This window comes from Dreissena polymorpha, chromosome 6, assembly GCF_020536995.1.
Source record: "Dreissena polymorpha isolate Duluth1 chromosome 6, UMN_Dpol_1.0, whole genome shotgun sequence".
NCBI classification, from domain to species: domain Eukaryota; kingdom Metazoa; phylum Mollusca; class Bivalvia; order Myida; family Dreissenidae; genus Dreissena; species Dreissena polymorpha.
Window position 1 is genome coordinate 8,755,751 of NC_068360.1, and position 72,089 is coordinate 8,827,839.

Sequence of the window (72,089 nt, forward strand, 5' to 3'; positions counted from 1 at the left end):
AAGTCATAAACATTCATTATGCATGGTTGCTAAAGCACAGTGTATACTAACTAACCTATGTTTATTGTTGTTTGCTAGGGTTATTATTTTTTTTATTTATTTTTTTTATTTGGGGGGGGGGGGCTTTTATAGAAGATTTCAACTAGTCCTTCAATTAACGAAAAAAATATTGGTATAGGAAATATAAAAGAGTAATAGACAGCTTCATTCATGCTGTTCTATTATGGTGTTTTAACGCATATAATTATGTATGGTTGATGAAGCACATTGTATGCTACCGATGTTTATTGTTGTTTGATGATGATGTTAAGTTGGTGTTGCTGTTGTTGTTAATGATGATGATGATGAGTAGGAGGAAGAAGAAGAAGAAGAAGATGATGATGATGATGATGATGGTGGTGGTAGTAGTGACGACGACGACGATGATGATGATTTTGATAATGATAATGAGATTTGAATTAAATTAATGCGCAAAGATTTTTCTTTTTAGCGGCCAAGTGCAGATATCTGCGCTCGGCCGCTGTAAGGGTTATGTAATATTTGCAATCTACATAGGAGTCAATAGCAGATACCAAGCACCATATGCTTATGAGAAACAAAAGCAAAATATTGGCAATCGCTGAAATCTCGAATATGACTTAATCATTTTATTAAATGAAAACCGGTAACTATTTTAAACGGTTATTATATTGCAACAACTTAGCGTTGTTTATCCAAAAGACCATTGTTATAATTACAGGGACGTCAATAGGCCAAACTATTCAGGAAATATGATTTGAGTCGTCAAGGATAGATTTTGAGATCAATGTACGTCCGATGAGATTTAAAGGGAGTTGGAGGCGTAGGGACAGATTCGTTCGAGTACGCGATCATTTGAGAACAAATAATGTTGAAGCTTTATCGGAATTCCGGAAATTTGCGATCGGTACCGATTTTTCCAGGTTCTTTTTTATTGATTCTGATAAGTTAGCGGCCGGCACGGACATGAATATTAACTGACGAAAACCTCTTCGCTACTTTCCGAAAATCTTCGACATGTTGCAAATATCCGTAATATTCCGCATTGTACTCACCAGAAATTGCAACTAGAAAGACTACAATAAATCAATTAGCTACGGCTCGGGCGGGGATTTACCTTTTATCCCTGTAAGGGACCTAATGCCCCAGACTACCGGCTATTTTTTCCGGAATTCGAACTTGATACACTTGATATCCCTGAATTAAATATTTATATCCGCAATTTTGATCTCTAGAGTGCTGACTGTTAGTATTGTATTTGACTGGAATGACTGTCGATTATGTGTTTTTAAGATTAAAACAAGCTTACGAAGAACTTTGTGTTTGCTTTTTTGTACGCTTTCTTTTTAAAAATGTATTGTCCGCCACGGACGCAACAATTGACCAAATGTACCAGATTGTGGTCTCTTTAAAGTGCTATGTTTTTACTGCCGTGATATCTTTAACAAACTACACATTAGTGATCGTGGACGTTTTATACTCTTATTGAATTTGTTTCCCCAAAATATGCTCTTCTATTAGTAGATTTTTAGGTGAAGATGTTCTAATTATAGATCTTACACGGCCAAGAAACACTAGATAGGTCTTTGCAAAGAGAGCTGTTGGATATCGTGAATGCGTTCAATGTGGCCTGTTTATTTCAGAAAGCTATGTGCAATGTTTTATGGGGATTTCTATTAAATTGCCAATTGCAAAATTTGATTTAATTCATTCGGACCTACAAGCGGGAAACTTCTTCATTAAAATTCAATGGGCTTTTAAGAAGTTCGTTGAAAGGCCAAATTTGACGTTAAACAGCAACGCCGAAAAAATTGCTACTCAGTCTTATTTATCACTTTTTTTGTAAGATTTACCAGTAGACGTTCTTCAGTGAAATTAAGCAAACACACAGTGCCGACAAATATGGAAGGGTATTTAGGTAAAAATTACATCCTTCTTTGTGACTGTGTCATGATTCTTGATGGTACTTTCAATTAGTATGTAGACACCTTTTCATGCTTGATGAAACTTACATCTTGCCTGATGTCCAATGTCTATTTACATTCTGCTTAATGGTATCATGCATGTGTACAGATGCAACATTCTTGTTCGTTAATTGCATGCTGCATATGTGTATGTTGGTTTGTGCAGAGAGACTTGTGCAATAGGCGCAGTGCATAATGGAATCAAATATTAATGCGTTTAATAAATTAACGCGATGGTAAGATGTGAGTTTCACCCAAGCACAAAGCAACATACTATCATGCATGATACAATGATGTCAATTGACAGTCATTCCGAAATGCTACGGAGGACTACGGAAATTTACGGCGTATAACGGAAATTTTATGTTATAGGAGAAGTTGCGCACCTTTGTAAGATATTTGCTACTGAACCGAAATTAACCGCGTGTTTGTAGACTTAACTTTTGTTTGGTTAATGACTAACCATAATTTTTGTACAGTAATTTACCTTCAATAACCAAAGAAAGTCTATGGATATATTTCAATATATGCTACTAATGCATGTATGCAGAGCTCCAGATAAGAGGCTTAAAGTCGTAAAAAATTGAATTAAATTTAGTAAAAAAGTAGACTTAAATTCTGTGCGTACGGTTACACATTGGAAAAATAAAATAAGAATTCAAAATTTGTGATCATGCGTAAAACTCAATATCAATGCATATAATGTAAACATTTTATCAATGAGTTCACACTCGTCTAGGCCCTCATTACAATTATGAAATCAACAGCACTTTAACGTTATTATGAATAACAGACCATCTTTACAACAGTCGAAAAGCCGAACGTTTTCCATTATCTGGTCCTTTTATCGCAAAAAGTCTGCTGTAACCCGGCAATTGTCATGAACTCTTCTTAGACTATAAACCTTAATGCGGATGTGCCAAAAATTATATTTTCCTGAAAAAAATGAATTAAAAATAGACTTTAAGGCTGGATTATTATAGAGTGTAAACCAAGATTTTGCTGAAAAAGTTATCTGGAACTTTGCATGTATGTTGAGAGGAAATCGATTACATAATTTCAAATTTACTAGAGTACTTTTATATTGCACCACATAAAATGCTATAAAACTATAATATTGAAGTGCACATATAAACTTTATTATAGATGGGTAGGTATTTCGTGTCAATCTCTTTCACATATGAAAGAGCTGTTGGTCATGCTGCTTTAAGTACATATAGATGCGTAACACAATTTAGATTAAGCAAAATAAAACACTAGGTATTTGCCAAGAGTCAAATATATACGAGCAGTAAGAGCGTAATCGTGCACAGCGAGACTTACTCATGTAGAATTGAAACTCTTATTGCTTTCTTTCGAAATAATTTCATGTGTCCGATCTAATATGCAATATGCCCGGTGTTTTTTTTGCGGATTAATGTTCCGTTTTAGATCCATAATTAACGAATGCCTCAATATTTTCAAAAATTAACACCGGAATAATGTTCACCGACATTTTTTCATACAGATTGGATATAAATATTATAGAGTTTAACAAAAAATACATTAAGCCCTGTTCTCCCGGCACACGTGCTGGACACACAGGTGGTTAGCGTGTGGCTATGATAATAATTAGTGAAAACATCTTTTTGAATGATAAATAATCATATTAAAACGAAAAATCAAATTTTCTATAAAAAAAAATCACTATCGTTTTATATATAACAAGGTATCCAACTCGAAATCATCCGAAAACGGGGTGCATCGTTTTGAGCAGCCATTACTAAATTAATTTTGCAGCGATTTTCATGACCCGGTCTTATTCAACGCAGAAATGAATTTCCTTTTAGGAAATGTATATATATTGTTATATTTCTACACATGCTGGGTCAAATTTTAAGAAATAAAGCTATACATAATTCGCTTGACCCAGTTGTGATCGATCAGACCGTATTTATGAATGAAATCTCCAGTTGTAAAGACACAACTCCGCATTGGAGCAATGAAATCACTCTTGTGTTTAAAATGTCAGTTGGTTGAAATGTATGTAAACAAAGGTTTGAAAATGCGCTGGACAGTTAGTTTTGATGCATAATGCTACGGCAAGCACGGTAAGAATGTTTTTTTTCATACGTTTTATTGAATTATGGTATCGAGGTTCGTGAACTTTGCAGGGAAAATGCCCTTTTCCCCGTGAAGATTTCAGTCATGAATACTGTCTGATCGATCACAGCTGTGTCACGCGAGTTGTGTATCGTGTTATTTCTTAAAAGTTGACCCAGTATTTGTAAAAATATTGCAAGACATATACATTTCCAGAAAGGAAATTTATTTCTGCGTTGAATAAGACCAAAATCGTGAAAATCGCTGCAAAATTGATGAAGTAATGGCTGTTTAAAACGATGCATCCCGTTTTCGGATGATTTCGAGTTGGATACCTTGTTGAATATATATTTAACTTATTTTTTTTAAGAAAAGTTGATTTTTCGTTATAATATGATTACTTATCATTCCAAAATATGTTTTCACTAATTAGTATTATAGCCACACTCTAACCACCTGTAGCTGGACACTTTTAAAAAACACTATACAAATTCAAGTACTTATGCACTTAATTGATTGTAAACAATGACGGTTGAAATCCGTGCGTGGGAATTTTTCTGGTAACCAAGAGCGACGTCAACGTTCATGACAAACCTGTTTATATGAGATTTATTTATTGATTTTTTCCAACTTGATTGAAAATTATGTTTTATGATATTTTAATACATGTAGATGGAGTAGTTGTTTTCTCAACGAGGAGTACAATAGTTGTACAGTACTAGACACGAGTACTTGTAACTTTCAGGTTTCTCTTTATACCACAGACATTATATAGTCATAAAATGATAAATATGTGTTTATAGAAATTGTAATTATAGCATGGTAAACAGACTAGAGAAATCTGAAAGTTTCACGCACAGGTCTGTGGCAATGGGGGTTTGGGCTACTTTATAAATATGAGGTCGATGTGCAATGCACATCGGTAGATTACATCTACTGTAATTATTTGGACTAGGGAAGGGCCACAATTCCAACACATCAGCCCCGTTATGTCCTGAATTAAATACATGTATAATTTCTTGAGTGCCAATTGCATCTTACAAATATCAAAAACATTCACGGCAGTCAATTCATTGTGTAAACCTACTGGTCTTCATGGCAATAATGAACGTATTTAGTTTAATGGAGATTATATAACGAAGGGAACTAATTCAGCTTATTCAGTTTACTAGTCAAAATGATTCGGATGTTTTCGCTTTTTTTTCCGAAAAGTAATTTATTCAACATACGGAAAATAAACGCGCGCCACCTGTTGTCATAATTTAGTAACTTGCATTCTGCTTACTGCCTGTTGCTAGCTGCCGTTGTTAATGACGCTTAGTGGCAAAACCGATTATGACTGGTTTCAGGAATAATGAACACACAAACATTGGATAGTCACCAAGCATGTTGAAATAATCATCAAGTATAACCGATAGAGAACAAGCATGTTGGAACTGTCATGAAGCATGTTAGAATAAACATCACGCATAATGTAAATATTCATCATGAATGATGTAATGTTGCAGCAATCATCAAGTATAAACGAATAGACAACAAGCATGTTGGAATTGTCATAAAGCAAATTAGAATAAGCATCAGTCATAATGTAAATATTCACCACGAATGATGTTACTTTTACCTAAATATCCTTCCATAGACATGTGTTGTTACTAAAATAGACATAGAGATTTGAGCATTGGGAGTGACCTAATCATACTGTGCTTTAGCAGTATTACGGAATACCGTTAGTGCCATCGTGGTTACACATTAAAATCCAGAGGGCGAGAACGCGAGAACGCGATAGTACGATGGCGACAATGTGACAATACGATGATGACAGGGTGACAATACGATGGCGACAATGCGATAGTACGATGGCGACAATGCGAGAACGCGATAATACGATGACGACAATCAGACAGTGCGATGACGACAGTGCGACAATACGATGGCGACAATGAGATAGTACGATGGCGACAATACTACAGTTCGATAGTGCGATAATACGATGACGACAGTGCGAAATTACGATGACGACAGTGCGACAATACGATGGCGATAGCCGACAGTGCGATAGTACGATGGTGCCAATGCGATAACGCGATAGTATGATGGCGGCAATTCGAAAATGCGATGGCGACAGTGCGACAATACGATGGCGACAATGCGATAGAACGATGGCGACATTGCGATGATACCACGGCGAAAGTACGATATGACTATCGCATTGTCGCCCCCGTACTATCGTACTGCCGCCATTGTATTGTCGCACTGTCGCATTGTCGTCATCGTACTAGCGCGTTTTCGCAATCGTACGAACGCATTGTCGCCATCGTATTGTCGCACTGTCGTCATCGTACTTTCGCGTTCTCGCATTCTCGCCCTCTGGATTTTAATGAGTAACCACGGTGGCCCTAACGGTATTTTGTACAGTAAAGTGCGTAAAATCTGGAATAACAATTTATATGCCGAAAACAGATGTTGAAAACCCGACTTTGTTTTATAAGTAGTATTCTAAATATACAATGAGTTTTCCGAGCATTAAATAAACATATTAAAATAAAATTCATGTTCGTATCGGTTGAAGTTCTTGTTAATAGTAGAAGCAAAGAACACAATAAAACGCTAATTGGGCTTACTAATTTGAGGCAAGAAAAAACACATCGCGCTATTATATATAACATATAACGCGCATCCGCAAAGTTCGAGCGCCCGTCTCGGTGCCGTCGTTTCCGGTGAAAGTTTCGCACAGGAGCTACCGAGTTTGGATATGAGACCACGAATCATGGCTTGACTTGATATATCAGTCAGCGTAGAACCTGACCAGACTGCGCGGTTGGACAAGCTAGGATGGACCAACTTTGGCCGCATATGACATAAGACCCATTTTCGCATGACGCGGGTCATCTGACCTTTATAATGTGTATATAGCTTTGAATGGAATTTGCACATAGTTTTTGGCATGGACTTATTGTTATGTTAATGTGTTGCACGCTTTCAAAAGCAGAGGGCATATATAAGATCAATTATACTACGGAGTTCATTTTCTGTTGCAAAATGAAATGCAATAAAGATTGTTACTCAGCGGTGTGTACAGTATGACAGCGTTGTCTGTCTGCGATGCATTTATACTGGTTCTAAGCTGGCATACTCACCAATTGGACTCAACCATCTGCTCGAACAAGAAATGATAAGTTCTACTAGCATAAACCTTTAATTGTAACTCATTTTAAAAATATTCATGTTATTTATATTATTCAATTTATTATTCAAAATTATAATTATTATTTCCTTTATTGTTGTTTTTCGCATTAAGAAACTTATTCGGTTTACGAAACTGAAAAATCCCATTGGAAAAAAATCCCATGGGATTTAAAAATCCCATGGGATTTAAAATCCCATGGGAAAAAAAAATCCCATGGGATTTAAAAATCCCATGGGATTTTTTTTTTTTTTAAACACGACTAAACGCATTAAAATATCGTAGTTGTTCATCATTTCATAAAATATGATGTTTCTGAAAGTTTCATGAATAAATCTCTCAAAATAAGAAAAAATCCCATGGGATTTTTTTTCTCCCATTTAAAAATGGGATTTTTTTATTACTATATATTTATATATATAATTGGCATAAAACCAATATACAGTCCTTAAATAACGTTAAAATACTTGCAAACGCAAATAAAACACTTTTTTTAAAATGTTCAAAATCCCATGGGATTTTTCTCCCATTTGCAAATTATGGGAGAAAAAAAATCCCATGGGAGAAAAAATCCCATGGGAAAATCGAAAATCCCATGGGAAAATGCAAAAATCCCATGGGAACCCCAACTTTGCTTATAAATTTCATAGTGAAGAAAACGCGTTTTGTGAGTGAAAATAACCAATTATTAATCAACGATAAGACTTTTATCGCATACTATGTCTCAAAGTAGCAAATCTTTAAGAAAAAGGGTACTTAAGTTTGCGAAATTTCGGTTTCGCAAAGTTTTTCCGGTGGCCGTTAAAAATGTAATCGTTTTATGAACAGTAACCATTACATTAGATTTTTGGACAATATATGTAATCAGTTACAATCAATTACATTTACTGGATTACTTGAAGGCTCTATAAAGGTTACAATCCGTAATAGTTTACAGATTTTTAAATATTTTTTTCATATGTTATTTATAAAGGTTATCAAAAAACATTATATACATATGCTATTGGACATTACCATACAAAAATGAGCAATACAACTTGTTTTGAGCTCAAAATACAGTGTCCTCCAAGTCAATTGTGTTCACAAACAATCAGTACATCGCTGTTTACTTGGGCAGGTGAAAGTGAAAGTGACTCAGGTCACCAAAAATATATCGTTGCTTTTCAAAGTTGTCCGGTATCACTCACAAAGTATGTCTCTTCTAAATGGCTAAACTGTTTGGAGTGATCTAATAAGTTAATTTCTGCTGGTAAAAAGTTGTTTAAAATAGAATTAGAATAGAATTTTCATTCGGTTATTTTTAGCATGTGTCACCGCCTTGAGGCTACACATCACGCTAGTTGCAAAGTTGTAAACATTTTTTCCAATTATGAAACGGGTATATCTTCCATAATTCTTGACAACGTTGCACCTAAGATGTGTTTTAAGCATTTTTTATGCAAGAGTAACTGAAATCCGGAAAAAATAGACTAGTTTATATAAATAATAATTAGATTTGCCACCTTTATAGGGCCTATAATCTGTTTCTTACACTATTATTTCACTGGAATATTTTCAATTAATTGCACTTTTTTACTGGTCGCAAAAATATTTTGTTATGCCCCTCAGTAGGGTGGCATATAGCAGTTGAACTGTCCGGGGTTTTTTCAAAGCGGCGCAATAGGGGGCATTGTGTTTCTTAGAACACATCTATTGTTTAAGTCATAATTCCCCCTTTGAAGAGGTGGGGCTATATTGTTTCGAAAATGTCGGTCCGCACTATCGCGAATAGTTTTTGTGGGATCATCTTTAAGCTTTCTTACTGTACATGTGGGCAAAGCCCATGGCCAAGTTTGATTATCAGCTAAATGTACCAGTTACTTTTGGATTTTGGCTTTTGAGTTGTCCAAAATGGAAAGAATGGGTCATGTATGCTCTCTAATGGACGAGTTTGAAAATGGTTATGGTTGGTTGGAAAACATTGCCACCAGGGGCCCGGGCATTTTTACTTCTATGGCGATAGTAAAACCTTGTAAGCGCTCTAAATGTTACATTTATTGTTCACAATTTATGAAATTTTGTCAGAAGATTTGTCTCAATGATATCTTGGATTAGTTCAAAAATGGTTACGTTTGCTTGAAAAACATGGCTGCCAAGGGGCAGGGCATTTAAACCAGGTTTTTCGAAGAAAAAAACTTGTTATTAGATTGGCAAATGTCGGCGGGCGGGCGGAACAAGCTTGTCCAAGTCATAACTTTGTCGTTCATTGTCAGATTTTAAAATCATTTGGTACATTTGTTCACCATCATTTGACGGTGTGTCCCGCGAAAGTATTACGTCGATATCTCCAAGATCAATGTAACAATTTGACTTTGAAGGTAAAAAATGAGCTTCTCCGGGCCATAACTTTGTCAGTCATTATCAGATTTTTAAATCATTTTCCTCATTTGTTCACCATCATTAAAAGGTGTGTCGCGCGAAAGAATTACGCCGATATCTCCAAGGTCAAGGTCACAATTTGACTTTGAAGGTAAAAAATGAGCTTCTCCGGGCCATAACTTTGTCAGTCATTGTCAGATTTTTAAATCATTTTCCTCATTTGTTCACCATCATTAGAAGGTGTGTCGCGCGAAAGAATTACGCCGATATCTCCAAGGTCAAGGTCACAATTTGAGTTTGAAGGTCAAAAACGGTGGTCAATGGACTTTTTTCAACTGAAAACATGGTTTTGTGACAATTTTGTCCCATGTTCCTTATATGGTATAGTAAAATCTTGTTTACACTCCAGAGACCACATTTATTGCTCAATCTTCATGAAATTTTGTCAGGAGATTCATCTCAATTCTATCTTAGACGAGTTCGAAAATGATGCCGGTTGGTTGAAAAAATTGCCGCCAGGGGGCGGGGCATTTTTCCTTATATGGCTATAGTCAATCAAACCTTGTTAACACTCTAGAAGCCATATTTATTGCCTGATCTTCATGAAACTTGCTCAGATGATTTGTCCCAATGATATCTTGGATGAGTTAAAAATGGAAACCTTTGCTTGAAAAACTTGGCTGCCAAGGGACGGGCATTTTTCGTTGTATGGCTAAAGTAAAATCTTGTTAACACTCTAGAGGCTACATTTATTGCCTGATCGTATCGAGACTTGGTCAGAAAATTCGAAAATAATGCTTGTTGGTTGAAAAAATGGCTGCTAGGGGGCGGGGCATTTGTCCTATTTAGCTATAGTATAGCCTTGTTAACACTCTAGAGTTCACATTAAATTTCCGATCATCATGAAATTTGGTCAGAAGATTTGTCCCAATGATATCTTGAAATAGTTTGAAAATTGTTTTGGTTGCTTTAAAATGATGGCCACCAGGGGCAGGGCATTTTTCTATATATGGCTTTAGTAAAACCTTGTTAATACTCTAGAAGCCACATTTATTGTCCAATTTTCATGAAACTTGGTCAAAAGATTTGTCCCAATAATATCTTGTTATCTCAGGTGAGAGACATATCTTGTTTGGATATGTATCTATCAGCAAATAAAATATATTTTGTATTCTATGTCTTTTATTGTTATACCTTTTATTTCCTTGCTTTTCCCTTATTTAGATAGCAAGAATTTCTGCACATATAATGAAAATGTATAAACACTGATTTGGGTGTTTTTTACGACAACCCTTCTCTATAAGAAAGTGCTGACAAGAATCCATTTATTTGTTTGGGGCCATGGTATTATTCAAGAACATAGATATCCATTTTCGAAACAGTGGCCCGAAATTACAAAAGTTCAAGATTGTTTCTATGAAATTGGTCAGGGTATTGAATGCTTGCTCAAAATCAAGTATCGTGAGTTTCAGCGTATTCAATAAATCATAAAGTAATTAGTGTTTTCACCAATAAATTGAACTCTTATGAAACAAGTTTGATCTTTGGAGATTAAAATATCAATGTTTTAAATCTTTTTGCGATGGAGCCTTATGCCAAGTTGTAAACAACATGAAGGTTAATGGTCGACCTTTTACATGCCCCCATGGGGTAGATTTTTTTTGGCCTGTCTGTCTGTCATTCATTCATTCATTGTGTGTCCCAAAACTTTAACCTTGGTTGAAGTTTGATAACTTTTGCAATATTGAAAATAGGAACTTCATATTTGGCAGGCAAGTGTATTTCACGGAGCTTCACATTTTTCGTGGTGATAAGTCAAGGTCATCCTTCAAAGTAAAAAAATACCATCCAAAGGAAGTAATAAGCTTTAAAAAAGGATATAATTTATAAACCTGCCAACTGATTGATTGAAATTTTATTTCAAAGCGGAGCAATAAGGGGCATCGTGTTTCTGACAAACACATCTCTTCTTAATATATTACATCTCGGCTTGTTTTCTTATGGAATGCAATAAGTCCTTCAATACCTGTTTCTTATTTAACAAAAATAACCTAATTTGAATATTCTCTTTAATATTGTACGACAGATGCGAGTTAAATGACTTCAAAGGAACAGCCACTTTCATTTCCGTTTCAGTAGACTGTAATCAGAAAACTTCTAAAGGAACAGTTAATACTACTAAATTGATTAATAACAAGAAATATTTGAAACATGTATGAAATCCTGAAATGCCATAAAATCCATATTCTTGGAGCTTGACCTGTGGCGTATCATATTGAAGTTTGCGTCTTTTTCATATACAAAAACTATATCAAAAGTGATAAAACTGTTAACATGACTATAACTCAATGACAAGACATAGACTTGATCTGATTCTCCACATATCAAGATTGTAATATATGTATTTGTATTGCATTTATTTCAATACGTGTTTGGTTGTTCGAATCAAACCTTGTAAAAATAATGAGGTGGATACAATTGAACCCAGAAAGTCGCCTTCAATACTTTTTATTACGAAACATATTTTCCAACGCACACTTATGAAATATTACTAATTTAAGGTAGAGCACCTCTAATGGGCACATATCCAAATATAATTTAGTTAATTATTTTCCTAATAAGCATCATTTCACTGAACTACATGCAAAAATGTAGGTAGACTTTCCATGCTTTTTAAAAAAATATACCGATTTTTTTCAAAACCACCCTCACGCCCGGCTTTTGTCCAGTTTATTTTCACCCCTGGGGTATATAAAAGTTCCATAATTCATTCAAATTTCCAAATATGGGCATGCAATTGGTTTGTACAGATGCAGTAAAGGTGTTTAAAGTTTAAACAAGATGAAATAAGTATTATTTTACAGACATTTATTTTTTACAAATTTTAATCTATGGAATAGCGCCATGAAATGTAAGTGATTTCAGCCAAGTAAAAATTGGGTCGCTTAAAAACAAAGTGTCATAAAATTCAAAATAGTATCATTTAAGTTATATATTAAACTTAGTTTTTATAGAAACACTATATACAGCAAAAATACCAAAAAAATAGACAGATTTACCGTTTACTTTTTGAAATAAAAATAAAAATGCAACATGCATCATTCGTTTTTTCAGCAGTAAATTAATCAATTTAGCCATAACGTTGAATTAATTTTAAAATTGAAGGATGTGCATACAATTTTCAACATATTTAACAATAAACATAGCTTATGTGCTATATTAAATCAAATTACGTTAGAAAAGAAATAAAACGCGTCGCAAAAAGTATGCGATGTCGGCAGGAATCGAACCTGCGCGGGAAGATCCCAAAAGATTCCTAGTCCATCGCCTTAACCACTCGGCTACGACAACTTCGCATCTGTGCAACCTTAAATTAGATATAGATAAGTAAACAGGTAAAAAGGCTCGCTCGATCTTTGAAGAAATCACAAAAACGTATTTTTCAGATGATAATTGGATCAAAGTCAACATTTATTGTAAAAATAATGTATTCTTAATGAATAAGTTAGACATGTATCAAAATTCGAAGTTTGAAAAAAATAAAATTCATCTCTCGGAAAAAAGCGATCATTGAAGATCGGCAATGATCGTAAAATAAATCGCGGGAAATCATTAGAGGTGCGCTACCTTAAATGATACTTGTGGCAATTGATGCAACTTTAATAAACATAACACAAGCCAACCAAAGCCCAATTCAATTCACCGTATTGAACAGTCCACCATTGTCTAGGTATATGTAATTTCACAGTAACACATTCTCAAAGTGTGTTGCTCTAACTAGTGCCTTGGTAATTCCAGAGTAACGCCCCCTTAATTGAAATTGTCCGAATTTAGTCAGCTAGAGCTGTTTCTCAGTAACTATTGCATATAATTTAATGAAACTAAAACATAAATGTGTATAATCATTCTGCCGTGGTGAATGCATAAATTATGCTGGGATCAACTTGGTTTACAAGAGATATGCCCCTTAATTGAATTTTGTTTCTGTCTTGAGCAGTTTCTAAAAAAACGTGTATGATGTCATGAAATTTCAAATAGATTTTTAGTATCTTATTGTGTTGGTACGCTTGCAAGCTCTATAGTTATGGCCGCTTAATTGAATAATATTGTGAATTTTATCTGTCTGCCATGTTTCATGGAATGTAATGAAATTCAAATTAAATGTACATGTAATTGAATTAGTTTCTCTAGGAGGATTTGGTAATTTCAGAGTTGTTCCCTTTAATTGATTGAAACTGAAGGATGTTTTCATTTCATTTCATCAAATTTGCTTGTAAGATTCATGAAATTCCATGTAATGGTTACAAAGAAATAGCTCTTGACAGACAGACTTTCTCTCAAGTTCAATCTATAAATAGGTCATTCATGTTACTCTGGGGTTACCAAGTTAATCCCGACAGAACCTACGCGTGCACCATTCCAGAATGATCATTAAATTACGCGCAATACTAGGTTGATGTGACACAGCTCCCTACTTTGATCAAATAAGGGGGCATAACTCCAAATTTAGTTTCATTGAATTCCCAGGCCTTTTTCTGCATATCTCACGGGTCCGATAGTCGGACCCATTCCCAATGCCAAATATGCATATTTTTCCCAATTCTAAAAAAAATCCCATTAAAAAAAATATTTACAAAGAAGTGACTTATGATTATTAGACTATATCTCAATATTATGATTATTAGACTCTATATCTCAATATTAGTTTTTAAACAACCTACAAAATATATAACCATAATTTATATGATTTTTATCCAAAATGCCTGGAAAACCCCTGCCCAAAAAATGCTTTTGTTGTTGAAAATTCTTCTCAATTTGGAAGATTTTGCGACTCGAAAAATCCCAATTTCGCTGATACTTTTTCCCAAAATAGACAGAAAAAGGCCTGATTCCATATAACATTTACTGTGAAACAGCTCCAGACAGGTAGAAGGACTGATTGAAAGACTGACGGACAATGCCAAAAAATAATTCCTTCATCTTCGGCGGAGGATTAAAATTAACAAATTGTGTTTTTCTTTGTAAATAGTTAACCTTATTTATTGACAGATCACAAAATATCCAACTGTAACCTAGTTTCCTTCCGAGAAACTGCAAATGTCTGTACTGCTGGACCTAAAAACAGACTGTCAACAGCCTCATTTAGCATTGCCCTGACTTGTTGAGCAAGGCAGGCTGTAATTTGCAAAATAGCAATCTTGGCGCGCTACACTTTAGGTCAAACGGCACAGTATCAATCAAAGCGTGTTACACTTGGGGTCTAATGGAACAGTATCATCTCAGTGCGCTAAACATGGCTCTAATGGCACAGTTTCAATCATAGTGCATTACACTCTGGTCTTATGGCACAGTAACAAAATCATCGCATTTCACTTTGGTCCACTGGAACAGTAGCAATCTCAGCGCATAACACTTAGGTCCAATGGCACAGTATCAATCATAGTGTATAAAACTTTGGTCTAATGGCACAGTATCAATCAAAGCGCGCTTCACTTTGGTCTAATGGTACAGTACCAATCTCATCATGCTACACTTGGGTCTTATGGATCAGTATCAAACACAGCTCTATACGTTTTGTTCTATCAGCAATCACAGCGGGCTACACTTAGGTCTTATGGCACAATCTCAGAGCGTTACACTTAGGTCTAATGGCACAGTATCAATCACAGCGTGTTACACTTGGGTCTAATGGATCAGTATCAAACACAGTACGCTACACTTTGTTCTATCGGCAAGTATCAATCACAGCGGGCTACACTTGGGTCTTATGGCATGTATCAATCACAGCGTGCTACACTTTGTTCTAATTGCACAGCACCAATTACAATTTATTACGGATACAAGTTCACTTTTAATGAACATCCATTACAGATCATTTGTATGCATATATTCCAAAGCAGTCAGACTCTTTTTCAACAATATGTTGAATTTGTTGTAAGTTTCTGCCAGGAAAAGGCACGCCTTCAGGAACTATCACTGAGTCTGGGTGCACTGATAATTGATCCTGCTGAAAGTTTACGCCATACGCATCTGCATCTCCCTTAAAATAAATATTTCCTAAAATAAATTATTTTGTCACGTGTCCAAAAACAGTTTTTTGCTAACCTGTGACCTGGGGCTTATTTTTATTATATATAACACAATTCAAGCTTTACAAAAAATATTCAGCAAAACCATACATCTGATTTCATTGCCATTTGGTGGAAAGGCTATTTGGGTATACCCATTTCAGATTCTTTAAAGAAATTTTTAGCAAACATAAACATGGCTGCTGTAAGCGGAGCTTTTTATGTCCCCCACTATAGTAGTGGGGGACATATTGTTTTTGCCCTGTCTGTTGGTCTGTTGGTCTGTTGGTCTGTCTGTTTGCGCCAACTTTAACAGTTTGCAATAACTTTTGCTATATTGAAGATAGCAACTTCATATTTGGCATGCATGTGTATCTCATGAAGCTGCACATTTGGCTTTGAAGGATGACCTTGACCTTTCACCACTCAAAATGTGCTGCTCCACGAGATACACATGCATGCCAAATATAGAATTGCTATCTTCAATATTGCAAATGTTATGGCTAATGTTAAAGTTTGATGGAAACACACCAACAAACAAACCAACAAACAGACAGGGCGAAACAATATGTCCCCCAGTATAGACTGAGGGACATAAAAATTAGTTTCATATGCCGCAGTACATTTGGTTTAAATATGTTTGCTTGAAATGCAACATTGTTATACATATGATTTTTTTTCAAATAATTATAGATTACTGCACTAGTTTAAAGTTCATTAAAAAATGCTACTTGCATAAAGATTTGTTCATTTTTCCTTCCAGTGATTTTAAACATGTTTTCTTTTGAGCCACTTTAAACAATAGTTTTTGAATCTTTGTACGATTACTTTTAAAGGTAAAGTTTGTTGAAAGAACCTGTTCATGATCAGATGAGTAGCTTCTTGGTCCTGTGATCCATAGTTGGATAGGGGTGCACTTATTTTCAGTCCGTGGTGTTCTCCTTCTCAATGCCTCTGCAAACCTATCCAAGTGGGATTGATTTCTTGGTAAGAAGACCAAGTGAAGTAGAGCAATATGTATCTCATTGGAAACATCCAAAATTCCCTCATCTTCAATGTTGTAGAACAAGGAGTAATACAGACTGGTAGCGCCATTCCACACCTCTCTCCATAATCTCTCGATCCTATCAAAGCAATAAATCAATATTATGAGTGGGTGTCATCCCTCAGTATATATTAACAGGGATACATGTATTCATTGAATTGGTTCATGCAATGAGAAATATTTCAATGCCTAAGCAGGGAGAGTGAGTCATTACTTCAATCACAAAATAAATAAAGATCCCTGATCACTATAATCAGATTCCCAAGCCTTTATAAATTTCATATGTACATTATTGATTATTTTTTTGTAATTTAATATTTACAAAAACAGAATGAAATGTTACTGTGTGATATATGCAGAGGTGATTGGATAGTTTTTTTAATGCATGTCAACAGTATTCCAGTTATATAACTGCCAAATATCACTTATTCACACTTCTTGCTTTGAGGGACTCAATAGTACTAGCCTGCCCAAGGGCTGTTGAAGGACGCATCCAAAACAAATCCCAGAACCACCAGTCAGGATCGAACCCAGGACCCCTGGGATACATATCCATAACCCTTAACATTGAGACAAGCAGAACCCGCAAAACAATAAACAGTAACATATAGTAAATTGCGTAAGTATGAGAAATAATAACCTCTGATTATGAACAGATCTTCCAGCAATAAAACATCTGGGCACTCCAGTTTGATGCTGAAGCATGAACTCTGCAACTTTTACATTCTCTCCACCTTTGTCTAAACGGACCTTTTGTGGTAAGCCAAACTCATTAACAGCTTCTATGAAAGCACAAAGAACAGTGTCGGAACGATTGTTGTTGCTAACTTTCAAGAACACTGGTAGTCTGGAATACCCATTTTTACCTCCATGGATTACCAGCCTCCACCTGAAATTTACCAATCAATGTTATAGAATAGTTCCAGCACAGTTTATCATGAATGACATATTTCTCTCATTAATAAACCACTGTTAAAGAAATAAGTCTTAAAGCAGACCTTTTTTACACACTAGACCATATGACAAGGTTACAAATAATGTTTAAATGCATATTAGTCCTTGATATTAAATTTGAACAGAATTGGGTATCAGAATTTTAAATTGGGTATTGGCAACTATAAACATTGGGTATTATTTATAAAATTGATTGAGTATTCAACAAATATTTGCTTTTAATATGTTTTTCTGCTGAGAGAGATTCAGTATGGGTGAATGGTGATGAATGAGTGAGCTATATTATTAATGGTGCATGCTTTTAAGGTGAGCTCAATTCTGATACATCTTTATGGTTTTTTGGCGTCGCTCTAAAGTGTGGCGACTAGTATGTAAAACGTTTTTTCGCTTATGGGAGAAGAATTTATTTTACGGATCAATGTATATATTTTTGTTGTCAATCTTTCATAGTGGTTCACATTTGAGAGGCCCATTGTTCGAGGCCCAGTAGAATCAAATTATTTTATTTTTGTTCACTTTTTGTTTTGATGTAGACATTTTAGTTTAAATAAATATGATGTTTTATTGTTACCATTGTTTGTTATTATTATGCCCATGAAATATATGTGTAAGAGGGTGGGGGGGGGGGTTCGTAAACACATTAAAACTTGTTCATATCAATGAGTACTCAACCCTATCATAAATGAGCAACGTAAGAATAAGTTCAGAATCATCTCCTCTTGAATTTAAGAAAAATATGAAATAACGCTTACAAGATGAAGCAGGTTTTTTAAAACCTATACAGTTCTGTTCCATTTATGACAACTGCACACGGATGCCAGTAATAAAAAAATAAACAAATGTAATTAAAATGAACTATGAAATATTTTGGGGTTACAACACAAAATCATAGATAATGGTTATTTGGGGGCTATAACACAACATCATAGATAATGGTTATACCAGTATCTTTTTTAATTATGTTTACAATAATCGTCCAATATATTAATATTTACAGTAATAAAAAAATCTTTCCATGTAACTTCATTGAGTGCCTTTGACACTGAAATTCCCAACGCCCTATGATGCTTTGCATCAATACTTATATATATCTGAAACACTTTATTCATTTCTTACTAAACCTTGCAAGAGGTAAAGGTACAAGTATTTTTCATTTGCTTAAACCTTCTAGGTTTCTAGATATGGATAATGGGTCATGCCAATAATTCACTTTGTCTAACTGAGGTATAAAGAAAAATAATCTTTGAGCATATGTTACAGGTTTAATTCTACTGAAAATATTTAAGCCTATTTTATAATTGAGTGCGTTTTTAATCAAGTTTGTTTGTTCAGGTTTATATTTTCAAATGATTTTCATGTAAACCTGATGAATATTATTTTGTGTATGTTCCACTTGTGTATAAATTTTTATCCTGTTAATCACAAGTATTAAATGTTAATACCATGATATCTGATAAAGAGAAGTTTGTAAATGACTTTCAAATAATCAATAACCGTATACATATAGTGGGCAATAACTTCATCATTGAATAAAGGCTCTTTTAAGTAATTTTATTATTTAAATCTATAAATTTTTATTGCAATTATGGAGTGTATTTCAATTCAACCTTCTGAGTTGAATAATTGATCCCATTTTCCCTGTACATGATTCTAGAGCCCATCTGTTTACGTCTGACTGATAACTAGGTCAAACCTCAGCAGATTGAACAGCTGTTTCAGGCATTATAGAGGTCACAATCTTTATAATTTTCCCACACACTTAAACACCCCAGTCCTTGTAAACAACGTCTACTATGGTGGAAAGTGTATGCAGTAATTTTAATTTTCAATTACTGTAACATGTATAGGTTAAAGTCAGTATTCTAGTAAGAATATATTACTTAATTTAAATTTGTGTGTTTCATGTATACAAATAAAATGAAATGTCTGGAGCAATTAAATACTCAACAGAGGGAGTATGTAACAGGGTATTCACAAACACAAATCCTCTAATAACTACTTATCCAATCAAGAGTGTGAGACAGATTCAGTATGGGTGAATGGTGAGGAATGAGTGAGCTATATTTAAAATTAATGGTGCATGCTTTTAGGTGATCTGAATTCAAATTTAAATACATCTTTTTTAATATGGTTTTATATATCTGAAACATTGGATTCATTTCATACTAAACCTTGCAAGAGGAACAAACATTTTCATTTGCTTAAACCTACTATCTTTAGGTTTTTCTACAAATTGTCATTGACCATCATCAATTATATAATTAAAACAAGATGTGTTTGTGAAACACTATGTCCCCCTATATGACGTTTGACCTTGAAGGATGACCTTGACTTTGACCCTTCACCACTCAAAATGTGCAGCTCCATGAGATACACATGCATTTCAAATATAAAATTGCTAGCTTCAATATTGCAGAAGTGACATTACATAAGCAATTTTGACCCATATATTTGACCTTGAAGGATGACCTTGACCTTTCACCACTCAAAATGTGCAGCTCCATGAGATACACATGCATGCCAAATATCAAGTTGCTATCTTCAATATTGCAAAAGTATTCATAAAATAAGCGATTTGGGCCACATATATTTGACCTCTGACCTTAAAGGATGACCTTGACCTTTCACCTCTTTAAATGTGCAGCTCCATGAGATACACATGCATGATAAATATCAAGTTGCTATCTTCAATATTGCACAAGTACTCATAAAATGAGCGATTTTGTCCACATAATTTTGACCTCTGACCTTGAAGGATGACCTTGACCTTGACCTTTTACCACTCAAAATGTGCAGCTCCATGAGATACACATGCATGCCAAATATCAAGTTGCTATCTTGAATATTGAAATACTGCAAAAGTGTACATCAAATGATCGATTTTGACCCATATATTTGACCTTTGACCTTGAAGGATGACCTTGACCTTGACCTTTCACCACTTAAAATGTGCAGCTTCATGAGATACATATGCATGCCAAATATCAAGTTGCTATCTTCAATATTGCAAAAGTTATTGCCAAAGTTAAAGTTGGCGCAAACCAACCAACCAACAGACCAACCAACCAACAGACCAACCAACAGACAGGGCAAAAACAATATGTCCCCCACTACTATAGTGGGAGACATAATAAAAGTTGGAAACTATAACCACTTGTGTCACTACACAAACCCCGCTAGTCCGCTACATGTAGATATTAGAAATATTTGCAAATATTCCCATAGATCAGATGTAAGCAATACATTTTCAGAAATGCCCCCCTTCAACAGACACAAAAACAAAGCAATACGGTTCACATCATTTCCATAATCATATGTGTATAATACCACCAAATATCACTTGAATTGGACCTACCAGTATCATTGAGTCCATATAGTAAAATAAATAGCTACATTAATTCCATTCAGTAAAAGTAACTGATATATAATGATGACATTTAGTGTGCAACACTATCAAATTCATGGACAAACTGGCAAATATCAATTATCATTAAAATCTTAAAAGCAAGTACATAGGGCTTTGTATGGATTAATAAGCTGTAATGACCATTAATTTTAAACCCAGCAATAGGTCATACATAGATGCTACAAAGTAACATGTACATCTGTGTAAATTATGATGTTGTTTATGAATCATGCTCCTAAACATGAACATGAGTGTATACACTGATTCTATTCAAGTATGCAAACTGTAAAAAAGTTAAAACATACCTTATAAGCTTATGGTTCCCATCGATATGCCAAAGTGCTTGAGGACCAGATACGCTGTAAGTTCTTCTATGCACCCTTGAAGATGACAAAAATACTCTTCTTAACAGAATACCACAAGTGCCACAGTCCTTAACGCATTGTCTTACTCTGTTCTTCTGAATCCGAAGTCCTTTAGTCTGCAAAAGACTTTGAATTGTTCTGTATCCTACATTAGGTTGCTCATGGCATAGTTTTGACACTTCAAACACTAGTTTTTCATCAGATATTCGACTATAACTTTGACGAATGGTCAAATTATATTCACTCATTCTTCTTTCAACTGTTCGCTTACTTACATTTAGAAGTTCTGCAATTTTCCTCACCTTCAAGTTGTTATGGATAAGGCTTTCAAGAGTTTCTCTTGGAATTTCATATTTCTCTCCTCTAGTATTATTCTCCACCCTAAACAGAGAGTCTTCTGTATTTTCTTGAGGATTATCCACCAAACATTGCAATGCCTCTTCAACAAGAAACAGGCTGTTCTCAACTGATACAAAGCTTGACAGTTGAAGCAGATCATTTAAAGCCTCCTCAGTTTGCGACAATACATCCATTGTCCTTTGATTTTCTAGGGATTGTGCTATATGCAGCTCCCTATGGCGACACAGATCTTAGATTTGAATTACTTGCTCCTCTTCACTGAAAAGAAAATGATAAAGATAAAATGTTACTATAAAAACATCATACAGCTACAATTCTATAATTGTATGGAGATTGTATGTTATTTTCAACATTTTTTTCCAGCTATGTTGCAGCATCAGATCATTTATTCATGATCTCTGAATTGCCAACCACTACAAGGCTAGGGAAGTGTGTCTTGCCCAGGAACATTTCCTAATAACCACAATTATATGCAATTCAAAATATGGTAACTCAAAAACATATCATTTATGCAAACAAAGTGATCTGAGAATAAATAAATTAGCCTCATTCTGAGAAAACACAGCTTAATGCATGTGCATAATGTCTTACCAGATTAGCGTGTGCAGTCTGCACAGACTAATAAGGATGACATTTTCCGTTTTCATGTTAACTTCGTTTGAAGGAAATCTTTTCCTACAAAAATTCATTCGTGGGATAGTGTCGTTACTGATAAGCTTCATTTATCTGGGACAACCCTATACGCATTTGACCCTGTTTTCCCGTAACAATATAAAGTTGTTGCCATAACAAATTGATATGTTACTGCATGATCAAATTTTGAATATCGCATTTGTATATTTACTTTTTGACAATTAACTCTTGCAATTATTAAATAATAATATACATTATTGTGTACTCAAAAACCAAACGATTAAAGAGAAATGATAAAGGATATCATTTATTAAATAGTATGTGTCCAATTGTGAAATAAATTCCCCAAATTAATACTATCACTCTCTATTCTTCCACCTTGATACATAACCAGTAGGCCTACTACGCTTGACCACCAATCCATAAGTCTAAGGATCGAATCCCGATCATGTCCGTGGGTTTTTCAGAGACGATTTCCATGTTTACATCCCAACCAGAATTTGTATAAAACCCAGAGGGTTGCCCATTGCCATGTATCTGTGTTTTGCACAGAGCATGCTTAAGAACCAAGACATTTCAGGTACATTTCATATAAAGAGCTAGGGTATGGCACCCTCATATCAGTTTCTGACTCTAATCCACTTATGCCATTTTATTTTGATCTTTATATATCTCTGAGCTACATAGCTGTCTGTATAATTGAAAAAGGGTTTGGCAGTAATTTTAGATAATTAAATTGGCTGCGTCCAGCTCTTCACGGGACTCAAACCCATAATTTTCGTATCCCGAGTTCATATCCCTGGACCACCGTCCTATCTAAGTAAATGATTTAGGCCTTCCTCCATCATTAATGAGCCGGACATCACAATATACAGAATTTATATACTGACTAGTGACTACTGCAGTACACTGTTGACATGGTTGACGCAATGTAAAATTCAAACCAAATCAATTCCCATGCGGTACGTGTTACAACAGAGACATGTTTAAGCTTTTAAGCTCATGTTATAGTGTAAATAAATCATAAAAAGTAGAACTTACCTGGTCATCATTTTTCTAAAAGCGATTACACCAGGACTAAGACTTGTATTTTAAACATTCTCAACAAAACATTAGGCATGATGTAGACGGCTATGTTTTTACCCGCTCACCGCTTTTTAGTAAATGAGGCTATTTGTCGTTGGACATTCCGTAATGAGCCCCGAAAGCAAAACTAATTCGAACTAATGGAGGATCTACACATTACAAATGCAATTCCTTATGGCAATTAGTAAGTTTTCAATCCTTATTGTCTTTCTGAGTCGTATTAAAAACAACGGTAGTGGATCCTGTACGGCTAGAAGGTGATTAAGGTAAATTTTGCATAATTTCGCGACCTGTCAAATTGTGTTCCAATCTGAACGCATCGGAGAGTGGGCTACACCACACCGTCTCTCTGATGTAGGTTACAATAAACTAAATCCTTTTGGAGTGCAATGCTATACTCTTTAAAAACCTGAACATCATTTATAAGAAGACACAATTCTCTGTGTGGGCACTTGCCATGACTTTATTTTGGAATTGTTCTTTGTGCATGTGGTAGGGAAAACATTGATGTTTAACAGAATTTCACTTATTTGCTTGAAGGTTAAAGACTACATGAGACTTTGACAGATGGCGGGAAACCCTCATCCACTGGTACGAACCCGGTAAATTGATGGCTTTAAAACAGTGACCGCTGATTCGCATCGAGTTCTTTCTTGCAAAACGCATGACCCCCCTTTTTTATTGTCTAAATCATTGCGGCTTGGAATGCTCTTTAAGAAAAGGTATGGTTATGGGGGTCTCTATGCGCAAAAGTTTGACTTTATTTTTTGTTGAAGTTATTGCTTTTACATTGAATTTGTGTAGGAAATCTTTTGGTATATTGTAACCAAAACTAGCTTCAGGTAAAAATGAGATATCATCTGCAAGTGCAAAATATGAATGGGAAAGCTGATTTTTGGTCATTTCTTAACAAAAGAGAAAAAAATAAATGCCTTAAATGCATGAATTCAGCTAATTTGACCTGGAATAGTTGTTTTTCAAGTTGACCCCCCACCCTGATATAGCCAAATAAGGATTAAATTGCTTTCCGACTTGAATTCAAAGGCATATTGGTTGACCGTGTAGCGTTAGTGTGCTACATGAAATCAGAATTCAACGCCAGGGACTCCGTGATCCAGTAACGCAACAATAGCTTGTGCATAAAGCATGAACATTCAAACAGAGCCCCATTTCACCGACATGGAATGGCGGACATTTTTACAGTTTGGACAGTGCAGCAGACACTTAATTGAGGCAGCCTTCATATTTAGTACAATCATGAACATAACAAGGTTTATTACTCCATTTTATTCATAGAAATACACTAAAAATATTTAAATGCCTAATTTTAGCCATTTTATATCTATTTTATATTGGGAATTTTGACTTTTTCAGGTAGAGGAATGTCTGCGACTAAGCCGAGGGCCACTGGATAAGGGTTGTTGATGGTAAAACAGGTAATAATACTAAATTAGTATCATGTACACAAGCAAATAAGCATATTTATTATGCTCAAGGTGTGAAATACTGTCATAATCAGGTTTGTGGTCACTCAAACCCTTGCCGTCATGCAATTCCCCGTGCAGTTTGTATGGATAGTTCCGCGTCCTGACACGTAAAGCTCGTGCTTTGTTGGCAGCAGAGGTTGGCACTTAACAGGTTTATCCTTGTTCCTAAGCATGTATGCAGTGCATCTAAGTTGATATGCTACTTGTAACCCTACAATTAGCTTGTGTTTGGTATTGTTTTCTCACAATATGCTTACAGTCATGGTCCCGGCTTGAAAGGATGTGGCGTCCGACTTAAACATAGGATTGTTGTAGCAAGTGTCCCCTTCATCATTTACCTTAGAGGGATCTTTTTGCCAAAATGTGGCACTTTTAGCAACCAGTTTAGTTTGTTATTTCGTACATGCTTCTCTCATTCAGTGATTTATGGGAAGTATTGACCTTATTTGCTTGTCTTTGCATACAAAGGTGACATGGATCAATGATATTTGTTGTGTTGAGAATTCTGCGGGAAGCTGTGTCCCCAGTAGATGTACTAGAAACCTCTTTCAGGAAGCCTGCATTGATCTGAGCTGCCTTTCTGCCCCTGTTACTTCATAGAACTTCATTTCTAAGCTTATAATGATCTCCAACATATATGTATCTTGTTCATTTTAACCTTTCCTTCCAGTCTAAACCCCCAAAATGAGCATTTTTGTCTTTCGCTCAGTTATAAACGCCCATTTTGACCAGATTACCACCATAAAAATAGTCAAAAGTACTTATTTTGCGCCCAAAATATGAAAGTGTGTATTCTCTTGAACCTCTGAATGACAGCTGGCAGTGCATATTGACCATCTGCTGCAGTTTAAAGGCACCCATGGCATTATATGCTAGAATATATCATTGGCGACTGGTAAATAAATGGGCTCCGAGTAACAAGGCGCTTTCAAGATTTCACACTTGTATTAGTGTGAAACAACAAGTTATAGGAAGCTTATTGACTTCTACACTTCAAAGTATCTTTGATCTCTCATTTTTGCTTATTTGTTGTTTGTCTTGGATGAAATTTGATTTTTTTGCTTTGAAATTGACATATGTGGGGGTATAAAAAAAACACACACACAAAAAGACATTATCAAAATTGCTTGGAGTGAAAATATCTAACAAGTTCATTCTTTCCCCACCCCGCATAAGCCCAAAGTGCCTGTCCATATGGTTTGTTTTTGGTATTTTGTTGCAGATATTGAGCACAACAGCTTTAAATCTTAAAGGGACATTTAAGCTTTAACAGGCCTTAAATCGCCTTCTTCGGACCGAAAACTCCCGCATGTGAAAATGTGATCTAAAATGGCCAAATGGACAGACAATCCAGCCAAACTTAATATATTGGTGCAATATGAATAGGAAGATAATAATATGCAAGAAAAACACATTTCATTCAGAACATATTTTTCCTTTAGGTTACAATATACTTAATCTTTTTGGAGTGCAATGCTATACTCTTTAGAAACCTGGGAGCCGTTTCATTAATGGTTGCAGTGCAGTTGCAGTTGCAGTTGCAAGTTGCAAGTTTTTCACATCGATTTGCAACTCTCGATTAAGTGCGTTTCATAAATGCGGTTGCAACTTTCAATAGGTTAAACGCCACTTATTCCGAAAATCGTGACGTCATTTACGCGCAAAACTGTCAGACGAACTGTAAACAAAAATGGCGTCGAGAAGTTGCAACTGGACACGGGAAGAGAACGACGTCCTAGTTGACGGTTATGTCATGTATCGTGACATTCTATTCGGAAAATTCTCCAATAAAAGTTACTAATGAAGAGAAGGAGAAGAAGTTTTCCGCTGTTTTAGAATCGTACGTATTGTTTTATGCATATTTATTTAGTTGACAGTTGTCAATTGGCCTCTGCGAAGATTTTGTGTAATTTTTGTTTAAGTGATGAGCCCAGTGGATTGCTTCAAATACAGTGCATTTATAGTTTGTTTGTTTAGAAGAATAAATGGTACTGTAAATTAATGAAAAGCAACATCTTGATGTAGGTCTATCTATGTGAAGGAATTTTTCTTATCTGCATCCGCGATAATGGATAAAATTGGTTCGACATAGCACGAGCCCTTATTAATTTTCGTGTATGTTCATGTAGGATTAATGCGGTCGGAGGTAACGGAAGGTCCATGGAGGAAATGAAGAATAAATGAAAAGATCTGAAGGTAAATGCTATTATTAACATTGAAGATAAATAGAACACTGTATCCTTATAAATAGTGTAAGAAAGTTTGCATGATAATTATGCCACAATTCTAAAAAGTATCATGTATGTAAATTACCCTTTTTCATTATAGTTTTGGCGTGGTTATTTTTTCAATTGTACTTTTTCATGGAATTGTTGATGTTATAGTCATATATAATAAAAATACTTTTTCGCAGTGTTGGACTGTAGCGAAGGCGAGAAAACACCGAAAGGAACAAAGGCAAACGGGAGGTGGGGATGCAGTTCCGGGACTGACTGCTGTTCAAGAAAAGGTTTGATATTTTTTATAAAATGTAAACAATAATATTCATATGCATACTTTCTTGCAAGCGTACAAATGCCAAAATAAGTCTTAATCCTTGTTTATTAAAAAACAATAAGATTAAACTACCATTGTGGACTTGTTGTTAACATACCTATAAATATATTATATTGAAAAGACTATACATGTCTGCTTGTTATTGTGAATGTTATTAAAACTTTAAAAAAAGGTCTTGTTCTTGGAGACAAGCTTTTAATAAATGTATAAATTTAGTTTCCTTTTTTCATCAAAATATTTTTATATTAAATCATTTGTACATTATTTAAACCTACATGTATTTTAGATATGTTGTATTTTGCAATGGTATGTTACCATTGTTAACATAATCCCATTTAAATATATATTTTTTGCCTTTATTTTGTAACAGGTACTCTCTTGTGTCCCCGACAATATCCTTAATGGACTAGAGGAAATGACACTGGTCCAATTGGTACATATTTTTCTGTTTAAATTTAAAGCTTCATTTTAAGAAATTTATTTTAAAGTTGAAATTATGTCATTTACTAGGTTACATATTTGCTGTTACAGTGGGCAAAGGAATCGTATGTTGGTGATAAGAAATTAAATTGTTATTTTCATTATCATTTCTATTTTGCAGAAACTTCTGAAAATGAAAGAAACAGTGCAACCGTGTCATCACTAGTGCAAGATGAAGGTACTGAACAGTTCATGTTTGTTGGCTTTAATGGTTTATTACATATATTGCAGGATAATAATGAATGAACAGTCCATCTAATACAAAATTTTGTTATGATTGATTTATCACCACAAATAAAGAATGAAATATATTTCAGATTTAACAAAAAGCAATATGAAATATATTTGCCGGAATATAGTGTCTCTTTATACAAATGAATGTATGATCTTTTAAAACCATTGCTTAAGTATGTCGCTTCAAAATACAGTCGTTTCTCAAAAATTCCTAATTCGCCCCTACTTTTCTCAAAATGGCTATCGATATGTTCTCAACTGTTTAGGAAAAATAATAATATTGCAGTAAAAAATTGATATTGATGCAAATGCTTATTTATTTCATAGAGGATATTGTATACACCCCTTTAAGAAAGAAGAAGAAAACCAATGCAGAAGGTGATTAATTGTTTTATTTTCATATACATGTTAAAAGTACTAGTATAATAAGGATTCTTCAAGTCTGTCAGTTCAATCCAGGCAAGTAGTATACATAGGAACAGCTACTTATTGAACAGTAATTGAAGAACCATGAAACAAAAAATGAAATAAAACAAATTTATGCAAGCAAACGCATACACTTAGTGACTTATCATGAATACATATTTACAAATATTGCCATAACTTGCTGGCTTTCTACATTCTAAACAACTATGAGAAATGCCAGTCCAATACTCTAAGATCTAAAAAGTGTATCTTCTTTGAGAAAATATTTAAGATAGTCATGGACAAAAAATGTTTGTCATGCAGTTTAAACATATTATTTGTTAAACAAATAATTGAGTGACAAAAGGGCAGTTAATGACAACTAGTTCAAATTGATATTTTGTAGAGTGCCAGTGTTCAGCTGAACTGTTGAATGTCCAGCGGCAGCTTCTTGCTGAATATACAAGGAGCAACGAGTTGAACGTGCAGCGGAATGAGTTTCTTGACAAAATCAGCACAAGTTTGTCAATTATTGCCAGTAAACATTATGCAGACAATTTTGTTTTTGAAATGTAACTGTTGTTAATATGTGTGTGCCTGTCAAATCAATGCTTAACTATTCAATTTATGTTAAAGATTTGATTTTATGAAAATATCATTAAATTTCTTTAACAGAGTAATTGTCTATTCACTTTTCACCAAAACATTTTTAATAAACTGAAAGAAAATGATGATTAATTTTATATACAAATATATATCATAGTTCTTTTTTTAATTTGATATAAAGTGCATTATTTTTTGTCTCATGTTATATGAAATAATTTGTTAAGTTCATTACATAAAATTACCATATTAAACACAGACATAATTTTTTTAGTAAATATTATAAACTTTTAAAAATCAAATTTATGTTCTTCACAGATATGGTTTCTAATTATCATAATTACTAAAATCACTTGACCTTGTCCTAACAAACAATTACCCCCTCCCATAATTCATTGGCCATATAGATTATTTTTCAATAGAAGCTTTAATTACACGTGATTTTGAGATAAATAAAGAATATATACATACACATATACTAGAAAGGCAGTAATTATACAGTTATTTGTGTGGTTAAGCTTTCATGCATGTATTTGCACGGGACACTATGTCAGCGCATCATGGCAATATATGATGAAGAAGAGGCCAATGATCCGACAGTCCATTTAAAACCAGTTTCATGTTGTCTAGGATCCCATGAGAGATATACAGGCCATACAGCAAGCTGTAAGTGACCTATGCCTAGATATCTCTCACATATGAACCAGTGTCTTATCAATTCACAAATTAATACACACACAAATGCCAATATTTGTAAATTAGGCATGGTTCATATGTGGGAGGTATCCAAGCCATACAGCAAGCTGTAAGTGACCTATGCCTGGATAACTCTCACATACAAACCACAGTCTAAAAGCAATGTACACATAATATTTAGTTCAGAGAAAATAGGTACCATATAACAAATATATTAAATGAGCCATGGTCCATATGTGAGAGATATCCAGGCCATACAGCAAGTTGTATGTGACCTATGCCTGGATATCTTTTACATATGAACAATAATATCCAATCAATCCACACAATAAAAATCAAAAATGAAAAATATTTATAATTTAGACATGGTTCATATGTGGGAGATATCAAGGCCATACAGCAAGCTGTAAGTGACCTATGCCTGGATATCTCTCACATATGAACCATCATATCCAATCAATCCACACAATAACAAACACAATGACAAATATTTATACATGAGACATGGTTCATATGCGGGAGATATCCAGGCCATACAGCAAGCTGTAAGTGACCTATGCCTGGATTTCTCTCATATATGAACCATCATATCCAATCAATCAACGTATTTGTACAAATTGATTGCGCACAGCCTGACCACCAAGGTTGTTGTCAGGTGCGTCCACTTCCAGATCATGGTCCTCCTCCATATCAAGTTCTGGTGGTTCTGGAAGACCGTTTTGCACGCACAGGTTGTGCAAGCGACAAAAAGCCATGAATACGCTTGCACATTTTTGTGGCTTGAATGGTAAAACACCACCGGTCTTGTGAAGGCATCTGTAATAAAATATTCAATTCATTTTTTATTTAAAGGTGAAAAAAACACGTGGGTCTTGCACTGCCTGATAATTGAGAACAATTACATCAGTACATTTGAAGAATCATTTTTAGTATGGAAGAATCCTTACTAAATAAGACATATTTAATCAAAATGTGTGATTTTGACCTTTGTGTTATTTAAGTATAAAAGGTGTCATAAATATGTCAAAATGCCAGTCAGAGATACATAACTTTGCATGCACCATCCCCTTATGAAAGTTAGTAAGTGTTGCAATTATGAAAGCAATAGCTTTGGTACTTTAGGAATAAAGTGAACCTAAACACAAAACTTAAACAAATTTTTCAATTTTTTAAATATAAAAAGGGGCCATAATTCTTACAAAATGCTTGATACAGTTGTCTACTCTTGTTTATAGATTGGGGTCATGTTGGTAAAGAAGTATGCAAAATATAAAAGCAATATGTCAAGGGACATAGAAAATATTAAAGGTGGTACGCTAACTTAAAACATAGATTTATCAATAATATGCATATTCTACGTGAAAATGGGGCAATAATTCTCACAAAATGCATGATACAGTTGCCTGATCTTGTTTATAGGTTAGGGTCATGCTGGTAAAGAAGTATGCAAAATATGAAATCAACATGTCAAGGGACATAGAAAATATTTGCGGTGGTACGCAAACTTTAACATTCAATGCCCACACAGACGCCGACGGCTGGTTCTTTAGCTCCACTATATATATTTCATATATGATAGTTGAGCTAAAAAGCATCTTTCATATACACATGGACCATTTTCTTACCACTTAGGATTATTGGTGTTGAATGTGAAGCACCCCCATATGATTGAGAACAACTATGGCAAGTTTCATGGCTCTTGCTCATAAAAGTCCCATGTAAATGGAGGTAAAGCTCTATGCTAATATTAAAAAGAGTTTTTTCAATATACAAAGCGCCATAACTTCCTTATTAACAGATGGTGTACAATCCCATTTGGTGTGCATTATCCTCGTATACATATTTATACTCATACCAGATCAGTATATCATGGTTAACAGACTGTGACCTGAGAGTGCAACATTGACTACCTAAAATGGTTGGATTTACAAAGGTGTAAATAATAATTAAATACTTCCGTCTACCTGAATCTAGACTTGAGTAGACGAAAGGTTCTCTCTATGCACAATCGACCTTGGCGATGACGTCTATTATACAGGTGTTCTTGCGGGGGGCGGTGATGGGTGTCAGCAGATACCTCTTGAGAGCATAACCACTGTCCCCAAGAAGTTATCAAGGTAATCCTGTGAATAATTTGGTAAAGAAAATCATCCCATGAATAGAGAAAGACATAAATACCGAGAAACATACAAGAAAACAGTCCAAACAGCTTCTTAGGGACAAAGTATGACTAAATAATATGTATAATACAGAAAATACGTAAACAATGTCTGTTTGACTAAGGCAGCCTGCAGGGATGGAAATTAGTGGTTGCGCGTGAGCCAAGGGCCAGTACGTGTTGGCCTGGGCAACTCAACATTTAATGAAATCGGTGACTGTTAGTTAATCATTAGTTTAATAAAATTCAATTATCAAAGCTAATGAAATGATTTTACTCAGACTTATATAAGGACATAATACAGTCAGACATATAAACACAGAAAGTTGGTCAATTAAGCAATGCTGTTGTTGAGTTATCTTTTAATTATGTGTATTTTAAAGACAGTCTTATTGTAGACACATGACACTACATGTACACTGTACTGGGCTCGTTAGTCTTTAGCTGGGCAACAAAAACACTAAATATGGTTGCCCATGTGGGCAACCAACTGTAAACTGTTAGTTTCTATCCCTACCTGCCAGGGATACTCACTCAAAAGAGAAGTTTCTTCAGACATATTAATTGGCTTTGAAAACAATTTAATCATAATAGCATCATGTACAGTATGTTAATTACTACTCACTGGCATTTGTGAACAAATCTTTTTTTAAGTGAAAATTCCTTCTTAGTTTTTACCTTCAACCGGGAATTCTCAAATATTGCTGCATCATGGGTAGAACCCGGCCAACGAGCAACAACATCCAGGAATCTGTTAAATTGCGAAAACAATAATAACGAGAGCTGCATTTACCATGATTTTATATATTCAATGAACAAATGGTTTTCAAATGTTCATGCTAGAAGGCAAAATATAATTGTAATCAGATGTGGACACCTGTGTAATGAACAAACTTTTTGCATTTGATGTACATATTTTAAACATTAAGTTCATAACAAACTGTAATTTTTTACGTTTATTGGCAATTGGGTTCTTTCGTATGATGTTCCAAAATTATAATTTAAACTTCACAATCTATACAAATGGTTGACTTTAAGATTTTATCTTACAACTGCCGTGGCCTTAACGACTATAAACAACGTAATGATGTATTAAACTATTTGAAAAACCAAAAAGCAAATGCATATTGTTTACAAGATTGTCACTTTACTCCATCAATAGAAAAACAGGTATCTATTCAGTGGGATGGGGATTGTTATTTCAGTCATGGTACTTCTAACTCTAGAGGGGTTTGCATTTTGTTTAAAAAGAATACAGCAGTAACAATTCATGCCACCATAACAGATCAAACTGGAAATTACTTACTCTTGGATTTAACATTTGATACAAAAAGATTTACTCTATGTACTGCATATGGACCCAATACTGATAAACCAGATTTTTATGCTGAGCTTTTTTCTAAAATTGACATATTCGGAAATGACACTTATGTCATATGTGGGGATTTTTTTAATCTTGTACAAGATACTAAACTAGATTATTCAAATTATAAAAACCTAGATAACAACAAAGTCAAGAGAATTTTTATATAATATTATAAATGATAGAAGCTTAATAGATACATTTAGATTAATCAATGGTGATGTTAACCAATATACATGGAGAAAACCAAATACTCTTCAGCAAGCCAGACTAGATTTCTTCCTTGTCACTAGCAATCTTGTGCAGCATATAAGACAATCTGAAATTAAAGCTAGCTACAAATCTGACCATTCAGTTATAACTTTAGATTTAAATCTCTGTGAAGTTACCCATGGTAAAGGACTCTGGAAGTTCAACAATTCATTATTATATGATGAAGAATATCTAAATATTATTAAATCAAAAATTGAAGAAATTAAAAAACAGTATTGCCTACCTGTTTATAATACAGAATTACTTAATACTATTGATGATAACTTGTTGCAATTTACTATAAATGATCAACTATTTTTAGAAACTCTTCTAATGGAAATTAGAGGCAAAACAATATCTTTTTCATCTTACAAGTGTAAACAGAGGAACGATAGGGAATCTTTTCTTTTAAAACAAATTGAAACATTTGAAAAAAATATTAATGAAACGAACATTGATGCGCTAAATTTACTGCAACAGGAACTATCAAATATACGTGAAACTAAATTAAAGGGATCATGCATACGATCAAAAGCAAAATGGATAGATGATGGTGAAAAACCTACAAAATATTTTTGTAATTTTGAAAAACAACATTCATCTAGTAAAACTATTCCTTATATTATAAACAATGATGGCAAAAATGTGTATGATCAAAATGAAATTTTAACCGAAGCTGCTAAATATTACAAAACTTTATATACAGAAACAATAACAAATGAAACCAATAGTAATTCTGACATCTTTAATGAGCTAGAACAATATCAAATAATTAAACTAAGTAATGAGGAATCTCAGACATTAGAAGGCTTGCTGACAATTGAAGAAATCTCTGCTACACTAAAAAATATGAAAAATGAGAAGAGCCCAGGCTCAGATGGCTTCACAACAGAGTTTTTCAAAATTTTCTGGAAGGATCTTAAATTTTTTATTCTCAGAAGTCTAAATTATGCCTTCATCTCAGGATCCTTATCAATAACACAAAAACAGGGAATCATAACATGCATACCAAAAGAAAACAAACCAATACAATTCTTACAAAATCTTAGACCTTTAACACTTTAAATGTTGTTTATAAGATAGCCTCAGGTACAATTGCAAACAGATTAAAGACTGTTCTGGATAAACTTATTTCCAAAGACCAAACTGGCTTTAATAAAGGCAGATATATTGGAGAAAACACAAGACTACTACACGATATTTTACAATACACAGAAGATAACAAAATACCTGGACTTTTAATGACATTGGACTTTGAAAAGGCCTTCGATACACTCTCCTTTAATTTTATTGAAAAAACCTTACTTCATTTTAATTTTGGTACTACGCTCAGAAAATGGGTCCGTCTGTTCTTATATAACACCATGACAACTATTCAGATTAATGGGTATCTATCAGATTTCATAAGAATTGAAAGAGGATGCCGTCAAGGAGACCCAATCAGCTCATATATCTTTATTTTAAGCGCAGACATTTTGGCTATTCTAATTCGAAACTCAAAAAACATAAAAGGAATTAAAATAGAAAATGTTGAATATAAGATATCTCAATTTGCAGATGACACCTCTCTTTTGTTAGATGGTTCTGATATCTCACTTAATGCTGTTTTGCAGTTATTACATAATTTTGCTTCAGAGTCTGGATTGAAAATAAACTTTGACAAAACAAATTTGATATGGATAGGTTCAAACAAATATAGCACTCACTCAATTAAAACTAAGTACAAATTTCAGTGGGGCACAACAAATTTTAAAGTTTTAGGCATTATATTTGATGTAGATTTAAAGGAAATGGTTGAGTTGAATTTCAAAAACAAAATAGCAAGTTTACAAAGTGTAATAAAATTTTGGAAAAGAAGATATCTTACACCATTAGGAATGATAATCATAGTTAAAACATTGTTGCTTCCCCTTTTTACACACGTATTTATTTCCCTTCCTAGCCCAGGATCCAATATTTTGAAACAAATACAAAATTGTTTTAACAACTTCATATGGGATGGAACTAATAAAATTAAGCATTATATACTTATAAAATCTTATGAAGATGGAGGGCTCAATATGATTAATGTTTACTCATTTGAAAAAAGTATGAAGCTAACATGGATAAAAAAATTAGTAACATGTACAGGAAAATGTTTTCAACTTGTGTATTCACTGTTTGATGTTCAAAAAATGATAAATGTGGGAAATGCTTATATAGACAAAATTGTTGAAAATCTCACAAACTCTTTCTGGAAGGATGTTCTGAAATATTATAGAATGTACATAAACAAAATTAAAATAAGAAAACCTGATGATGTACTTGACATGCCACTTTTTTATAACAACAGCTTAAAGATCGGTGATAATAGTTTTTATGAAAAAAGTATGTATGAACGTGGCATACGATTTATAAGAGACATATTATGTACCTCTGGACAATTCAAGTCTAAGCAAGAAATTGAAGCTTGTACATGTAAACATATCAATTTTTTATTCTACGAAGGGCTAAAAAGATCTGTAGCAAATTTCATAAAAAACTCAGGTTTTGCATCTGTAAAAGCAACATCCAATGATGGAGCTTATATTCCTTGGTACCTTAAATTTGTTTTTGCCCAGAAACAAAATAAACTAGTATACGAAACTTTTATTTCAAACACTGAAAAACCTTCAAGTGAAACAAAATGGAATGCAATTTTTAATAATATTGACTGGAAGTATGTGTACAGCTTTGTTTTTGAAATAACCAGAGACACATATTTACAATGGTTACATACTAGAATAATACATAGAATTTTAGGTACTAAATATCTTCTTTTTAAAATTAAAATTGTTGATGATAATAAATGTACTTTTTGTAATCAAAATGAGGAAACTTTAACTCACCTTTTCTGGGGTTGTGAGCACATCCAAAAAATTGTTCAACATGTCTCGAACGTATTGAATATAAATAATGTCAATATGCCTTCACTCTCTTGCCAAGACATGATTCTAGGAATTTGTATGGAAAAAATGAATCCTATCAATATATTGCTTCTTGGAATTAAAAAATATGTCTTCATGTGTAAACAAACAAACAAAATCCCCAATGTTCCAGGACTTAAGAGAAGTCTACTTTTATCATGGGATATCCAAAAGCAGACAACTATTCAAAATAATGAATTCCCTAATTGGTCAGTTGTAAGATTACTCATAGAATGAACCCAAGCCAATATATTTCATTGTTACAAAATATGTACAAGTAAACATTTTTTTAGTACACTGGTGACATGCCATTTTTTCTTCAAATTTATTTAATTTTTGTATTTTCATATACATTAATCTGTATTAACCTCACAGATAGATAAAAATTATATGTGTTATTTGCGCATGTCCTTTTTTTATAATACTTGTATTATAATGTAATGAATTCGTGTATGATTTTTTGCAATGTATATGTATATCTATATATATTAATCTTGAGCTACTAACACAATCTTTTGTAAGGTATGGAGCAGGATGGCCTCGACCTGCACATACCTATGGACGAGGTTAATAAAGACTATATATATAAAAAAAAAATTGTTATCAAGCAAAATCAGATATTACTGACCCTAAATTAACTGACATTGGTAATTACACAGTCAAAAATGATTGTGATTTTACACGTTTAACACACCAAAATGAAACGAAGTGACATGTGTCAGAAAATGTCCAGTAACATTATATGTACCAATAAATTTTAAAACGTCACTCAGGGGCGGATCCAGGAATTTTTTGGGGGGGCGGGGGGGGGGCGGTGGCAGGATAATGAAGGCTCCTGCTAGGGGTCCAGGGAGACGAAGCTACCCGGAAGGTCCACTATTTTAATTATTTTGAACGCTTTGACAACCACTGCTAGAAAATGCAGCAACAAGAGAATCAATGTGCATAAAGAGGGATACATCAGATTCGCAAAGTTGGAAATGAAAAGCGGGGCGACACAGACTGATAAGTGGGAAATCTTGCCTACGAAAAAAAGAAAATTAGTTTAAATAGGTGATTTATGTCTATTTAAGTGTGAAATAAGTTATGTCTAGTTAAGTGTGAAACATCAAATGAATGATTTAACTTTAGCAATTTAAGGTTTGGGCGTATGCAGCATCCGCCCCGAAATGGATTCGCCTATGTCACTGAGTACCGCTTTTATTTATATTAAGCAACTGAATATTTTGAAGGCTGGGACATCTAATGCCTCTGAAATATTTAAGGGATATATACTCGCATTGATTAAATAGTTATTTTAACTTGATAACCTTGTCAGTTCATTTCAAATTAGGATTTTCAATGCCTTTGTCCATTTAAGAAAATGAAACCTTACAAAATATCTTACTTCAAGTCTGGTGAGGAGACCGCCTGACAATTTAGGGCATGAAACCCTTTTCGGCACATGTACACCTCTTTGTTTTCTGATGGTGTCACTATTGGTACCAAAGTGCCATCAATCACACCCACAATATTCGGCAGCGAACACTTTCGGTAAAAGTCACGTTTCACCTGGAGCAAAACTCTGAGGCTGCGTGGGAAATCTGGAATTGTAAAATGTTCAGACTTGTTTAATACAATTAAAATATGTATTTGAAAATAAAAAAGTAATAAAAAATGTATTTTTGAAAATAAAACTTAAATGTTTTACATACAATTACATAATTGTCTTTAATAACAACTGGGCAATATCTAGAATAATTTTCCTTCAAAATTACCTTTACAGCATTATATTGTATTATAACATTGCTGAAAAATGACAAAGACAATTATTAACAGTGATGTGCTACCTTATACAATGAATTAAATGCTATTTTAGCAGTGATTCACCTAGTAGTAAATGAGCTTTAGAAAAAAAGTAATTAAAAAATAACAGTGCATAATATCCTCATTTCACTCCCACATCAATTATTCCACTAATTTACAGTCAAACTTACAGGTAGCTCACTTAATACTTACTTAGTACAACTAATACCAATACTTTTATAATATTATAGTATAAGATTACATACAGAACATATACTTTCAATTACTTTTAAACAAATTAACTGTAATCAAAATAAAAACGAAAGTTTATAAGACACATCATCCAATTAGGTGCAAGATTTGACAAGCATTTTCACAATCTGACAGACATTATTAAAGCACACTTTATTTTTTTCACATTCTTTTTCATCCAATTGTCTAAAAGCGGCAAAGTTCATGCCATACATATGTTGTCTGAGTTATAAAACATACCTAGGGCAATCAGACATAGATTGATGTACATGTTGAAGTTATTTAAACAATCAAACAAGTTTAATGTAAATCAACAAATAGCAATTATATAAAACTCTATTTCTTACCTTATATTGTCAATATTTGCATTTATACTATTGACAACTCTGCCAATTACTCTGCACACAGTGCTTCTGCTTACACCATGAGTGTCTGCGACTTCACTATAGAAGGCCCCTTTTGCCAAGTACCTCAGACTCAACAGCAGCTGAAAATGTAAACAATATTGCCTAGGACACATCATAAAGAAAATTAAAAAACAACAACAAAAGAATGAGTCATCATGCAGAATAAGTAAGTACTGATAGTATGCACATTGTCGAAACCAATATATGTGTTTCTGGGAAAAACATGGCAGGTTTTTTTGGTACTGAAGTAATTTCAATTTCATAACGGTTGACATTGAATAATCAATTTCTAATATAGAATCGATAAATTAAATAGAAAAAAACTTCCTTTGCTTGATCCACACTGCATATTCTTCGAGATATGAATTAATACAGTCGATTTTCGGTCAAAACTATTTAATTTAATAGCAATTAAATCCATCGGCATCTCTACACCGGAAGTTGTTACCGGATGTTCATACATGTACAACATATGAAATTTGGGTCAGGTTATTCACTAATATAAAAGGAAACAGATTGATGCATAAATTTTCGAGAAAAAACTTGCCTGTGTGTCAGGAGGTATGGAGTGTCCTCTCTGAGTCCCGCGGGATAAATCCTGTCCAACTATTTCGAGCGATTCTTGTGCCGTACCGCGGTCAACCCGATACCTTGAGACAAAATCCATGTCGCGGACATTCGCGAATTGAATACGAGGACAGAATTCGCTTGCATTTCGCCGATTTCGTCTCTGTAATCTTACATACGCGTCAATTTCGGCCATTTTGACTACCATCTGCACCACCTTACAGGCAGTTGCAAACGCCCAATACAAATTTGCAACCAGCAGGTGCACGTTGCAACTGCAACTTTTTAATGAAACGGACACAAGGTTGCAAGTTGCAATTATTAGCAAAATTGCAACTGCAACTGCGCTGCAACAGTTAATGAAACGGCCCCCTGAACATCATTTATAAGAAGACACTATTCTCTGTGTGGGCACTTGCCATGACTTTATTTTGGAATTGTTCTTTGTGTATGTGGTAGGAAAAACATTGATGTTTAACAGAAATTCACTCATTTGCTTGAAGGTTAAAGACTACATGAGACTTTGACATATGGCGGGAAACCCTCATCCACTGGTACGAACCCGGTAAATTGATGGCTGTAAAAGAGTGACCGCTGATTCGCATCGAGTTCTTTCTTGCAAAACGCATGACCCCCCTTTTTATTGTCTAAATCATTGCGGCTTGGAATGCTCTTTAAGAAAAGGTGTGGTTATGGTGGTCTCTATGCGCAAATGTTTGACTTTATTTTTTGTTGAAGTTATTGCTTTTACATTGAATTTGTGTAGGAAATCTTTTGGTATATTGTAACCTAAACTAGCCCAGGTAAGAATGAGATATCATCTGCAAGTGCAAAATATGAAGGGGAGCTGATTTTTGGTCATTTCTTAACAAAAGAGAAGAAAATAAGTGCCTTAAATGCATGAATTCAGATAATTTGACCTGGAATAGTTGTTTTTCAAGTTGACCCCCCACCCTGATATAGCCAAATAAGGATTAAATTGCTTTCCGACTTTAATTCAAAGGCATATTGGTTGACCGTGTAGCGTTAGTGTGCTACATGAAATCAGAATTCAACGCCAGGGACTCCGTGATCCAGTAACGCAACAATAGCTTGTGCGTAAAGCATGAACATTCAATCAGAGCCCCATTTCACCGACATGGAATGGCGGACATTTTTACAGTTTGGACAGCGCAGCAGACACTTAATTGAGGCAGCTTTCATATTTAGTACAATCATGAACATAACAAGGTTTATTACTCCATATTATTCATAGAAATACACTAAAAATACTTAAATGCATGTTTTTAGCCATTTTATATCTATTTTATATTGGGAATTTTGACTTTTTCAGGTAGAGGAATGTCTGCGACAAAGCCGAGGGCCACTGGATAAGGGTTGTTGATGGTAAAACAGGTAATAATACTAAATAAGTATCATGTACACAAGCAAATAAGCATATTTATGATGCTTAAGGTGTGAAATACTGTCATAATCAGGTTTGTGGTCACTCAAACTCTTGCCGTCATGCAATTCCCCGAGCAGTTTGTATGGATAGTTCCGCGTCCTGACACGTAAAGCTCGTGCTTTGTTGGCAGCAGAAGTTGGCACTTAACAGGGTTATCCTTGTTCCTAAGCATGTATGCAGTGCATCTGAGTTGATATGCTACTTGTAACCCTTCAATTAGCTTGTATTTGGTATTGTTTTCTCACAATATGCTTTCATCATGGTCCCGGCTTGAAAGGATGTGGCGTCCGACTTAAACATAGGATTGTTGTAGCAAGTGTCCCCTTCATCATTTACCTTAGAGGGATCTTTTTGCCAGAATGTGGCACTTTCATCAACCAGTTTTGTTTTTTATTTGGTACATGCTTCTCTCGTTCAGTGATTTATGGGAAGTATTGACCTTATTTGCTTGTCTTTGCATACAAAGGTGACATGGATCAATGATATTTGTTGTGTTGAGAATTCTGCGGAAGCTGTGTCCCCAGAAGATGTACTAGAAACCTCTTTCAGGAAGCCTGCATTGATCTGAGCTGCCTTTCTGCCCTTGTTACTTCATAGAACTTCATTTCTAAGCTTATAATGCTCTCCAACATGTATGTATCGTGTTCATTTTAACCATTCCTTCCAGTCTAAACCCCCAAAATGAGCATTTTTGTCTTTCGCTCAGTTATAAACGCCCATTTTGACCAGATTACCACCATAAAAATAGTCAAAAGTACTAATTGTGCGCCCAAAATATGAAAGTGTGTATTCTCTTGAACCTCTGAATGACAGCTGGCAGTGCATATTGACCATCTGCTGCAGTTTAAAGGCACCCATGGCATTATATGCTAGAATATATCATTGGCGACTGGTAAATAAATGGGCTCCGAGTAACAAGGCGCTTTCAAGATTTCACACTTTTATTAGTGTGAAACAACAAGTTATAGGAAGCTTATTGTTTTCTACACTTCAAAGTATCTTTGATCTCTCATTTTTGCTTATTTGTTGTTTTTCTTGGATGAAATTGGAATTTTTTGCTTTGAAATTGACATTTGTGGGGAAATTTAAAAAAAAACACACACAAAAAAGACATTATCAAAATTGCTTGGAGTGAAAATATCTAACAAGTTCATTCTTTCCCCACCCCGCATAAGCCCCACGTGCCTGTCCATATGGTTTGTTTTGGTATTTTGTTGCAGATATTGAACACAACAGCTTTAAATCTTAAAGGGACATTTAAGCTTTAACAGGCCTTAAATCGCCTTCTTCGGACCGAAAACACCCGCATGTGAAAATGTGATCTAAAATGGCCAAATGGACAGATAATCCAGCCAAACTTAATATATTGGTGCAATATGAATATGAAGATAATAATATGCAAGAAAAACACATTTCATTCAGAACATATTTTTCCTTTAGGTTACAATATACTAAATCTTTTTGGAGTGCAATGCTATACTCTTTAAAAACCTGAACATCATTTATAAGAAGACACAATTCTCTGTGTGGGCACTTGCCATGACTTTATTTTGGAATTGTTCTTTGTGCATGTGGTAGGGAAAACATTGGTGTTTAACAGAAATTCACTCATTTGCTTGAAGGTTAAAGACTACATGAGACTTTGACGAATGGCGGGAAACCCTCATCCACTGGTACGAACCCGGTAAATTGATGGCTGTAAAACAGTGACCGCTGATTCGCATCGAGTTCTTTCTTGCAAAACGCATGACCCCCTTTTTTATTGTCTAAATCATTGCGGCTTGGAATGCTCTTTAAGAAAAGGTATGGTTATGGTGGTCTCTATGCGCAAAAGTTTGACTTTATTTTTTGTTGAAGTTATTGCTTTTACATTGAATTTGTGTAGGAAATCTTTTGGTATATTGTAACCTAAACTAGCTTCAGGTAAAAATGTGATATCATCTGCAAGTGCAAAATATGAATGGGAAAGCTGATTTTTGGTCATTTCTTAACAAAAGAGAAGAAAATAGTTGCCTTAAATGCATGAATTCAGATAATTTGACCTGGAATAGTTGTTTTTCAAGTTGACCCCCCACCCTGATATAGCCAAATAAGGATTAAATTGCTTTCCGACTTGAATTCAAAGGCATATTGGTTGACCGTGTAGCATTAGTGTGCTACATGGAGTCAGAATTCAACGCCAGGGACTCCGTAATCCAGTAACGCAACAATAGTTTGTGCATAAAGCATGAACATTCAAACAGAGCCCCATTTTACCGACATGGAATGGCGGACATTTTTACAGTTTGGACAGTGCAGCAGACACTTAATTGAGGCAGCTTTCATATTTAGTACAATCATGAACATAACAAGGTTTATTACTCCATATTATTCATTGAAATACACTAAAAATACTTAAATGCATGTTTTTAGCCATTTTATATCTATTTTATATTGGGAATTTTGACTTTTTCAGGTAGAGGAATGTCTGCGACAAAGCCGAGGGCCACTGGATAAGGGTTGTTGATGGTAAAACAGGTAATAATACTAAATTAGTATCATGTACACAAGCAAATAAGCATATTTATGATGCTTAAGGTGTGAAATACTGTCATAATCAGGTTTGTGGTCACTCAAACTCTTGCCGTCATGCAATTCCCCGTGCAGTTTGTATGGATAGTTCCGCGTCCTGACACGTAAAGCTCGTGCTTTGTTGGCAGCAGAAGTTGGCAATTAACAGGTTTATCCTTGTTCCTAAGCATGTATGCTGTGCATCTGAGTTGATATACTACTTGTAACCCTTCAATTAGCTTGTGTTTGGTATTGTTTTCTCACAATATGCTTACAGTCATGGTCCCGGCTTGAAAGGATGTGGCGTCCGACTTAAACATAGGATTGTTGTAGCAAGTGTCCCCTTCATCATTTACCTTAGAGGGATCTTTTTGCCAAAATGTGGCACTTTCAGCAACCAGTTTAGTTTGTTATTTGGTACATGCTTCTCTCGTTCAGTGATTTATGGGAAGTATTGACCTTATTTGCTTGTCTTTGCATACAAAGGTGACATGGATCAATGATATTTGTTGTGTTGAGAATTCTGCGGGAAGCTGTGTCCCCAGAAGATGTACTAGAAACCTCTTTCAGGAAGCCTGCATTGATCTGAGCTGCCTTTCTGCCCCTGTTACTTCATAGAACTTCATTTCTAAGCTTATAATGCTCTCCAACATATATGTATCTTGTTCATTTTAACCTTTCCTTCTAGTCTACACCCCCAAAAATGAGCATTTTTGTCTTTCGCTCAGTTATATACGCCCAATTTGACCATATTACCACCATAAAAATAGTCAAAAGTACTTATTTTGCGCCCAAAATATGAAAGTGTGTATTCTCTTCAACCTCTGAATGACAGCTGGCAGTGCATATTGACCATCTGCTGCAGTTTAAAGGCACCCATGGCATTATATGCTAGAATATATCATTGGCGACTGGTAAATAAATGGGCTCCGAGTAACAAGGCGCTTTCAAGATTTCACACTTTTATTAGTGTGAAACAACAAGTTGTAGGAAGCTTATTGATTTCTACACTTCAAAGTATCTTTGATCTATCATTTTTGCTTATTTGTTGTTTGTCTTGGATGAAATTGGAATTAATTTTTTGCTTTAAAATTGACATTTGTGGGGGTATTTAAAAAAAACACACAAAAAAGACATTATCAAATTGCTTGGAGTGAAAATATCTAACAAGTTCATTCTTTCCCCATACCGCATAAGCCCCACGTGCCTGTCAATATGGTTTGTTTTGGTATTTTGTTGCAGATATTGAACACAACAGCTTTAAATCTTAAAGAGACATTTAAGCTTTAACAGGCCTTAAATCGCCTTCTTCGGACCGAAAACACCCGCATGTGAAAATGTGATCTAAAATGGCCAAATGGACAGATAATCCAGCCAAACTTAATATATTGGTGCAATATGAATAGGAAGATAATAATATGCAAGAAAAACACATTTCATTCAGAACATATTTTTTCTTTAGGTTACAATATACTAAATCTTTTTGGAGTGCAATGCTATACTCTTTAAAAACCTGATCAGCATTTATAAGAAGACACTATTCTCTGTGTGGGCACTTGCCATGACTTTATTTTGGAATTGTTCTTTGTGCATGTGGTAGGGAAAACATTGATGTTTAACAGAAATTCACTCATTTGCTTGAAGGTTAAAGACTACATGAGACTTTGACAGATGGCGGGAAACCCTCATCCACTGGTACGAACCCGGTAAATTGATGGCTGTAAAACAGTGACCGCTGATTCGCATCGAGTTCTTTCTTGCAAAACGCATGACCCCCCTTTTTTATTGTCTAAATCATTGCGGCTTGGAATGTTCTTTAAGAAAAGTTATGGTTATGGGGGCCTCTTTGCGCAAAAACTTGACTTTATTTGTTGTTGAAGTTATTGCTTTTACATTGAATTTGTGTAGGAAATCTTTTGGTATATTGTAACCTGTACGTAGGCGGCCCCCTCGCGGATTTGGAACTACTTTAGAAAACAAGATGGCGGCCCCCTCGTAAAGAGGAAAAACTAAAATGTGTGTTTTTAGCTCGTCTTTTTCAAGAAAACATTCTTTAAGTAATAATTTAATGTAGAGCTGTGAATTCCCACAACGTACTTAAAAACTTGTTAAAATTTAAAGATGTCATTACTGACATACTGATAGGAGTACTTATAGTATTGACATCGAGTAAATTTAAAAATTAAATCGACTGATTTCGTTATATTTTGTGAGATAAGAGGAGTGTTACATAAACTTGATAAAGTATGAAACACATCACTCATTGTATGAGCATGGATGGCCGAGTGGTCTAAACGGTAGACTTTTACTCCATGCCCATGGTAGCTAAAGAAACTTCAGCGTACAGTTTATATAGTATTGACAGACATGTACGCTGAAGCTGACCCCGTATCGAAATTCAACCAGAGTCATAACATATTTATGTCATGCTATCAATCAAAGAAAGCTGATTTTCTTGGATACATTTCTACATAAATTGGTTATTGAATATAAATTACTGCATCGGGGATTATTTTAAGGTTCAAATGTTTCAAATGCACCTTACAATATATGAAAATAACTCTCATCAGTCTGAAATTCACTATTTTCACGCCATTGTCGCTTTGTCACTTGACGAGTTTTCAATTGGATACTTTCGAATCGACCTTGACATTATTTGCTGAAATTGTAAACATTACTTTCGTTTTCTGAAATCTATTATTTGTGATAAACAACTTACGTCTGGTGGATTATAAGACTGATTCCAGTGTGATTTAGGTAGTTTTAAATAATATTTACTTTGAGTTTATATTTACACTACAATTTGTTCACAAAGCAAGCAAGAATGATTTTTAAAAAAAACGGGAAATGTCATTCTGAATTTGAAAACACTTGAGCACATGGTATGTTACTAAAAATAGAAATAACGTCATATGATTCGCATTTCAAGTAAGTCTGTCACATCGCTGTTTTTCTGGATATGTAAAAGCAGAATAGATAAATTTTAAATGTTTAAGATAGTATTTTGTGAAAGATTTTATCAGTTAAATGTGAAAAATGTCAATCTTTCCGATCAAGTGGTTGATTTTGGCCAAAATCTGCATTTAAAAGCTGTTTTGGACCGGTCTTTGTTAACTGTCAACTTTTCGGGAATTTCTGGTTGACTTTCCTAATGGGGTTGGTCCATAACTATAAGGTCGCGCCAGCCAAAAATCATAAAAAGCGACATTTAAAGTTATGGTAGCCAGAAGTAACTCCATGGGGTCAATGGTTCGAGCCCATTTGAGGGTTACTTTTATATTTTTATTCAATTTTTTTTCTAGTTTTTTTTACATTTCAGCTTTTTAGATCCAATGTTTGCATTTATCAATATAGCATAGAGTCTATAATGAAAACAATAATTTGGGGAGTTCTTATGTTATAGTTAGATTTTAAGTCTCATTTATAAGACGCGCAAAGAATTTAGACTTACAGATACTTTTTATATGGGCTAAATTCTTTGGAACGTCTCATTATGAAGGACCTTTTTTGTGGTGGAAACCAGTAAGTTTAAATTTTCATCAATTTGCGTAAAATTGCAAAATAACATTACCAACTCATTCAGTTTTAATTCAGAAGTCCATTTGTACATCAAATATCGTCGATTCGAAGTTAGAAAGGCATAAATTCTTCAGTTAAACTTCTGCTTAAATCGCAAAACAATCACTGACCTGTAGCCATGTCATGAAACTGATTTAAATATGAACCAATCAGAAGAAGGCATTACGGTGTAACGTGTACGCGTAATTTTATTGAACACGATCTTTTAACACCGACTTTTACCTAACTAGATCTAGTATTCTTATCTTTGTCGATTTAATAAGCATATGTGCAAAACAGATATGGTGCAGTTTCTATTCACTGTTCTAAGTTTCAGCAAGTGTTTATGCATATCTTTTTCGCACCTCTGTCTGTGTTGTTTTATGTACTTACATTCTACGTTACATAGGACGGTTTACTGTACTATCTGTATCAATATTATTTATGTACAGTATAAAAATAAAAGATGTAATTTATTTCAGAACTTTTTAATTGTCAATTGAGAAAAAAAACAATGCTAAATTAATCCAGAAAAGTATAACATCGGTTTACTATGTAACCCGCTGCACCACAACAGACGAACGCAAACTGTATTTTACGCTGTTTATTCTCCCACTTTAAACCAGATGCTTTACATCGAGGTCGTGTTATCGATTTATATCTACACAGCGAGCGAATCGAGAGATATTGAAAAATTGAATAGTGGTTGGATTTAAATTGATCAGGCGTGTAAAATTCAAAGTGTCATTACATAATTTCTACGGAACATTATCGAGAAATGAATTATCTACACATGTATGTAAATAGTATTGCAATCCGTTGCAATTAAGTGTCTTATATCGGGGCTTGAATGTTGCGCACAAAATCCTTGCGCAACAATATAGACAAAGAACGAAAAATTCCCACCATTAATTTAATCTTTCCCCCTTTGTACGCTCCAAATATTACCCATATAAAAAGTAGCTTAATATTTGAGAGCGTCAAAAATTTGGACTTGTTAGATTTGGTGACATTACAAGGATTGCTTATATAAAGAATAAAATAAACCACTGACTATATGGGAGCACTGATGGCCCATTGGTTTAAGCACTCGGCTTTTACTCCAAGGGTCAGTGGATCGAGCCCATTGAGGAAGACTTCCTTTCTTTTTTTTCTTTCTTTTTTTTATTGAGGTTTTTTGTTCAAATGTTTACTTATCAATTTAAAGTATTTCATAACAAAATTTAATACATGTCTAATCTGTGAAAACGTCCCTTTGAAATTGCAAGTTTTCCTCTTGCATGCCCTTGTATTTTAAGATAGAATACTTTCCTCTCCAGAGGAAAGAGGTATGGGTATGAATCCCATCGGGGGCTTCAGAGGATGATTCATTTTGAGACAAATGTTAATATTTGCTTTGGTGTATCCCAAAATTAACCTTATATTAAATATATAACTGTGAAAGATAATTCAAAATAATGTTTTTTATCTATATACATTGTGATCCATGGACATGAACATTCAATTATGCAAGAAACATGTATGATTTGAGGGAAGAATATGACACCAAACTTAGAATGGACATTCATTTTAGATTGTTAAGTAACTAAACTATAAATGTTGTAAAGCTTGTGTATGACGTCCTTGCTTCTGGACAGCAGAACAGTTTCGGCATAAATGGTTACTCTTGTTCTTTAGAATCAACATTGATGCATTATAACTTAAGCAAAGTTGAACTTTTTAAAAACTCGATGAATTGGGAACTGAATTGATCATGTTCGTTGCTTGCAATTTACCGGTACTGAACATAATGTTACTGGTGAACGAATGCCTTCTCTCTTTACACTTTACAGGGAGATGGTGTTTTTCATAAATATCCAGGCTAATTTGTATAAATAACGGGTAAGACCTCGTAACATATTAATATACATGTAAGCTATACATTTATGATGATGACATTATGTGTTTCGCTGTAAATTTACAGAGAAAATATATTACAGCCGCATGCCACCAGAGTTGTTAAAAGGGCATTTAGACAGTATTGTCCCGACTTTTGCCCATTTTGACATATTCTTATAAACAAGAGGGCCACGATGGCCCTGTATTGCTACACTGCTGAAAAAAGGCTGAAACAAATATTCTCGGCATGTGCAAATACTTAAATATAGACCCTATCTAAGCACATTTACACTTTTGTGACCCCCTGGGCTGGGTCAAATTTAATCCCAGGGGCATAAAACTTTGTAGAGGACTACTATACCTCACTTCATACAAAATGTGGTAGCCCTAGGTCCTAGAGTTAAGGATAAGAATATGTTAAAAGTTTTCACAAAATAAGCAATATATAAACGTATATAATGTTCAATTTTGTGACCCGCGGATCAGGGTCAAATGTGACCCAAAGGGCATAATTTGAACAAACTCGGTAGAGTACCATAAGATGTTACTGCATACCAAATTTGGTAGCCATAGTCCGAATGGTTTTCGACAAGAAGATTTTTAAAGATTTCACAAAATAGGCGCTTTATTAGCGTTTATTCAATTTTGTGACCCCGGGGCAGGGTCAAAGTTAACCCCAGAGGCATTATTTGAACAAATTTGGTAGAGGTTTATTAGATGCCACTACATACCAAATTTGGTAACCCTAGGCCAATGGTTATGGACAAATTTTTTTTTTAAGTTTTCACAAAATAGGCCCCATATAAGCATATGTTCAGTTGTGTGACCCCCGGGCAGGGTCAAATTTGACCCAAGGGGCATAATTCGAACAAACTTGGTAGAAAACTTTAGATGTCACTACATACCAAATTTAGTAGCCTTATGCCTTATGGTTAAGGACATGAAGAGATTTAAAGTTTTCACAAAATAGGCACTATGTAAGCATATAATCGATTTTGTGGCCCCCAGGGCAGGGTCAAATTTGACCCCTGGGGTATAATTTGAACATACTAAGTAGAGGACTATACAATGTCACTATATACGAAATTGTGTAGCCCTAGGCCTAATGGTTATGGACAAAAAAAATAAAGTTTGCACAAAATAGGCATTATATAAGCATATGTTCAATTTTGTGACCCACGGGACAGGGTCAAATTTGACCCCAGGAATAAAATTTGAACAATTTCGGTAGAGGACTATTAGATGTCACTACATACTAAATTTGATAGCCCTAGGCCGGATGGTTATGGACAAGAATATATTTGAAGTTTTCACAAAATAGGCTTTATATAAGCATATGTTCAATTTTGTGACCCTCCGGGGCAGGGTCAAATTTGACCCCAGGGATAAATTTAAACAAATTTGGTAGAGAACTATAAGATGTCACTGCATTCCAAATTTGTTAGCCCTAGGCCCAATGGTTATGGACAAGAAGATTTTTAAAGTTTTCACAAAATAGGCTCTATATAAGCGTATGTTCAATTTTGTGACCCCCAGGGCAGGGTCAAATTTGACCCCACGGGCATAATTTGAACAAACTTGGTATAGGACTAGAATATTTCACTACATACCAAATTTGGTAGCCCTAGGCCCAATGGTTATGGACAAGAAGGTTTAAAAGTTTTCACAAAAAAATTAGCCTTTCATAAGCATAAATTCAATTGTGTGACCCCCGGGGCAGTTTCAAATTTGACCCCAGGGGCATTATTTGCACAAACTAAGAAGAGAACTATTACATGTCACAACATACCAAATTTGGTAGCCCTATGCCATCAAGTTATGGACAAGAAGTGTTTTGAGTTTTCACAAAATAGGCCTTATATAAGCATATGTTCAATGTTGTGACCCTCGGGGTAGGGTCAAACTTGACTCAATGAGGCATAATTTGAAACACTTGGTAGAGGACTATAAGATGTCATTACATACCAAATTTGGTAGCCCTAGGTCCAATGGCTATGGACAAGAAGGTTTTAAAGTTTTCACAAAATAAGCACTTTATAGGCATATATTCAATTTTGTGACCCCTGGGGCAGTTTCAAATTTGACCTCAGGGGCATTATTTGAACAAACTAAGAAGAGAACTGTTACATGTCACTACATACCAAATTTGGTAGCCCTATGCCATACAGTTATGGACAAGAAGTTTTAAAGTTTTCACAAAAAAGGCCTTATATAAGCATATGTTTAATTTTGTGACCCTTGAGGCAGGGTCAAACTTGACCACAGGGGCATAATTTGAACAAACTTGGTAGACGACTATCAGATGTCATTACATACCAAATTTGGTAGCCCTAGGTCCAATGGCTATGGACAAGAAGATATTTGAAGTTTTAACAAAATAAGCACTTTATAAGCATATATTTAATTTTGTGACCCCCGGGGCATTTTCAAATTTGACCCCAGTGGCATAATTTGAACAAACTAAGAAGAGAACTATTAAATGTCACTTCATACTAAATTTGGTAGCCGTATGACATACAGTTATGGACAAGAAGTTTTTAAAGTTTTCACAAAATAGGCCTTATATAAGCATATGTTCAATTTTGTGACCCTCGGGGTAGGGTCAAACTTGACCCCAGGGGCATAATTTGAACAAACTTGGTAGAGGACTATAAAATGTCACTACATACCAAATTAGGTAGCCCTAAGCCCAATGGATATGGACAAAAGATTTTTAAAGTTTTCACAAAAAAGCACTTATAAGCATATATTCAATTTTGTGACCCCTGGGACAGGGTCAAACTTGACTCCAGGGGCATAATTGGAACAAACTTGGGAGAGAACTTTTTATGCCACTACATACCAAATTTGGGAGCCCTGGGCCCAATGGATATGGACAAGAAATTTTTAAAGTTTTTACAAAATAGGCCTTATATAAGCATATGTTCAATGTTGTGACCCTTGGGGCAGAGTCAAACTTGATCCCAGGGGCATAATTTGAACAAACTTGGTAGAGGACTATGAGATGCCACTACTATACTATATTTGGGAGCCCTAGGTCCAATGTTTATGGACAAGAAGATTTTTAAAGTTTTTACAAAATAGGCCTTTTATAAGCATATGTTCAATTTTGTGACCCTCGGGGTAGGGTCAAACTTGACCACAGGGGCATAATTTGAACAAACTTGGTAGAGGACTAAAAAATGCCACTACATACCAAATTTGGTAACCCTAGGCCCAATGGTTATGGACGAGATTTGTAAAGTTTTCACAAAATAGACCCTATATACGCATATGTTCAATTTGGTGACCCACGCGGCAGGGTTAAATTTGATCCCAGGGGCATTATTTGAACAAATTTGACAGAGGACTATTAGATGTCTCTACATACCAAATTTGATAGCCCTAGGCCCAATGGTTACGTACGAGAAGATTTTGAAAGTTTTCACAAAATAGGCCTTAAATAAGCAATTTTCAATTTTGTGATCCCCGGGGCAGGGTCAAATTTGACCCAGGGGCATAATTTGAACAAATTTGGCAAGTGGGGCTAAAAACTGATTCTTTGTTTAGCGTTCCTTTTTAAAAAATTGTTTCATTGTGTGGAAAATTGAGTTTAAAAATGTATACATTATGCCTAATATGTGGCAAATTCCAACAATGTCTGTGGTTTTTCATGTAAAAACAAGAGATGTGTTTTTCAGAAACATAATGCCCCCTATTGCACCGCTTTGAAGCTGTATATTTGACCTTTAAGGATGACCTTGATTTTTCAGTACTCAAAATGTGCAGCTCCATGAGATACACATGTATGCCAAATATCAAGTTGCTATCTTCAATATTGCAAAAGTTATAGGAAATGTTAAAGTTTTCGGACTGACAGTTAGCACATATAAGTTGGTTTTACAAATTCACTGAGTGTAAACATTGGGCACTTATATAGCTCAAAGTGACCGAGAAACAAATTCTTGTGTTCTGATTTACATACATGTATTTACACTTCAGAAATTCAAAGTTAGGAATGGTAATTGTTCTCTTATTGCCAACAACTGCATAAATCTTAACATTGTAAACTGGTTGTTTTGTCTTTATTACTACTTTTGTACATTCATTTGTATTGCCCTCTTTATATCAACTTTCAACATATATATTATATCCAGTAATTGTAGATATCTGATGTTTTGTGATGTAAATGTGTAGGGTTCTTGTTACTTGTCACACCCATTTCCATTCCATAATGCCTTAACACTGATAGAGGATATTAGTGATTTTTGATTATTGTATTTATGTAAACTTATTCTTTATGCTGATGAAAGCGTCATCCTTTATTTTCACAAAGATCCTAGTATCATCAGTAGTGTTTTTTGTAAAGAACTTGAAAATTGTATTAAATGGTTAGTGGATAACAAGCTGTCTTTACATCTTGGAAAAACTAAATGTATAGTGTTTGGTTCCAAAAGGAAATTATCTAAACTTCATAATTTTAATGTAAAATGTAATGATCACACTATTGTTTCTCAATCATCTGTTGAACACCTTGGTTCAATATTCGACACTGATCTTTCTGCTACATCTATTGTTAATAATATTATTAACAAGATGTGTTTGTGAAACACAATGTCCCCCTATATGACTTTTGACCTTGTAGGATGACCTTGCCCTTGACCCTTACCAACTCAAAATGCGCAGCTCCATGAGATACACATGCATTTCAAATGTAAAATTGATAGCTTCAATATTGCAGAAGTGACATTACATGAGCAATTTTGACCCATATATTTGACCTTGAAGGATGACTTGACCTTTTACCACTAAAAATATGCAGCTCCATGAGATACACATGCATGCCAAATATCAAGTTGCTATCTTCAATATTGAAATGGTATCATAAAATAAGCGATTTGGGCCACATATATTTTACCTCTGACCTTGAAGGATGACCTTGACCTTGACCTTTCACCACTCAAAATGTGCAACTCCATGAGATACACATGCATGCCAAATATCAAGTTGCTATCTTCAATATTGCAAAAGTACTCATAAAATGAGCGATTTCGGCCACATATATTTGACATCTGACCATGAAGGATGACCTTAACCTTGACCTTTCACCACACAAATTGTGCAGCTCCATGAGATACACATGCATGCCAAATATCAAGTTGCTATCTTGAATATTGAAATACTGCAAAAGTGTACATTAAATGAGCGATTTGACCCATATATGTAACCTTTGACCTTGAAGGATGACCTTCACCTTGACCTTTTACCATTCAAAATGTGCAGCTCTATGAGATACATATGCATGCCAAATATCAAGTTCCTATCTTCAATATTGCAAAAGTTATTGCAAATGTTAAAGTTGGCGCAAACCAACCAACAGACCAACAGACCAACCAACAGACCGACCAAAAGACCAACAGACAGGGCAAAAACAATATGTCCCCCACTACTATAGTGGGGGACATAAAAAGGTGAACTCAAGAATAAGATTCTTCAGGGGCGTAGCTAATATTTTTTGAGCTGTAGGCCCGAATATGTTACATAAAAACAGGGTGTGTGTGCGGGGGGTCCTCCCCCGGAAATTGTTTAAATCCTAAAACGCCTGTGGTGAGATTTAAAGCATATCTAGACAAATAATAAGGTAAGAAAATATAAGAATTTGTCCTGTATTTCTTTGATATTTTGCTGTTTTATCTCAATGTCAGAGAACTAAATTTTACTGTATTATCTTTATACCAGAGAACTAAATGTTAAAACAATACTGAACAGAGAAACATTTAAAACTGTAACACTCACTTATTCACAAGTCAAACCATGGGAATTCTTTCCAATAATACTGTCTGCATGTCTATATAGAAAGAGTTAGAGTTGATAATTGGAAGATATGTCCTTTGAACAAAACCAGAATCCATTGCCTGAGGATCATGTCAATATGAAATGCAGATTTATTACACCTCACCACCTTCAAGGTCAACATTTTAATGCGTTTTTTTAAGTTAACGCAATATTAATTTTTTCATGTTTCAAAAAAAATTGTAGGCCCGAGCCTGCTGTGCATTATAGCAGCTACGCCCCTTTTCTTGTATAGACAAAACCACTGTTCAAATATGGAATTAAGAAAATGTTTATGTTACTTATTGGTTCAATGCCATTTTGACTATGGTAGCTCTTCATAGTACAATGGTATTAGTAAAGTTAAAAATAGATAACAAGTTGTACAGAATAAAGTTGTTAAATTTATTCATGGATATGACTCTAGAACATTTTTGCAAGTTAAAGATTTTAGTAGTATTGGTTGGTTAAATGTTCGAAACAGAGTTAAGCAATTTACACTCAACCATGTTTAGAAAATTGTTTACCGGTACAAGAAAAGTCCTTCTTACATGACCTTTTTTGTAAAATAATTTTAGTTTAGTGTCTGATATACATAGTGATAACAGTAGACATAGTAAAAATAACTTTTATTTACCTCAATGTCCTCAAGTGAATGGTTTTACCAGCACTACTTTTTATTATAAAGCGATCAAAGACTGGAACTGTTTACCTGCTGATGTAAAAATCGTTATAAAAGAATTAATATGAATTTGAAAACAAAGTGAAAACTTCTCACACAGACAATATGATTGAAATGAAAAAGATATATATATATATATATATATATATATATATATATATATATATATATAATAAAGTCGCTTTTAGCCGTTTATATAAAATAAAACGCTTTTATTAAATTTGCCGTAGCTTTCGACCTCTCGGTCTTCTTCAGCGGCATTTATTTGTGAAGCATATCATGTTTAGCGGAAGTGACGTTATATTATTGAACGTTACAGGGGAAACGGGAGATACCCTGTACCAACGACATCTCCTTAACCTGTCCCGGATACGGACTCGACACAATGACCCGGTTGCCAAGCACTTTTACACGAACGGCCACAGCGTCGCGGACTTCCGGGTCATGGGACTCGAAAAATAAAATGAATCGGACGAGTACCGGAAGACCATCGAACAACTTTGGAAGCGTAAATTGAGGACGTTCAAACCATATGGACTAAACACAAAAGACTAATAAAAATGGCGCTCAATGTAACGTTCAATAATATAACGTCACTTCCGCTAAACATGATATGCTTCACAAATAAATGCCGCTGAAGAAGACCGAGAGGTCGAAAGCTACGGCAAATTTAATAAAAGCGTTTTATTATATATATATATATATATATATATATATATATATATATATATATATATATATATATATATATATATTACTGTTGTCCAAATAAGTCATCAATAAAGTATTTGTTCGTACATTTAAAGGTGATGACAAGATAGAAGTATACATTGTGTAACTAATGCTCTCTAATAATATATGCTAATTCTACTATTAATTTTGATCTCAAGACTATAGTCTCAAGTTTAAATGAATGATATTTTTATGCATATTAATGCCACCATTTTTGTACATTTTCCACCCATCGATATGGCCCCATTGGAAATAAGTTGCAAACCGTTCATGGGACATCCTGTGGTATATATATCATGTCTTCATTTCAACATCTTGTAACTACTTGTTATTTCAGATCTCTGCCAAATACACTGACTATTTACTTGTAACTGAATTTAAATGATTAACTTTGACTGTGATATTCAAAATGTGATATATCCATGCATTGTGATCCAAAACCTGTGATAATTGTTTTCAAATTGTTAAATGTTGTAAATTTACTGTATTGTATGATCTCTACTTGTATGACATATAAATACATATGCATGAATAAATCAATATTTAGAAAAGTGTGACTGACACTGTTTCCAAACTTATTACAGTTAAATTACTTCATGTCAGTAATGGCAGTCAGGGATGGAAAATATCTTTTTACAATTGTTGCCTGCACTGTCGACCATTTTTAGTGTTTTTGTTTCCCAGCTAAAGAGTACCGACCCAAAACCATGGGCATGCCTGTGATATGTATCTTAAAGTTCTTAAAAGATAAATAATATAAATTTTAACAACACCACTGCTCAGTTTTAACATTTCCAATACAGTATGTCTTATTTTGAGAGGCCGTTCTGAATTGAGTTCATTTCCAAGGGCAAAGTTATGCCTTAATGTATTAATATTACCAAACTGAACATTGTTACACTGTTACACCTAATTTTAATGGCACTGGATTGTTTAATGCTTTGAAAAGCTAGTTGCCTGGCCGGGATAACAACATCTGGAATAAAAATGCCTAGGATAAAATATAAACAATATCTGCCAGAAGTACTGTATGGTTGCCCTCATCAAAATTAAAATGTACAGAAAGAATCTTTTTTCAAATTCAATCAAGCCCCACTCATTCCATTCCATGAAACCTTTCAGATGTCTCAATACTGATAATAGCACCGTATGGCTATGATCCATATTCAATTTGTGACTGCCTGGCTGGTCACTATAATGGCATTGGGACCATCGTGGAGTTTACTATTTCTTATATTACACCGAAGAGTTTTCTATGCACCACTGTACAGTGTTGTACGATTGTTTATGGTATAAAAACATATTGATTAAATCTCAAAGTTTGTCGCCTGCAGCCGAACATCAGCAATGTTGCAATGAATATACTTTAAGAAATACTGATTATTTTTAGTTTGAATTATGTTGTTGTTTTCACTGCAATAAACAATTAATTGGCTTTCTTAACATTTTATTAAAATTTGAATATTCTGTATGCAATAATACCTAATCTTAAACAATAACATTACTAAATATTCTTTTATATTACTCCTTAAAGATATTGGTCCTTATATATCTATATTATCGGTTAATTTAGTTCAAATTTATTGGTGTGTAACCCGAACTATATTTTCGGTGTAATATCTTCCGCCAAGAGGCGTTAGACATATCCTTCCACCAAATACACCCGAGAGACGATCGCCGTTATGGCGGAATTGTCCGAGGAGTCCCGATTGATTGTGTTGAGGTTTTTGTGTGACGTCACGAGAGAGGTTTTCCGTTACTAAAAATAGATTGGCCGTCAACTTCTCGATCGCGGCCAATTACATTGTATCAGAGTAAAGGTCGTCGGAAAACTTAATACTTACAATTTCACAAAACAAAACTATGGATACCCGTATTCTTTTTTTAAGTAAGACTGATAAATATAAGTAAAAATGATATTTCAAAAATTATAAAACATATAATATTTTGAATATTATTATAAGTGGTGTTTTGAAGAAATAGAGAACAACAACCCCGGTATAAGTAAGCAGTTTGACTTATTTCCAACTAATATCCGTAATCCCCAGTTCTACATTCTGCCAAAGACACACAAGCCATTTGATGCCAGTCTTCCACTTGGATATCCTGGTCGGCCCATCGTGTCTGCATGCAGTTCCAACACGGAAAATATTTCTAAATACTTGGACTATGTTTTAAATCCAGCTATGCAGCATTTACCATCGTATGTTAAAGATACAACAGACTTTATTAACAAGATAAAAATATTAAATTGAAAAAAGATTGCTACTTTGTAACCTTTGATGTATCTTCTTTATACACTAACATTCCCCATAGTGAGGGAATAGATGCTTGTAAATATTTTTTAAGAAAAGAAACTATAAATAACCATGTAAATGTTGATGATGTTGGAAAACTTTTGCAAGTTGTTCTTGAAAATAACTGTTTTGATTTCAATAATGATACTTATTTACAAACTATGGGTACTGCAATGAGAAGTCCTATGGCAACGTCTTATGCTTCCCTTTTTATGGGTAAATTTAAGGAAGATTTTCTTAACAATACCTCTATTAAACCATATATTTGGCTTAGATTTTTGGATGACATTTTTATGATATGGAATGGCTCTTTAGAAGATTTAAACACTTTTATTAATAATTTAAATAACTTCCATTCAACCATAAAATTTACCTCTCATATATCTCAACAGTGTGCATCTTTCCTTGATGTTTCTATATCAAACAGTGAACTAGACACTGTGGTTACAAATATTTTTTGTAAACCCACTAATATGCATTTATACTTAGATTTTACGTCATCTCACCCCATGTCCTGTAAGCGGAGTATTCCATACAGTCGGGCAAAGCGCTACAGACGTATTATTTCTGATGATGATGTATTCAATCAGTCCTTATCTAGTCTATTTAAGTATTTTAAAAGTAGAAATTATCCAACAAATGTTATTGAAAATGGATTTTCTCAAGTGAAAAATATGACACAGGAAAGTGCATTATGTGTTACTCATAGAAATACTGATTCAATAATACCATTTACTGTATGTTTTAACACATCACTTCCTAATATTGCTAAAATTTTACACAAATACTGGGATTTGTTCAGATTATCAAATAAGGAAAGTGTTAAGTCTTTACATTCATTTAAACCTATTTTGGCCTATAAAAGAGCTAAGAATATACGTAACAGCCTTGTAAGATGTTCAGTGTCTTATAACAGTACTGATATTCATTTATCGGGTCAATGTAACCGACCAAGATGTACACATTGCAATAATATAAACATATGTTCAAGTTTCAATAGTAGTGTTACTGGTTTATCGTATGATTTACGCTATGATGTTGATTGTACTTCGCGCAATGTTATATATCTTATTACATGTAAAAATTGTAATAAACAATACGTTGGACAAACTAATCAGAATGTTTCCCGCAGAATGAATAGCCATATATTTGATATAAGAAATTGTTCAATAAATCCTATTTCACATGTTGCTACACATTTTGGATCTACTGACAATGATTGCACTTTATCAGATTTCTCCTTTGAACCAATTGATGTTGTTCAAAACAATCTAGACCGTTTATGTAAAGAAACATATTGGATACACAAATTAAAAACTATGATTCCTAACGGTCTAAATAATAAACTGCTGTATGACATATAGAACATAAACATAATTTACATATACATTTGATGTTTGTCTATTACTATGTTTTTTATAAATTATATTATTACTAATAGACTGTTGTATCAGCAATGATCCATCTCTGTATTATGTATTATGTAATATTATGTACTATATATTTTTCCGCCAAAGGACGTTACGTTATTGTATGACGTTGACGTCACTTCCTTTGTATTTGTTTATATTAATGTACTACTGATGAAGGCTACGGCCGAGACATGTTTAGTACCAGAAACATTTAAATAAACAGTGACGTGTTTGTACGATTTATTTAATTTTATTATTGCATCGGACAATCGTACAATGGCATCTTCTGAAGATCCACGTTTACATCTCAAGAAGTTAGCGGTGAACCACATGAAAAGCAGTTTACACGCCCGTTTTCTACAAAATTGTATTAATGATGATATTGTTCCGAAGGGTCTACGAATTTCACTCAAGGTCAGCGTAGGGAATAACTCCGCCGAACTTCAAAGTGACATTGACGCCTTGTTACAGAAGGTTAGTGTTGAAATTTGTGAGAGAATTCGAGCCGACCATCTGCGGCGGGCACACAGCATTGAACAATCTATTGAAGATCTCAGAAAATCTTTACAACATGAACTTTCTTACAATGATTTCAATACAATGGAAAATGATATTTTCAAAGAAACAGAAGAAAAGCAGATTCTATTAAATAAAACGCACGAAAAAAAGTTAAACATATTGAGAAATGAACAAATTAAATATAAACAAAAAGAAATTAAAAAAGCGATCAGGGGAGACAAAACGTCCACCAATAATTATTGTAGCACCAAAATACAAACTAAATCAACGGTTGATACTGATCATAATAAAGGTTGGCACACAGTCGCAAGAAAGCAAAAATTACCCAAACAGCAATCTGTTCCAAATCAGAAACGGGACACAGGAAACATATTCGTTCAAAAGGCCCAAGTGAAACAAAACCGAATAGAAACTCCTGAGAAAAATAGCACAACTACAATTCTCAATCCAGTAAAAGAATCTTCTATCTGCACAGATACAAAATCCACATCTTCAAAAAACGAGCGTACCCCGGGCACAAAGATGTCTTACCGAGAGGCCGTAATCAACGGGGCTACAAAAACAACACTGATGAAGGAACACGAAACATCACTTATTCACACAATGGAAATTTTAATAAAAACAGTGAAAGACCTGATTGTCAAATCAAACCAAAAACAAGACGTTTTGCAAAATTTAAAAACAGAAGGGACTACAAGAAATTTCAGAAAAGAAAGAAACACATTCAGCAGGGTAAGGAAACAGTTTTAAATTTATCAGACCGTATATTATCAGACACTTAATACATTCTTTTAGGAAAAGGTTTAGGCTTTTGCCCTCGTATAAAACCTCACGATAAAGTTAAATTAGCGGAAGAAGTTTTTCTTTTTACCAGAAGATTACGTTTAAAAGAATATTTTGCCGACCTTAATAAAACAGATATACACAATACTACTGAAAATGATGAATATATACACCTGCCGTTTTTTAACAAGATACCATCTACATTTACACCTCTTAGTGGAAGAGACATATATCTTGATTTTTACATAGAAGCCATTACAAATGAAATTCTACATAATGATAAGAAGAAACGGTTCCGACCAAATATCTCCAAAGACCAACTACAAGCCTTGAAAAATTTAGCACATGATCCTAATATTGTTATTAAAAAAGCCGACAAGTCAAATACTATTGTAGTAATGAATAAAAATAAATATATTGAAGAAGTTACTCGTCAATTAAACGATGAGCATTTCTACAAAAAAGTGAACAACAACCAACACCAGTCAGCGAATGAAAATATCCAAAAATGTTTTGAAGAAATAGAGAACAACAACCCCGGTATAAGTAAGCAGTTTGACTTATTTCCAACTAATATCCGTAATCCCCAGTTCTACATTATGCCAAAGACACACAAGCCATTTGATGCCAGTCTTCCACTTGGATATCCTGGTCGGCCCATCGTGTCTGCATGCAGTTCCAACACGGAAAATATTTCTAAATACTTGGACTATGTTTTAAATCCAGCTATGCAGCATTTACCATCGTATGTTAAAGATACAACAGACTTTATTAACAAGATAAAAAATATTAAATTGAAAAAAGATTGCTACTTTGTAACCTTTGATGTATCTTCTTTATACACTAACATTCCCCATAGTGAGGGAATAGATTCTTGTAAATATTTTTTAAGAAAAGAAACTATAAATAACCATGTAAATGTTGATGATGTTGGCAAACTTTTGCAAGTTGTTCTTGAAAATAACTGTTTTGATTTCAATAATGATACTTATTTACAAACTATGGGTACTGCTATGGGAAGTCCTATGGCACCGTCTTATGCTTCCCTTTTTATGGATAAATTTGAGGAAGATTTTCTTAACAATACCACTATTAAACCATATATTTGGCTTAGATTTTTGGATGACATTTTTATGATATGGAATGGCTCTTTAGAAGATTTAAACACTTTTATTAATAATTTAAATAACTTCCATTCAACCATAAAATTTACCTCTCATATATCTCAACAGTGTGTATCTTTCCTTGATGTTTCTATATCAAAAAGTGAACTAGACACTGTGGTTACAAATATTTTTTGTAAACCCACTAATATGCATTTATACTTAGATTTTACGTCATCTCACCCCATGTCCTGTAAGCGGAGTATTCCATACAGTCAGGCAAAGCGCTACAGACGTATTATTTCTGATGATGATGTATTCAATCAGTCCTTATCTAGTTTATTTAAGTATTTTAAAAGTAGAAATTATCCAACAAATGTTATTGAAAATGGATTTTCTCAAGTGAAAAATATGACAGAGGAAAGTGCATTATGTGTTACTCAGAGAAATACTGATTCAATAATACCATTTACTGTATGTTTTAACACATCACTTCCTAATATTGCTAAAATTTTACACAAATACTGGGATTTGTTCAGATTATCAAACAAGGAAAGTGTTAAGTCTTTACATTCATTTAAACCTATTTTGGCCTATAAAAAAACTAAGAATATACGTAACAGCCTTGTAAGATGTTCAGTGTCTTATAACAGTACTGATATTCATTTATCGGGTCAATGTAACCGACCGAGATGTACACATTGCAATAATATAAACATATGTTCAAGTTTCAATAGTAGTGTTACTGGTTTATCGTATGATTTACGCTATGATGTTGATTGTACTTCGCGCAATGTTATATATTTTATTACATGTAAAAATTGTAATAAACAATACGTTGGACAAACTAATCAGAATGTTTCCCGCAGAATGAATAGCCATATATTTGATATCAGAACTTGTTCAATAAATCCTATTTCACATGTTGCTACACATTTTGGATCTACTGACAATGATTGCACTTTATCAGATTTCTCCTTTGTACCAATTGATGTTGTTCAAAACAATCTAAACCGTTTATGTAAAGAAACATATTGGATACACAAATTAAAAACTATGATTCCTAACGGTCTAAATAATAAACTGCTGTATGACATATAGAACATAAACATAATTTACATATACATTTGATGTTTGTCTATTACTATGTTTTTTTATAAATTATATTATTACTAATAGACTGTTGTATCAGCAATGATCCATCTCTGTATTATGTATTATGTAATATTATGCACTATATATTTTTCCGCCAAACGACGTTACGTTATTGTATGACGTTGACGTCACTTCCTTTGTATTTGTTTATATTAATGTACTACTGATGAAGGCTACGGCCGAGACATGTTTAGTACCAGAAACATTTAAATAAACAGTGACGTGTTTGTACGATTTATTTAATTTTATTATAAGTGGTGTGGAATCGATAGTGTTATTTTTCATCCACGATTGAAATTTAGTGTAAGGGGTGCATTGAATCAGTTATTAAACAAAGCTCTAAAATAGCTCAATACATTTCAATCTTGAAATGTAGTTTTAATTTTCTTTAACATTGAATGAATTTTCGTTTCGTTTACATTGAATGACTATTTATATTGAATGAAAATATTAATAAATTTAAGCATTCCAATTGAAAAAAACACCTGCATATTTTGCAAATTGAACTGTCTTTGCATGTACATGTATATTGAAAACTCTTTTGTAGTGATAATGAGCGATACAAGCTAAGCATTGTATTATACCATAAATCTACACATTTAATTTATTTTACACAAGTATTTTATATCCGTATAATAACCAAACGCGATTGCTTGTTTTCATGATGATGTTTCGAACACTGCAGTAACGCACGATCTTTACACATTATAGTAGAGTTTACATTTGCAGGTACCCGTTAAATACGTTAATTGTGTAGCAGTAAATTTGTAAAATAATTTAAATGTATTGTGATTAAACTCTATTGCAGGGCCCTCAATCCATTTTAGGGGAAGCGGGTCGCTACCCATAGCAGGGGGGAATATTCGCGGCGTTTCCCTTATTGGGGGATTTTTAACTTACTCTCTTATAATTACATTTGTACATGTTTGCACTATATTCATTGCTTATTTCATAATTTAGTTTGTTTGACAAGATTAAATTAAAATAGAGTTGAGATATAATAATCATGAGACATCTATCTATAAAAAAAAATCTTTTTTTTTAAGGGGAATTTTTTCCCAAAAAAGGGGAAACAAGTATACTTTTCAGGGGGGGGATGCGGCCGAATTTCGGTCGTGGATTTGGCAGATTGAGGGTCCTGTATTGTTACGTTTACACTGGCTAATATATATACTTAATAGTTCCAAGCTGTTAATCCATTTCGGACAAATGTCTTTTTTTAATATGTTAAAATATTTTATTAAAGCAACTGTTAAGTTTTTGACTTAATATGCCAAGAGATGACATGGAGGTTTCATAAATTGTGTTTAATGACCAGACACATGTGGTTTATGCAGAGACCCCATACAGAGTCATACAAGTATAAGTCCCTGGGTTTATGACACACTGTTTTCTTAGTAATTGTCTGGACAGTATCCGATCATATCGAGATAATCGGTTTGCGATAAACATAGGGGCAATTAAACACTGGGTTAAAAATGTTATAACAAAGAGTGTAAAAACTGGTATGAACAATTAAATAAAAGCATTAACATTTATCAAGAGGATTTAGTTAACCTGTAACAAGGTAAGTTTTTACAGACAAATAGGTTCAATCAGTTTCTATATGTTGATTACATAAATGCAATCAATTTGTTGTTTGTTTTCGTCATTGTTTGTGTTCGTTTATTGGATTCAATTTAATCTGAAAGAATTTCAAGTTATGAGCATTTTTTGTTCTTCAAAAGGGTCGCGAATATGATTGTAACCTTATCACGATGCGGTTCATCACATGCAAACAATAGCAGAATGGCCGCAGTTTTGACGGCAAAAATTTGAGCATGCGCAAACGTGACGTTATTATCGGAATCCCCAAAACCTCCTATAATGTATTGTCTTGAAAGCATATTTCGTCTTATGCTAAGTTTAAATGCTATCTTGTGATGCAAGGAGCCTCAGTGCCCAGTGAGAGAATCTTCTCCAAAGCAGGAGACCCTGTCAGTGCTCATAGGGCTTGCCTGGACCCGGGCAATGTTGATATGTTATTTTTTGTGAATACAAACATCCTACTTATGAACAGTGAAAAGTGTATTTAAATGAGCAAACTATTAAGTGAATAAGTGTTAAGGTTTCGTTTTTTTGGACATCGCTACATTGTTTAACGAGAAATGTGTTATGTTTTTTGTTAATAAAGGTTTAATGTTTTTCAGTCAAATTATTCTTCTAAAACATTGATTACTTTAATTTAGACAGAAAATTCTAATTTTCTCTTATCTGAGGGATCCGGATCCGAAAAACTGCAATAAACCATATTTGGATTCGGATTCGGACGCGAACAAATTTTTTAGATTCGTTGCAGCCCTAGTGGTTTTATACCAAGTTAGTTAAAGCAAAAAATAGTAACTTGGGACAAAGTATATAGCTTTCTGGTGAGCGCAACGCAACACAAATCAGCTGAGTTGGTTAAGTAAATAAAGGCCTTTCGCACAAAATACACAAAACATAACACATGTTCGTAGTTGCGAACACATCATCTTAAATACAAAATATATCAACGTGTTAAATTGTATTTATAAGATGATACGCATACGTACATAATTTCAATAGTTTTTCATTATTTGTTGTGCTCATCCGAATATAAAATTTATGTACAGTATTTCCACCCATATATCAGTAATATAGTAATTATCTACGTAGAATGTCATTTTACTACATATATGCAAAAAGAACGATATTCACAGCCCATATAAGATATATTAATTTCGTTTAAACAAAAATTACATATTCTTAAATTATATGCAACTGCCTACCAAATTCAATTGTTAATATGTGTCTGGAGCACCTAAACTTGACAATCATGGCTGTCTTATATGTTAGTGGAATTTCCAACTGCAAATTCCTTTCGGTGTTTAGGAGAGAATTGTTCTCATAATGGTTACATCTAGATGCATTGCTTATTTCATTATGTCGATTCTGGGTGACACAATCAATTATAAGCTGACGAAAATTGTATACAAATAAATCTACGTTGCCAATATCCTGAGAGATCTAAACGATCCCGAAACCATATGTAAATAAAAATAATTTTTCATTCGTTGCCCAGCAATTATTCCGAGCGTTATCTGTTGATATTAACATGTTATAGAATTGTTTGGTAAATATATTATTAGGCATCATTAGAAGCTTACACCAATATGTAAACCAATTAACAAAATATGTCACAGATAGAGGCAGGGGGCCACATTCCCCAAAGGCGATAAAGGTATTTGGGTTATGCCTAACCTTCAAATGGCGTTTACAAAATCATTTATGTTAGCCGTAATATTCACCACGAATGATATAATTTTTACCTAAATACCATTCCATATAATACAGTTTTGGCTTTGCCGTGCTATCAAAAAGTAAAAATACTTCTTTAATAGGGAAGTTTCTTAAAGTCGTTTTATATATTGAGAATATTGCATGTTGTGCTTCAAAGCGTCGTTTATCGTGTGCCGCGTTCCACGATAATTTTGGTGTGGAAAATCTATCCCATATATTTCTAAACCAAAATTGTATTTATTATTATATGAGTCGCGTACTAAGAAAACTGGGCATAATTCATGTGCGTTAAATGTCGTCCCAGATTAGCCTGTGCAGTCCGCACAGGCTAATCAGGGTCGACACTTTCCGCTTTTATGACATTTTTCGTTTAAATGAAGTCTCTTCTTAGCAAACATCCAATTAAGGCGGAAAGTGTCGTCCCTGATTAGCCTGTGCGGAATGCACATGAATTATGCACAGTTTTCTCAGAACGCGACTACTATGGTATTATATTGTTTATATATTATTTTTTACTTATTCGACATTATCCTTATCAGGGGGAATGCGTATACGGGAGCTTATCGGGTTTTAGTGAAGTTAGTTGGAGCTTACTTCCAAGATGGCGTCGTTTCATTTTTTTCGTGCAGGAGTAGCGGATATTTTCACCCGATAAGCCACTTTAAATCTATAGTTATTTTAAGTGATTACTCCATTTCGGCTCTACAATGTTTGCGCTTCCCTCGGGTTTTTGCAAGGTCGTAGACGTCGGGATTAAAAGAAAAACCATTCACAAAAAAAAATTCTGCTTACATCACGTCCGAAAAAAATGGATGTACAAATATCATTTTGTCTTTTAATACCCATTTTGTGACGCACGTGTACAGTAAAATAAAACAAAAATCACGATTATCTGAATTTTTCAACGCCATTTCATCTATGATAACTAATTTATGACCAAAAAACAAATTAACCCCCCTTTTCGGAACTACCTTCCTTTTGAGTACATTTTCGGACCTGACTTCCAAATGACAAACAGCTCTTTAACAATGTTTACAGGAAATATTTATCGTAAATGTATTTGGCATTGGTGCGAATGTTTTGGAGAACATTTTCTCTTAAGAGATCAAGAGTGTTTTGTTTTTGTATTAATTGTTATATTATAATTTTGTATTGATTATATGTTTGTTCACATACTTAACGCTAACATTTTTGTGTGCGTTATATATGGCATTTGACTGTATTATTTACCCAGTGGAATTCATTTCCGTTTATTTTAACACATTCGAACATAATTATGTTTCAATATGCCTGAAATTTAATGCTATGCTTTTAAACTGATTACTATGCTTACTATTTCTTTATTTCAAGACGCCAGTTACAGACGAAGATGATGCCAATAATTACAAAGAATGCGTTAGGAAGTGTGTACCGCTCTACAAATCGAAAGGTACATGAAAACCGAGCAATCAAACAAAAAAGATAACGTCGAAGTACCACGCCAGTGTAATAAAATACTGAAGTGTAAAAAAAGGTTTGGTACTATTATAAGGTGGTTGCTACCATTATTGCGATTCGGAATCCCTAAAGCAATTTGGAATTTGTGGCGCTTGCCTCAAAGATGCATATCGGTGGATGTTATTATTGCAAACTTATATATGTATAGTTTATTTAATAAAATTACATTTGACGCGTTATACGATAACGATATTGACATATGTATGTTACTTTGATGTGACACATTTTGAACATGTTCTGAGTTTGGGAATATATTATAATCGCAAAAAAGTGAACTTGTAGTGGATAGAAAGATTTGTGCGAATGTAATACACGATATGATTTCAGTAGAAAGGATCAATATAAACAAGTAAGATCAAATATAATTTCTTTCATGTTATGTTCAATGTGACATTTATTTGAATGTTTTACCGACTCACAAACACGATAAAGGTCAGGCGTGTCAATGCTTTAATCGATAATTATGTCAATACGTGAGAACACGTTCTAAAATAAGCTCAGTGCTCAATAAACTGTTTATACAAATCAAATTATTCATTAAATGCATTGACAGTCAGGTTAAAATTGTAACTTCTACTTCCTTCTCATTTTAATGTTAAAACAAATCAAATTATGCGTAGGCAGCATTGCCATGTACGATAACTTGCATTAAATAAGTTGATTGTTAACCTGTAGTTATTTTTATTTACATTTCTAAAAAGATCTTTATTACGTAACCTCTGAACTCCAAGGTTTATAATTTGTAACAATTAATTCAAAACTAAGCATGTGCCAATAGATGAATGCATGCTCTGCCGAGAAAATTGGTAAATGTAAGCGGTTGTCATCGTCATCATCATCATCACCTTCACCGGTCTGGCCGTTGGTGGCGTGAGGGACGAAGATACAGAAACCCTCATCCAGTCTGGTCTTGGGTGTGCTGAGTTATTAACCCAATAGAAAGGATTGCCATTCTTTCAAATTGTCCATACAGCTTTTTATTCTGACGACTTCAACGTCGACCTCCATCTAGCGTTCCCTTTCGAACTGTCTTGCACAAAGATGTGCCTTGTGACGTGTCTAAACCAAGCCGTAGTTCGTCGTTTGACAATCTCCATAAGGGGCTCTTGTGGGCAAAAAAGTGTTGCCGTCACTGTCCGGACGTACTCGTTGGTATTGTGCTCCGTGTAGGAGAGGCAGAGCAATCTACGGATATATTTCCGTTCGAATGCATGTATCATGCGTTCTGTGCCCGCGTGATGCGACCAGGTCTCACAGTCGTACATTAGGATGGAGGCAACGAGGGATTTGTAGAAACTGTACTTGGTGAGGTAGCTGATTAAAATGCTTGTCTACAACCTGCTCAGTCTGACCATCGCTGCGTTTTCATGGCAATTCTTAACTTGACCTCAGCGGTACTGGAAACATTTTTGGACAGGATTGCACCCAATTATTTGAAGCGGGTCACTTCTTCTAGCTTCTCGCCGTTAATGGTGAAATATGCTCTGGTTTTGGTCGTGCTTTTCACCATGATCTTTGACTTATCCGAGCTGACCTCGATCTCGTATGCTCCTGCTCTTTCATAGAGAGAAGTACTCCGCTACTGGCGTTTCCGTAGAGTTCGTCAATATTGAATCCTCTCATGCCATACCATATGCCATCGTGCCACACGCGCTTGAAAGCATTCTTATGCCGATGAAGTTGTGGAAGAGCTAACGTTGGTGTTGCATGTGTTTCTCAATTATGACTCTGCAGTTGAAGTCAGTTTGCAGTCAGCAGCCACCTGGTTGACAGTCCGTCTGACCCCTACTTTCGTCAAGCTAAATCGTCTACAAGAGGTAGCAGTTTCAGATGCATTGTTCCATACTGCAGAACAGACTACCTCAGACACTCCTTCTTCCCGTCAGCAACAAGACTCTGGAACCAAATGCTTAAATTTAGTTAAATATTACGACAAATGTTTGTGCAAAAAATAATCTTTCTGTATAAATCTACCGTGTTAGCCGACTACTACATGTATTTGCTACTACTATATCTGCTACGACAAATACTGCAACGACAACCACTACAAATTATAAAAAGCTTTAAAACAATTATTTAATTTCACAATATTAGCGTCCAAATTAATTGCACATTATGACATATATCTAATATGTTAGGAAAAACGCGGTGTGTATATTTAAAGAGTTTAACTAAAACTAACTGAAATTAATGGATTTAGAATTACATAGTTTCTGCATAGTACAATATATTGCCAAAGTAAAAATGAACAAATCAAAAGGTCAAAAAAGAAATACTTAATAACTAAATGAGCTTATAAAATGTGCAAGTTCTTCTCCAATGAGGCATAAAGACATAAAATATGTTTCAACAACTTATCAAACGCACTGTTGCTACTAATCATACCTTCAATAGCCATGATGAGCATAATTATCAGCTTGCTGTCTGATTACAGAGGAATCTTCAGGACATAGTGCATTAACCTCTTTCCTTCAATGAGCAAAGAAATCATGTGCTTTGAATTGAACAAACATAACAAAACCAACAACACAAGTATTAATAACATATTCATGACCAAAGATAATCCATATCATTGGACTTAAACCAAAGGGCATTTCAAATTCTTTAGGCCTCAGTGAAGCATTGTTGATGTGTTATACTTCTTGGTGTGTTATTGATGTCTTAACATAAGCACTTTTATATATTTCAGATATATGACATTGACCTTTAAGCAAGCACCATATTGGGCGCATAAAACTTGTTGTCTTGAATTTGACTGTGCACTATAAAAAAAATCAGAAATTTACTGCATTGGTCCAATAGGATTGTAAGCGGCGAAAAAATAAAATAAACTTCATTTGCTGGAATTAAACAAGAGGTAGCTTTACAGGTATTATCTTAAGGATCGACTTGAAAATTAGGGCTAAATCTATTTCTCTATGTTCTTTATACACAGCAAAGTAAGCCAAGTTGGGGTGATATGTCCCCCCAGGTAGCCCTCTCGACACACCCCTGTATATAACACAAGTTCTTTTGAAAATAGGCCACAGGGATTATACAACAGCGCACAATAAAGTGCCATTTTCACAAAAGAGTATCCTGCCCTTTTCAAATCTTAGCTGGAGCACTGAATTTTCTGCTCATGGTGACATTGTTTTGTTAATCATTTTACAATTGTATTACGAATGATAAAGTTACAGTCTAGTCAAGCAGCATGATGGTCTAATTTAACCTTTTACCTGTAGGACTGACCTTTAAGAAATTAGACAGGTGTTACATGCAACATGCTGGTCATGGGAGGCCATTTGTGGTAAGTAATTCTGAAATTGCTTGATAGATGGCAAGACATGTGCCAAATTTAAATTTAATATATGCATAGTTACAGAGATATGAACATGTACAACACATATCCCTAACCAAAAGCATAATGGCAATCCCGACGCTGACAAATCGCATAGTATAGATAGGCAAACTTAGCAAATAGTCGAGCTTAACAATAACAAGCAAATGTGTTCAATTGATATCCCCCCGCTAAATAAATAACGTTTATTGATAGGTTCAGAAGAATGAACAGGACAATAACTATAAAATAACAAAGTCTATGGTTATGTTTTTATGCATTCCATATCTCCTTATTGATATCGATACACCCATGACGTTTCATGTAGAAATC

General features: G+C 34.3%; 1 protein-coding gene, 4 long non-coding RNA genes and 1 other non-coding gene across 6 annotated transcripts; 3 read left to right on the plus strand and 3 right to left on the minus strand.

Moving 5' to 3' along the window:
* The first annotated feature begins 8,075 nt into the window (after positions 1–8,075).
* Positions 8,076–10,777, plus strand: LOC127835358 (uncharacterized). Its single transcript, XR_008028478.1, has 2 exons — positions 8,076–9,585; positions 9,738–10,777. It is a non-coding gene; the product is annotated as an uncharacterized LOC127835358 (long non-coding RNA).
* Positions 10,778–12,875: 2,098 nt separating this feature from the next.
* Trnap-agg (transfer RNA proline (anticodon AGG)) lies at positions 12,876–12,957 on the minus strand. Its single transcript has one exon. It is a non-coding gene; the product is annotated as a tRNA-Pro (tRNA).
* Positions 12,958–14,946: 1,989 nt separating this feature from the next.
* On the minus strand, positions 14,947–21,987 carry LOC127834199 (uncharacterized). The gene is made up of 4 exons (XM_052359847.1): positions 21,385–21,987; positions 17,360–17,608; positions 16,531–16,798; positions 14,947–14,988 (listed from the first exon to the last, which is right to left on the minus strand). The coding sequence occupies exons 1-4, from the start codon at positions 21,975–21,977 to the stop codon at positions 14,947–14,949; spliced, it is 1,152 nt and encodes a 383-aa protein (XP_052215807.1). The 5' UTR covers positions 21,978–21,987.
* A 1,960-nt stretch (positions 21,988–23,947) lies between these two features.
* LOC127836349 (uncharacterized) lies at positions 23,948–43,680 on the plus strand. The gene is made up of 4 exons (XR_008028726.1): positions 23,948–24,125; positions 24,898–24,959; positions 41,047–41,108; positions 43,616–43,680. It is a non-coding gene; the product is annotated as an uncharacterized LOC127836349 (long non-coding RNA).
* LOC127836347 (uncharacterized) lies at positions 26,510–29,372 on the plus strand. Its single transcript, XR_008028724.1, has 7 exons — positions 26,510–26,850; positions 27,140–27,206; positions 27,424–27,519; positions 27,937–27,999; positions 28,168–28,224; positions 28,608–28,658; positions 29,092–29,372. It is a non-coding gene; the product is annotated as an uncharacterized LOC127836347 (long non-coding RNA).
* On the minus strand, positions 28,656–32,032 carry LOC127836348 (uncharacterized). The gene is made up of 2 exons (XR_008028725.1): positions 31,949–32,032; positions 28,656–30,800 (listed from the first exon to the last, which is right to left on the minus strand). It is a non-coding gene; the product is annotated as an uncharacterized LOC127836348 (long non-coding RNA).
* Positions 43,681–72,089: the final 28,409 nt, after the last annotated feature.

Bases quoted from the DNA above. Each gene is read 5' to 3' on its own strand.
- LOC127834199 (XM_052359847.1), bottom strand. From the start codon at position 21,977: ATGGATGTATTGTCGCAAACTGAGGAGGCTTTAAATGATCTGCTTCAA. The intron at 16,799-17,359 runs GTTATTATTTCT...TTGCTTTGATAG, and splicing joins AGATCTGTTCATAATCAGAG to GATCGAGAGATTATGGAGAG. The intron at 14,989-16,530 runs GTTCTTTCAACA...CTACTGTTCCAG, and splicing joins ACTCATCTGATCATGAACAG to TGGACCAAAGTGAAATGCGA.